This window comes from Pinus tabuliformis, chromosome 3_2, assembly GCF_031772625.1.
Source record: "Pinus tabuliformis cultivar Carrire ecotype Pingquan chromosome 3_2, CPIR1, whole genome shotgun sequence".
Taxonomy (NCBI): Eukaryota; Viridiplantae; Streptophyta; class Pinopsida; order Pinales; family Pinaceae; genus Pinus; species Pinus tabuliformis.
The window spans coordinates 494,857,137-494,929,225 of record NC_142302.1 but is presented as its reverse complement, the minus strand read 5'-3'; the positions used below and the strand labels follow the sequence as shown (position 1 = coordinate 494,929,225).

The 72,089-nt window shown below is 39.1% G+C and overlaps 1 protein-coding gene across 1 annotated transcript; it reads right to left on the bottom strand.

Moving 5' to 3' along the window:
* Positions 1-46,715: 46,715 nt before the first annotated feature.
* LOC149181450 (E3 ubiquitin ligase PQT3-like) lies at positions 46,716-58,222 on the bottom strand. The gene is made up of 15 exons (XM_089416624.1): positions 57,167-58,222; positions 56,228-56,330; positions 55,887-55,971; positions 55,628-55,791; positions 55,363-55,439; positions 53,446-53,511; positions 53,182-53,338; positions 52,906-53,054; positions 52,596-52,760; positions 52,194-52,493; positions 52,018-52,059; positions 51,580-51,838; positions 50,984-51,109; positions 48,082-48,139; positions 46,716-47,852 (listed from the first exon to the last, which is right to left on the bottom strand). The coding sequence occupies exons 1-15, from the start codon at positions 57,330-57,332 to the stop codon at positions 47,232-47,234; spliced, it is 2,538 nt and encodes an 845-aa protein (XP_089272750.1). The 5' UTR covers positions 57,333-58,222; the 3' UTR covers positions 46,716-47,231.
* Positions 58,223-72,089: the final 13,867 nt, after the last annotated feature.

Here is a 72,089-nt window from a genome sequence, read left to right as displayed (position 1 = left end):
AACCGTGACTATATTCAAGTGTTGTAGATTGCAATCACATACCAAAGTTCTGTTCTCAAACAATGTACAGAGATAATAATCGTAACTGTCACTGTTAACAAAATAATACGCAGTCTTTATCTCCCTGTCCCTATCTGAATCAAATGTACATTCATTAAGCAGTTGTTCCTGCTTTTACAAAGGAATGATTTTTTGTCATTTCTAATCTAAACCGATTTCCAAAAAGAAAACAAAACGAAACCAGTTTGGGAAACCATGGCTTTTACTTCCTTTGTAACCAAAATGCTGGGGTTTGACCAGCATGGACTGCATAACCAGGAGCTTTTGATTTGCTGTAGAATCAATTTTTCACCATGCTTGTACATTCAAGTTTTCGTTCCTATCCATTGCTTTGGCTTGCCTGTCATGCCACGTGTCAGATGATAAATCATTTACAGGATGTTATGACTTCCTGTAATCTTTTTATTGAAAATTCCTAATTTCTAACATAAAAATTCATAAATTAACTTTAATGCAAACTAACAACTATAATGCTATTAATTAATCAATTTCAAGGAATATAAGGGGTCTATGGAGGAAAAAGGTAGACAAATGATGGTGTTTCTAGAAGAAAAAGATGGTAATGGAATGGTACCAACATCTCCCCCAAGCTTAATGAATTAGCATGTCCTCATGCTAATCCTGATGTGCTGCCTCTAAACTCTGTCCCTGCCTATACCTCTGCTGCTTTCAACAATGCATCTATGTTCTTCTTAGCTTGGGCATCTTTCTGAATGTGGAGCTCATGTCTCAAACTCTTGTATTTCTCCTTGAGGGCTTTCTTTTGGGTATACCATTTGGTTGCCCACTTGAAAATGTCAGTTTGTTCAGCCTCGAGTTCTTCGATTTGCTCCTTCAACTTCTCATTTTTCTGTTGATTCTCCTTACTCTGTGCTCTCAACATTTCATTCTCTATCTTGATGACTTTCTCCAGCATGTTGGCCTCCATCAGTTCTTCTTTTAACTTTTCAATTTTCTTTTCCAGCCTCCTTTGTTTCTTAATTGCAGGTGGTGACTCTTTTCCTTGCCTATTGTTGCTCTCAACCTCCATTTCAACTTCTGGTCTAGGCTGTGAGTGAGCACTGCTCTCGATGTCCATCGGTGCATGTGCATTTGATTCTGGTTGATCTTCTTGTGGCTGGGTCTTTTGTGCTCTCCTGGATCTTCTTGTATATGTAGTGAAAATTTTATCTTTCTCCATTTTCTGGGCATCCTCTTGTCTCATCTTTCTCGTCCTCACACTACTAATGGGTGGAGGGACATTGCTTGATTTGCGCACAGGAACCTCTTCATCAATGTCAAGCATAAATCCTAAGTGCTCTTGTTGTTCTTGCTCATCCTCTTCATCTTTGATTTGATTGGCAGCCAGAAATTCTTTCCAGGTTTTTCCCCTTCTCTGTAATTCAAATTCAATGAGAATTTTAATTAACCCAAAATGACATAAGATTTTATCTTCATTACCCTTTTTCTTTTGGATAGTTTTTGACATCTTGGTCAAGCTCTGCAAGAGGAAATATGGTAAACTAATGGTGCACTGCCCTTTTAAATGTAACAGGAGTTTGATGTGGTATAAAAAGACTATGCTGTAACGACCCTCACACATAACAAATTTTTGGATGATATACACCATTTCGTCCCATGGATGCATCAGCCAGCTCCTAGGGATACCCTTCTTCCAGTTAACAGATGAAACCCTCGACCTGGATATGAATTGGGTCCATGATTTTTCTTTGAATTGTTTTGTTTTGAAGTATTTTTCTCCTTCCGAGCTGATCTCCAAGGATTGTGCTATGGTGCCTTCTGAGACCCTAAATGAGAAATTGCCTATCAATGCTTTCTCCCCATTAAATGTAAAGGCAAATTGTTTAGTTACTTCCTCATTGCTCCCATTAAACTTCTCCAAGAAGGGTAGCCATTGTTTTTCTCTTAAAATTGCAATGCAGTCATCGTGGTACTGAGAACTATCAAATGTGTTTGGCTCTACTCTATTAGTCATTTTGACAAAGGAACTCCTGCTCTAACCCTCTTCATTTATGCTTACTAATTTAACAAGGGTATTTTGGTTTGTTACCTCTGCTTTTCGCTCCACACAACTGACCTGGTGGCGCCCTCTGTTCTTCGAGATCAACTCCTTCAATGGCTTAAGCAGTGACCGGATGACTGTCCTTGAATTATGGCAGTGGTGGAAACTTGTAAGCCCAATTATTGTGCTTTCCTTTAGTAGCACTTGTTGTTCTCGGCCTTTGTTTTTGAAATCACAGCACTTGAATTGCTTAGTATGGAACGCCCTTTTTACAACTAAGAATGAAATGGAATTTTAACAACCGACTTGACCCAATTCACTATAATAATAACAGAGCATATTCATATTTCTATGACAGAGGAGTAACTGTACTGGGTTGTATGAATATCATCACGAGAACGCCGTAAGCATGTATGGAGTACTGGAGTATAATAACGGATAGTTGTTTTTGCATGAGTCGGCTAGGTCGAACAATCATGTTATAACTTAGCCAATTCAAAAACAATAAATGAAACCGTGTAACATTTGGCTTTGCAATAGTTCACCACATGTCCCTTGCTTATTGGTACTTGGCCGAATAAGGAGATGTTGAACCGATAGTAAAGTTTGATGGCTGATAAGGGGTTAATAACAAGGCTAGGAGGGTGGTATAATAGAGGATTTAAAAATCATAGAAGGAGTATGGGGATAGGCTAGAGTGTTGGGAAATGATAGGAATTAGGAATATGACGAGGGTGATGGATATGTGGGTGTTTTTGAAATTGATATCATAAGCAGTCATAGTCATCACATTTAACACTAAAGTAATCTAAGAATTTAAATGTTAAAAATAAAAATTACAATAATACATTACACTTTTATTGGTTGATCAAGAGTTGATTTGGCATGCATAGGCAGGACTGGTCTTTCTTGTTCAGATATGACTAATCTTTGTTGTCCATAACAGGTCCCTCTGAGATGAATTTGGATGCAACAGGTCCCTCTGAGATCTAGAGAATATGTGTGCAGCTTCTTTGAAATCTGGAAAAGAACTATATGTGTGCAGGTTCCTTGTTCTTTGGTGCTTGATGGAGCCTCGGTGACAAGCAACCTTTGAATCTCTGTTGAAACTTTGTTGAAGCTTTGCTAAAGTAACTTGAGATAGCCGTCTCTAACAGGTCCCTTTTATGTTTGCTGAACAGGTCCCTCTAATGTTGGTGCTGGTAACATGGTCTTCTGAATAGAATAGGTCCCACTGCATACTGCTTTAAACAGGTCCTTCTGATTAGAACAAAGACAAAAACAACTTCTTTATTGAAATCTGAAGTGTTGAAACAAACTCTTTAATAATCTACAATGAGGAGATGAGATATGAACAAAAATGCTGATGCTTCTCCCCCACTAAAGCTTTGACTTGTCCTCAAGTCATTATTCAATCGATGAATCAAATAGGAAACAAAAAGAAAAGGAATTCCTACCAGCCAAAGAATTGGTTTTCAAGTAAGAATTCTGGGTTAGAGTGTGCCAGAGTCTGGTTTTCACATCTAAACCATTATTTATTTATTTTTATTTTATTTTATTTTTAACTTTTTTTTTAAATTTCTTTTGAATTTCTAAATTGAAATGAAATGAACTAAGGTAGAGATACTACAGTTGAAGGCTGCAATATCTCAACCTCCCTTTGTTGAGATACAGTTTGAAGAAAATTTTGCTTGCTGATGGGCCTATTGTAAAGTTTCAAGCGATGGCCATTGACAATAAAGGGGTGGCCTTCTCCATCAATGGTAATGAGCTTGACTGATCCATTGTCATAAACTTGAACGATTTCGTATGGGCCCATCCAACGTGTGGTAAATTTGGCTTTATGATCTCTGAATTTAGAATCAAAGAGTAAAGCCCAGTCTCCTTCTTTGAACTGTTTCTTCTTGATATGTGCATCATGCCACTGCTTCCTTTGTTTTTGCATGAGGAGTGTTGTCTCCTCTGCTTGCTGCCTCATTTCATCCAGCTGGTTCAACTGCTGAATTCTTTCTTGTTGTGCTTCATTAAGATCAATTCCCAAATCTGCAGCCATCTTAAAAGTATGTATTTGAAACTCAATAGGAAGCATTACCTCTTTGCCATACACCAATTGATATGGTGTAAATCCTGTAGTATTCTTCCACGTGATTCTATAAGCCCAGAGTGCATCTTTGAGCTTCTCTTCCCAATTCTTTCTGTTCATTGCCACAGTCTTAGTGATAATTCCTTCCAAAGTTTTATTTGTGGATTCCACCTGGCCATTGGCCTATGGATGGTAAGGTGTACTTCTTATGTGCTTGATTTGATATTTTTCTGTGATGTCCTTAACTAATTTTGAAGTAAATTGAGTACCTTGATCAGTCACTATCTCCCTTGGTACTCCATACCTTACAAAAATCTCTTCAAAAAGGAAGTTTACCACTGTTTGTTCAGTTGCCCGGACTAGTGCTTTGGTTTCAGCCCACTTTGTTACGTAATCAGTACATACTAGGATGTACTTCTTACCATTGGAAGTTGGATTAATGGGTCCTATGAAATCTAGAGCCCCTTTTTCAAATGGCTCTAGGTGTACTTGAGGCTTAAGTGGCATCTCATCTGTAGTTGTTGGCCTACCCATTCTTTGACAGCTATCACAACTCTTCACGTACTTCTTGGAATCCTTAAAAATAGATGGCCAGTAGTATCCAAGACTAAGAATCTTGAATGATTTTCGTTTAGCTACAAAATGCCCACCACACGGTTCATCATGGAAAGATTTTAAAATATCAATTATTTGATCATTTCTTACACATCGTCTAATAATCATATCAAAACCAGTGTAAAATAAATCGCCATTAATCCATGAGTATCGTGCACTTTGTTTGACTAGCCTCTTCTTTTCTTTTGGAGTAAAGTATGGAGGTTTTCTTCCTGTGGACAAAAAATTGGCCAAGTCAGCATACCAAGGATTCACTATTGAAATTGCAAATAAATTTTCATCTGGAAAAGAATCTTCAACCAGAACAACCTCACCTTGATTTTGCAGTCTAGAAATAAAATCTTCCACCTGATTCTCCTTACCTGGTCTATCTAACATTGTGATGTTAAATTCCTGTAACAATAACAACCATCTGGTAACTCTGCCACTAGTTACTGGTTTATTCATTAAATTCTTAATGGCAGAATGGTCAGTATGTACAAAAACCTCATAACCAGTTATATAATGTTGGAATTTATTCACAGCATGTATGATGGCAAGCATTTCTTTTTCTATGACTGTGTAGTTTAATTCTGCAGGTGTTAGATTTTTGCTAATGAAATAGATGGCATAATGACAAGACTCCTCTTTTTGGCCTAATGAGGCACCTACTGCAGTATCAGATGCATCTGTAAAGATGTGAAATGGTAGGTTCCAGTTAGGTCCTTTTAAGACTGGTGTGGTTGATAACTTTTCTTTGAGTGTTTCAAATGCTTGCTGACAATGCTCATTCCAGTTGAAAGGTGTATCTTTTGCTAGAAGTTTAAACAGAGGTGAAGCTATTTTACTAAAATGTTCAATAAACCTTCTGTAATAGCTTGCATACCCAAGGAAACTTCTTACCTCTTTTTTAGTCTTCGGAATTGGCAAATTGACAATGATCTGGATTTTTGATGGATCAACTTTAATGCCTTGAAAAGAAATGTAGTGGCCTAATTCTATCCCCTCATTTAACATCATAAAACACTTTTCATTTCTCAGGGATAGATTAGCTTCAATATATATCTTCAAAACTTTTTCAAGATTTGTTAACGCATTCTCAAATGAATCACCATACGCTGAAAAATCATCCATTTAAACTTCAACACAATCATGAACTAAATCAGTAAAAATAGCTAATACAGCTCTCTGAAATGTAGTTGGAGCATTGCAAAGTCCAAATGGCAAAACATTATAAGCATAAGTGCCACAGGGACAAGTAAAAGTGGTTTTGTCCTGGTCCTCTAAGGCTATCCTAATCTGGTTGTAGCCACTGAAACCATCAAGAAAAGAGAATGATGATTTCCCAGCGAATGTGTCTAGCACTTGGTCAATAAATGGTAGTGGTAAATAATCTTTGAGCGTTGCTTTATTCAATTGTCGGTAATCAACACAAATCCGCCACTTACCATTTTTCTTGGGCACTACTACCAATGGGGATACCCACTGACTATCAGAGATAAGATAGATAAAATTGACTTTCAACAGTTTTTGTAACTCCTCTCTAACAATATCCTAAAGCATGGGGTTCATTCGTCTCTGCGGTTGCCTCACTGGTTTGATATTACTATCGGTATAAATATGGTGAGTGCATGTTTCAGGGTGAATCCCGTGCATATCGGTGTAGTCCCAAGCAAATGCTTTCTGGTATTTTCCCAATAATTGAATCAATTTTTCCTCCTGAGATGAGTCTAGGTGAGTGCCAATATTCAAATTTTTTCCTAGACTAATCTCTATGGTCTTGCTCTGTGTGTTTGTGATAGATTGGATAGGAAAAATGTTCTGAAATGTTGTTTGCAAAGATTGAATGGTGCATGTTTCCTGAAAATTTTGTGCCAAAAGTTCATCTGCATCATGGTATTGGTCATTTGTCAAATCTTCGGAAACATCAGGTTGAGAAAGGAACAACTCTATCAAATCATCATTACTATGTTCTTGAAAATCATAGATTTGGTTGATGCTGAAAACAGATTGAACTTCTTCTTTGTCATTGTATTTATCGTCAAGCCATAAATTGTGTGCTACTGCTGGTGATTGTGCTGATGGGTAAAGAGTGAGTTGTTTTCTTTCAGTTCCTCGTGAAATAATCATATTACCCGATCGACATCCTACAAATGCATCAGCAGTTGCTAACCATGGTCTACCAAGGATGATAGGGTGTCCTCCTAAATTGGATTTTGGCTGAAGAACTAAAAATTCCACTGGATACTCCTAAGAGTCCAGTGAAACAATTATGTCCTCCAAAATCCCTTCAGGAATCACTTTAGACCTATCAGCGAGTTCTAGAACAATTGTTGTGTGTTGCAAATTTGTGAGCTAGAGTGTTTTCATGGTTTCAAGAGTCATCACATTTATTGCGGCCCCAAGATCAGTTAAGGTGTTTGGAATATGTATGTTGTTAATGATTGTAGTGACTCTGGGAATACCAGGATCAACATACTTTTCCATTGAGATGGTGTTTGTCATAAGGCCAGCTAAATGTCCAATAACATGAATGGTTTGTGGATCAACTCTTTTCCTAGTAGGCTTTTTTAGGCACAGTTCCTTGATGGCTTTAGTATATATGGGAATGTCTTTTATGGCTTGTAGTAGTGGAATTTTTATATAGACATTCTTTAGCTCATCTAAAACATCAAACTGTGGTATAGACATTGGAATTTTTGTTTGGACCAATCGGTCTGGAAAAGGTGGTGGATGCAACGGTTGCATTTGTTTATTTTTGATGTCATCATTTTGTTTCCTTTGAATTGAAGTTTCATTTTCATTTTCTTCATTTTCTTCTTGTTTATCAGCTGTTGGAGATTCTTTGTGAAGTACCTTACCAGACCTCAAATTGATATTTTGCAAGGGTAATGTGGGATATGAGGTTCCCTCATCTACATTGTAGGCTGGTCTCTCTGCTCTGTTATTTGGATTTGGTACAGGTTGAGCAGGGATTTGAGTAGGTCTGGGAGGTTGTGAGTTAGATGGAAGTTGTAATTGTGGTGGATTTATTGGTGGAGGAGCAGGCAATGCTTGTTGAGTGGGTTGAGGTTGATGTGGATAAACAACTTGCTGCTGAGGATATTGTTGATATGGTTGAGGATATGGCGATTATGGCTTTTACTGCCTTTGTAACCAAAACGTTGGGGTTTGACCAGCGTGGACCGCATAACCAGGAGCTTTTGATTTGCTGTAGAATCGATTTTTCACCATGCTTGTACATTCCAGTTTTCGTTCCTATCCATTTCTTTGGCTTCCCTGTCATGCCACGTGTCAGATGATAAACCATTTCCAGGATTTTATGACTTCCTGTAATATTTTTATTGAAAATTCCTAATTTCTAACGTAAAAATTCATAAATTAACTTTAATGCAAACTAACAACTATAATGCTATTAATTAATCAATTTCAAGGAATATAAGGGGTCTATGGAGGAAAAAGGTAGACAAATGATGGTGTTTCTAGAAGAAAAAGATGGTAATGGAATGGTACCAACATGGAGGGTGCGTTGGCCAAGTGTACGTTGGTCCCCACTTGCCTTGTCATCATTTCCCTTTCCTTGTAATCATCTCTCATGATGGCATCGGAGTTCCCATTGCCTCCACTACCTGTCCTTGACATCTATCTTGAGTTTGACTAAGCGCGCGTGTGGTGACATCTTCGAATGAGTGAAGTCAACTAGATGAAGGTGGCAAATTTAACTGGCCACCTCAACCCCAACCAGCCTCAACCATCTCGTCGTTGTTGCATGCTCTCTAATTATACCAATTCAAACAGAGGAGCGGGTTAGTTACTTACCTGAGATCCAAATGCGTTTGCTGTGAGGTGCTATGGCCTTTCCTTCTGTTGCATGCCTTTATTTCTTTTGATACATGCTTGTCTGCTTGCTGAGATATGGTTGCGATGTTTACAGGTTCCTTTTTGGCTAGATCTGATCTTCAGGTGTCTGCTTCAACAGTCAAATTTGCACCCTCATGCTGTTGATGCTAGATTTTAATGGGATCAACTGCTGCAGGAATTCCTACAGGAGCTCTTGTAGCTGCTTCTCCCTTTGAAATTTTAGTTTTTTCTGTGCTTGGAGCTGTGAGGATGATGCCAAAAATGCAGATGGATATGGAGAGGAAATAGGTAGGTTTCAGGTGAGGTGGATGGTGCTATTCCCTTTCTTATTTTTTTGTTTTTTTCTTTTTTCTGACAAATTGTTTTTTCTATGTTTTTTCCTTGGCAGAGAGAAGAATGATGCTTGGGATGTGATGCAGGTTTAGAAATGATGGAAGAGAGGTTTGAAGACTGCAGGAGGATTTATAAATTTTTTATGAAGCTTCCCTGTTCCTAAAACTGCCTTTAAAATCCATTTCTAGCTCTCTGTAATTTCTACAAGAGTCTCCTGTAGAAAACACAGGGCCTCCTGTAGAAAACATGGTTTTTGAAAAAGAAGCACAGTGAGGTGAAAAGAATGTCAAGAATGATGGAGAAAGGTGAGGGAAGGTAGGATAGGTGTTGGTATTGGTTTCAGAGCTCCCTTGGCACCTGCTACTACTTCCTGTAGTCCTCTTGCAATACAGCTGGAAATTCATTTTTCTTTTTCTTTTTCTTTTTCTTTTTCTTTTTCTTTTTCTTTTTCTTTTTCTTTTTCTTTTTCTTTTTCTTTTTGAAAACAACTAGGGCGCCTCTGGTAGGTTTTCACCCTAGTTGCCTACCCTGGGTGCCTCCAAGGGAGGTTTTCACCCAGGGATCTTATTCTCTTTCTTCTCCTTTTTTTTTACATCACTAGGCCGCCTCAAGAGAGGTTTTCAACCCAATGATGGGACTCAAGCGCCTCATGGAGGTTTTCACTTGAGTCCTTATTTTTTGTTTTTTTTTCTTTTTCTTCAGTGAGTGGGTGAAGTGGAGGCTAAGACATGCTTCACTCCCATCTCTGACTTATTCAATCCTTCAACGAACTCTCGCTTGGAGAGGGTTTCTTGTAGACTTTCAACCGGTGTCCATTGACAAAGCATGGGGATGGCTTCATCATCAATGGTTTTGATCAGAACTGAACCATTGTCATTGCATTTCTCCACGGTGTAGGGTCCTAGCCATCTTTTCCTCAGCTTGCCCTTGAAATATTTATATCTTGAATCATAGAGTAGTGCCCAATCTCCCTCTTGAAATTGCTTCTCTCTAATGTTTTTGTCATGCCATATCTTCCTCTGAAGCTGAACCACCTCTGTGTGATGAAGGGCCTACATTTTGTGTTCATCCAATCCATTAAGATGGAGTAATCTTTCTTTCTATGCATGGCTAAGGTCTAGGTCTAGCTGATCTGCCATCCTGAGGGTATTGAATTCAAATTCTATTGACTGCAAAGCCTTCTTCCCATAGACCAGCTCATAGGTGTGAACCCTGTAGTGGTCTTCCATGTTGTGTTGTAGGCCCAAGTGGCCTCAACTAATCTGTCCGCCCAGTCTTCTGCTGCTGCTCACTACCTTTGTCAGGATCCCTTCCAATGCTCTATTAGTGACCTCCACCTGCCCATTGGCTTGTGGATGGTAAGGGGTGGAAGTCCTGTGCTTGATTCTATGATGTGTGAGCAGGTATTCAATCAAATTAGAAGTGAACTGGATGCCTTGATCTGTGACCAACTCTCTTAGATACCCGAACTTGTATAATATGTTTTCTCTCAAAAATTCAGCTACTTTTTCCTATGTCACTGCTTTGATTGCTTTTGTCTCTGCCCACTTTGTCAAGTAGTCGGTGCACATAATGATGTATTGCTTCTATTTTTAAGGAGGGTTGATAGGCCACACAAAGTACATGTCCCACTTCTCAAATGGCTCAAAGGTCACTTGAGGCTGCATGGGCATTTCATCCTTTGGAGTGGGTTTCCCCATCCTTTGACACCGATCGCATTGGCTGACATATCTCCTCACATCCTGATGAAGAGTGGGCCAATAGTAGCCTGCTTGCAGTATCTTGAAGGCAGTTCTTTTTGCTGCAAAATTACCTCCACAAGGCCCATCATGACAAGTCAGGAGGATGTCAAAACTTCCTCCTCCCTGACACATCTCCTCAAGATCTTATCTAGGCCAAGTTTGAAGAGATTTACCGCAATCCAGGTGAAAGGGGCGTTCTTCCTTACTATCTTTCTCTTCTCTTTTGAGGATAAGTGTGGTGGGAACTGTGCCAAAACCAAGTAGTTTGCTATATCAGCAAACCATGGAGAGAGTACTGATATAGCAAACAGTGTTCATCTGGCATTCGATCATCCACCATTCCTTCTTCACCTACAGGCAAATTTACTCTAGACAAAAAGTTAGCAACAACATTTTCTTTACCAGGCTTATCAACAATGGTCAAATCAAACTGCTGCAATAAAAGAAACCATCTAATAATGCGAGAATTTACATCTGGTTTGTTCATTAAATATCTAATTGCAGCATGATCAGTGTGCACAAAGGTTTGATAGCCTGTGATATAATGTCTGAATTTGTTTAAGGAATGCACGACAACTAGGAGTTCCTTTTCGATTATTGTACAGTTCAACTCCGCCTTTGACAAGTTTTTGCTTATAAAGTATATGGAATAAGATAGCTTTTCATCAATTTGTCCCAAGGCTGCTCCTATTGCTTTGTTCGAGGCATCTGTGTGAATGTGGAAAGGTAGGGCCCAGTTTGGGCCTCTCAAAATTGGGGCAGTCACAAGTTTGATTTTCAAGGTATCTAGGGCTTCTTGATAGTTTTCTGACCATATAAATTCGACATCTTTACCTAAAAGACCAAACAACAGAGAGGCTAGCTTGCTGAAATCTTTAATGAATCTTCGGTAATACCCAGCTAAGCCTAGGAAACTTCTGACATCTCTCACCTTTTGAGGAGGTGGGACCCTTTGGATGATGGCAATTTTGTTGGGGTCCACCTGCAATCCTTGTTGAGATATTGCATGACCTAGCACGGTCCCTTCAGTCATCAAAAATTCACATTTTTCCGGACTGAGGGACAGGTTCATCTCAATACACTTGTCTAGAACTTTTCCTAGGTTAGATAAAGCTTCCTGAAAGTTAGAGCCATAAGGAGTAAGGTCATCCATATATATCTCTACTGCATCATGAACTAATTCAGAGAATATACTTAGTACTGCTCTTTAGAAAGTCGCTGGAGTGTTATGTTATCACTCAAATTTTCCTTGAAGTTGTCAGAAGAAGGAAAGGGGTCCGAGGTAACCACAAACCAACTTTTAAGTACAGAATCTAGACAATCTGTACTTAGAGAGGGCTCTCTCTTTATGATTTAGCTTTGTTTAATAAGGTATTAGGCTAGTTATGAAAGCTTGGGGGTTTTGATTTTGATTGGTGGTGGAATTCAGGAGCAGATGGGTAAAACAGAGTATTTCAGGCCATTGGGCTATGGAGTCAACTGAAGATGGCTTAACTGGATTGGGTTGATTCAACAAAGGAGGGCTTCATAGGGCAAGATAGCTAAACAAGAGACAAATGGCAACTTGAAAGGGTGGAATGGTCTCGAAAGGGAGGAAGGGCAGTTAAGAATCCTTCAACAAATTTCAAGGGGAGGGAAAGTGGGTGATCATTAATAAAAAGCAGTTAAGAATTTCTTATTAAATGACCACAATGATAAACTAAGAAACAAGGAGCAACTAAGAATTCCTTGCCTATGATAGCTTAGATGAAAACATTGAGAACATAAACGATTTTAAAAACAAAATGCAATAAAGCACTTTCTGAAATATACTTTTTCGTTTATAGTTTAGATATGAAACACATGTGAAATATTAAACCAGAAAACAGTAAAACACAAGATATAGAATACTTATTTGCCCAGTGTTTGACACATGAATCCTGTGAAAGTCCTTTGATTTATTGCTGCTTCCATCCAGCTATACAAGAGTTGTCCAACAGCACTTCTTTTCCAAAATAATGAGTTTACAGAAATGTCTAAGAATCCACCCCAAGTACTCCGAATGAAGAAATAATTATACAAAAATTTACAACAAAATATCTCTTAACTAAGAGAGATATATTCTAGGAAAACTAAATATATTTTACATAAAAGTAGAGACAGATGGTCTCGAAGATAGAAACTGAAAGTGAACTGCTGACTTGTTGTCCCTGTTTTTGTGAATGAGTTGGAGGCAAGCCCTATGATTAAGCATCTTGTTGTATTGCTCATAATTCTATGCTGGCTGACTGCTTTTGAATTTTGACTGATACTCTTTAACCTGTTCTGATACTCTTTACTTGCTTTATCCTCATTCATTTTCTTTTACCAAAATCGACTATGGTAAATACTTCACTTTACTTTTTACTAAGGTAAATCATGTATGTCATATCTGTCCACCAATCGTCCCTTGGTATCCTGGTCCTTTGTAGCTTCCTTAAGATTTCATCAACCTCAGTGTATTTTACAAAATTGGGCTGAACAGGAAACAAGTGTTTCAATTCATGCTCGACATAGAAAAGGTTCTCCAAGCTGTCATAGAGAACTCTGCTTGTAGGTAATGCTTTGGGTGCAGATGTACTAGCTGATGAACTTGCTTGGTTATTTGCATACTGATCCAATCTGTTGATGTAATCCTCATGCCTCATTAACTTATCATCAATAACTAAAGGACTTGAGTGTCCTTTACTGTGTAAAATGCCAAATTTTTCCATAAATTGATCTATGTATTCTTGCATATTTTGACATTTTCTTTCCAAGTTCTGCATCAGAGTCCTTTTGGTTAAGACTTTCTTGATTTCTAGAATGGTTCCAGTTCTGTCCTCAATATTCAGCTGTTCTAATTGATATCTGTTCCTACTGTTCAAAAAGTTTATTAGCCTGATAGCTTCCTCAGGCTTCCCTCCTAGCTCTCCCTTGGTTTTGGCAATCTCTTGAAGAGCAACTTTGACTAGTTCAATCTGTTCAAAAATTATTTGAATTGATGACCAAACATCATTATTGGATTCAGTGATGTTGGTCCATAGAATTTTTCTAATATCTGTTAAAGGCTTTTCAAAGGTGAGATCCTTTTCCAGTGTTTTTACTTGTTGAGCCAAGCCTTTATTTTTCCTCACTTCTTCAGCAAAATTGATCTTTGACACATCATATTTCTGCTCCAAGGTGACAAATTTTTCCTTTACTTTTTTTAGTTCAGAAACTTGGAGTTTCATCTCATCCATGGACTTAGTTAATTCTTCAGTGCTCTGACCTAAAGTTCCTACCTGTGTTGTACCTGTATCTGTACCTGTTGCTTGAATAGTCTCAGTTGTAACCAGAGGGACATTAGGTGCAAGAGCTGTTGCAAGTGTAGAAGGAACTGCAGTGGAAACCATTGGTACTACATTTTGAGGCTGAGAGGTTGACTCACTCTGCCTGCTTTTTAGTGATTTCTCTAATTCCTGCTCAGTCTCCTTCAATTGTTCATTTAGCTTGAGGACTAGGTCCATAAGCTCTTCTTCAGCTTTCTTTTCAATAACTTCAACAGTCTGTGGATGCATCAATGGTGGCAGTTTCAGCTACTTTCTTAGGGCAGCTATATCTTCATTTTTCTTTTTTATTAGGGCCTCTGCAGCTTTTACATCTTTTGGGTTATGACCCAATCCAATAATCAACTCCTCCAATGATTTAATTCTATTGTCTTTTGCCTATGAGGAGGCTCTTTCTAACTGTAGTTGAGCAGTAGTATTATTCAGTGAATTTTCTAACCTGTGTGCCATCATGGCCTTACTTGTCAATGTTGAATACACCATTTCCCCTGTCTTCTTGTGCAATTCTATTTGATCTATGGGGTGAATGTCCTTGGCCAAAACCTCAAAATCAGTTTTGAGGTAGTCTGCAAGTGATTGGGGTTGTTGTACTTTGGGCTTAAAAAAGCTCATCTGCATTTTGCCTTCCTTGATGTCATAAGCTGACATCAACCTAGTCTGATTGGTAGGAGCCATCTTCAAATATTGATTGTAGACTTGGGCCCTTAACGGTTCATTTCTAGCCTTTATTTCTTTGAATTTTTCTTTGATGTCTAAGGACTTGTTAGATGAAGGCCTGAAGGATGAAACTTCAGTGCTTTGCTATCTTTCCAGCTCCTGTCTTTGTGAACTAGAAGGTGTCCCACCTACTGGGAATGTATGCTGACTGTCTGCACCTTCTTTCCTCAAACTCCCTGTAGTTTCTTCAAAAAAATCTTCTTCTGAATGTGGATTTAGCCTGTGCCTCTTAGCACCAGGCTGGTCTGAAGGACCACTAGCAAGGGTAGCTACTTCCCTATCTATTTTTAAGCTCTTTTCCTCATTCAGAGGAGTCCGAAAAACTAGGGGGTCTCCCACATTAATCTAAGTTGGATTGGACTGTGGTGGGGCCTGTTTTTCTGAGATTTCAGGCTACTTTGACATGTATGATTGCCCTGATGCTGGAGTACTAGTTTCTTGTTCTTTTCCCTAGGATAATTCTGCAGGGGTGCACTCATTTCTAGTGAGTGCCTTTGAGAAGTATCTGTTGTAGAGGCACTAGTTCCTAGTGTTGGCTTCTAAGAAGTTCCAAATTGTACCTGTTCAAAAGAGTCCAAGTCAAGTGTCTTTGCTAGGTCTTTCATCACATTATCTACATTGACCTGATCACTATCCATACCAACAAGAGTTCCTTCCCTCCATTCATCCATATTGGCGTATTGCTCAATTTCAGGGATTCTGTGATGAAAATATGGTGATAACCTATTTTTCATTCTTCTATCACAAATGAAGCTATGTGGGTCATATCTCCAACCAAAACTTTTATTTAATTTCATTTGTTCTAGGATTTCTTCTGCTGCTTTGCCTGCTTCTCTATTGTTGCAGACAAATGGGCCTAGGTGATCCTTAATTCTCAACTGTGCTTTCTTCTTGGCCTTGGTAAAGTGAATCTGATCTGAGTTTATCATTTGTCTATAATACTCCAGTGCAAACAACCTCATAGGAACATATTTTGGTAGTTTGAATGGAGGAAGTTCACAGCCATATATCCTGATCTTTGTGTGATTCTGGTAAAAGTACCAGTCACCTACCTTGTACTATTTTGATAGCTAAAGGATCCTTTTGATTTCATCACTTATCCTAGGAGGAGGATTTCCTGTCAGCATGGTGGTCACTAGGTGGACAAACTGGTCAATGAATTCATTATATGAATAAGGGCAAGCAAAAGATTGGTGGAAGATAGAAGTCCAAAAAATGGTGACCTTGGATTACCCTTTGTATCAAGTTTATTGACATAAAATGGGAACTTGTCAGACTGATAGTAGAGGATAAGGTGATAGATGAATGTAGAATACTTGAACACCTTTTCATTTTCCAGTCTCATGAACTGGTCATGGATTTTATCAGCAATAAATGCAGCATAGTTGTACTTGACAGCAGGGGGCTGACTAGGGGTAAAAATGGACATCAATACTAGGGTCAATTCATCCACAAACTCACTGGTGTTGAATCCCATGACTGCAGCTATCATATCAACTATAGTCTTACCTATCTCTGTGAAGAAAACTGCCAAATAAGGAGGGGGATCTTTGGGTTGATGGTTCTTATCCATAAAAGTTTGACAAAGGCGACTGAGTTCATATTGGGATAATTTAGATGATTTTCAAGCAAATCTCCAAGGGAAATGGGGGTGAGGGCTTTACTAGGATGAAACTGAAGCATCTCATTGATTGAGTCTATAGTAATTGTGAAGAGGATTTTTTGATTGGGAGATATCATTGCTCTGAGGTTTGGGTCATAATTTGCATGGCACTGATGGATTATGTCAGGGAAAACGTGCACAGATGGGAGAAAGTACATTGGGAGATTGGATTCCCAAAGTCTTATGGTATCATAGCCATTCAAGTGATTGTCTCGACATTGAAAAAATAATTTCAGGTGGTTTTTATCAGTATTCAAGTCTTTTATTTGAAAATCCTTATCTCCCAGGGGCAGATAATCCAAATCACAGTGAGGGGTAGTGATGGGTGCAATATTTAGGGCAACAGGGGCTTCCATTTCTGGTTCTTGTGGATTCAGATAGGAAACTGGGGTTTTAAAGTGAAATTAGTGAAACAGAGGGTCTTGGGAAACTTGATTTGTGAATGCAGCAACTGAATTATGATGAAATTTGGGTTTTTTCAATTAATTACAGAGGAAAACAAGTATTTGCAGGGTTTCTAGATGGAAACTGGTAAATACCTGTTTATAGAGTCCGGCAATGGATTGCAGGTACACTGAGTGTGAATTGCGAACTCGGATCAGCGTCGGACCGCAATTTTGAGGGTGGTTAACGGTTGGGCGCGTGAGCTAGTTGACCTCGAAATTTAGTTTGCATGCATGTATTCGCAGAATAGGACGAAAACTGATTAAATTTGTTTTTTATACAAAGTCAAAACTTTGGCGGGTTCGGGATTTGAACAGGGGGTGTCAGTGGGAGAATGATTTGATGTTGTGTCGTTAGTGGGAGGCGGTAAGCGGTTTTCATCGCACTTCTAATGGAGGGGAGGCGGTATTTGGGCTAGACCAAGCGATTCCATACGATGAGCAACGTGTGGTGATAGCACTGTTCAGAAAACCACTCGCCATCGCGCGCTAACGTTCGGTCGCAGAGGGCTGTGTGATATGCATGACAACCGTCGGATCTAATGGGCTTGATCAGATAGCTATCGGGGAGGTGAAGTGATGGGAGTTTAATGGAGGGCAGGCCCAACATAATTAAAGGTTTTTAATTGCATCGAGAGCGACGGGATTGGTGGAAAAAGTTATTAATTAACCGTGGGGGTCAATTAATTCTTATATTAACATGGTGGGGTCGGGGTTCTTAATTAGTTACAGTTTAACTAATTAATCCCATTTATTAACTCTATTATGGTTATATTTAACTGAGGGGCGGGATATATAAGGATTTGGGGTTTTTACATAGTTATAATAACACGGGAATAGGTAATGTTTATAGAGGGAAATTAAATAATATAAGTTAAAAGTTAATATGATTTTGTGAAGTGCACGCTAAGTTTGAACCATTTCATGTATGAATTTGAAACTTAGGCTAAGTGAAAAATGAGGGTTTTTATGGAAAATATTTTAATTTCCCTAAGTAAAATCCTATTTTACTTAGGAAAACTTTATAAAGGGAATGAATGACTTATGAACGGGTGTGATCATTGATGAATAGGCTTAGGTGCTTAAGGTATTATACATTATTGGATTGAGGGTTCAGTCCCTCCAAAAGTCAAAGAAATGCTCTAAGCCCCTCTAACTTTGATAGATACCTTGGCACTTAGGGGAAATTAGTGAAAATTTAGGGGAAATGAGAAGGGAAGTTAATTATTTTTTACTTTGCTTGCTTGATGTGCCTTCCATGTGATACATGCCTTTGCCTTGTGATGAAAGTAAAAGATTTACACATTTAGACTCATCATTCACCACATATTATTCTGCAACCATCATCTACTTACCCTACCTACTTTAACCTAGCATTTTCACTTCTTTATTAAGGTGCACTTAAACTGGCAAACCCTTATTAAACTTTCTTCTCTTTTACATGGTGATGCCTATCTAAGTCTACACTTATTACATCCAAGGGCTCAGATTACACTGTTAAGCTCCTTTTTTCACTCTACCTATCTACTTATCTGCCAAGATTACACTGTTTGGTCAGATCTTATTCTCTATTTTTACAACATGAATATTGAAAATATGAACTAGCCAAGCTTAAATTGTTTGACTATTCATGAATTGTGGCATAAGTGACAAACTGCACACAATTTTTATTATACAAAAGTAAAAAAGTAGTGGCATTTAGACTTGCACACTTTCCTGGTCTTTCTTTTTGTTGGGGTTCATTTTCTTTCATTTTTTTGACCATATTTTTATTCTTTTCATCCTTTGATTTTTCTTTTAGGGTATACCCTCTTTACATTTTTTTAATTTTTTGATTTTTTACAAATATGGAAAACTTTTGCAACAAGTAAAGGTATGAACATGTTACAAAGCTAAACCAAGTCAATCATGAAATATGACACCTACTGGTATAGGGGCATAACATGTTACACAAACCAAAAGGAAGGACCCAGTATGCAAAGGTACCCCAAGGACAAGTGAAATTAGTCTCATCTTGGTCTTCCGGGCTAATCTAAATCTGATTGTACCCGCTGAAGCCATCTAGGAAAGAGAAAAACTTTTTCCCTGCCAGACCATCTAACACTTGATCTATGAAAGGTAAAGGAAAATGGTCCTTTTAGTGGCTTTGTTCAATTCCTGATAGTCAACAAAAATTCTCCATTTACCGTTTTTCTTTGGCACTAGCACCAAAGGAGAGACTCATTCACTGTCAGAGATGGGATAGATGAACCCTACATCAAACAATTTCTGTAGTTCTTCCTTAACAATATCTTTAAGTGTTGAGTTCATCCTCCTTTGAGGCTGCCTGATTGGCTTGCAACCCTCCTTGATGTATATATGATGAGTACAGACTGAAGGGTGCACTCCCTTCATCTCCTTATAGCTCCAGGCGAAGGCATCTAAGTGCTTTCTCAGTAGGCTACACAGTTCCTTCTCCTGGGAAGTGGATAGGGATGGATTGATTTTCAAGTATCTTTCTAGACTGAACTCTATGTTCTTAACATGGAGAGAAGTGGAGTCGACCGCACAGAGATCAGTTGGGGGATTGTTTTGGGTTTCTCTTACTATGTCTTCTAAAGGCGATACATTGGGAGGTGGATTTTGAATCAAATTTTCAATCATATCATCCTCATCTTGTTGTTTTCATCCCATGGCGATTCTAATGTACAAAGCGGTGCTTAATAAACTTCATCATCATCTTCTTCCTCCAACCAAAGAGGTAGATCATGTTCTAACGAAGGTTGGGCAGGAGGATATAGGATTAACTGGTTGGACATATGCCTGATTTTTATGGTCATGTTCCCAGCTCAACAGCTGATGTAGGCATCGGTGGTAGCCAACCAGGGTCTTCCCAAAATGAGAGGATACCCAGTGAGCTTTGCCTTGGGCTGGAGAACTAAGAAATCAGCAGGGTAATCCCAAGAATCAATGGAGACCATCACATCTTCCACAATCCCCTCAGGGGTCATAGTGGAGCGGCCTGCTAACTGTAGCACAGTTGTGGTCTTCCTCAAGGAACCTTGAAGGTTGAGTTTGAGCATTGTGTCCTTTTTCATCACATTAATGGTAGCTCCCAAATCAATCAAAGTGTGTGGGATCATGGTGCCATTGATGTGGACATCAACTACTAGGCTTCCAAGGTCTAGATATTTCGGACAGATTACCTGCCCCAACATCAGGTCGGACAATTGCCCTATGACATTGATGGTTGGGGCATCTCTCTTGCGCCTTACTGGATGCCTAAAGAACTTCTCTTTGATCAACCTATTGTAGATAGGCACATCTTTTATGTCTTGGAGAAGTGGTATCTTTACACATAAGTGTTTTAATTCCCCCAGGAGTTCAGTTTCTTCTGGGGTAGGCTGGACTGTCATGGATAGTCTCTCAGGAAAGGGTGGAATTGCTTTAGGTTCACTTTCCTCTTTATCTTCCTCAACCTCCCTAGGTGGAGGCTGACTATCTGGGAGAACTTTCCCAAATCGCAAGTTAATTTCCTGAATCTCCACAGCATAAGTTGGGCATGATGGTTCCCCACTATATACTTGCTGAGCTTGTTTGTTGTTTGGGTTTGGGTTCTGCTAGGCAGGAATTTGGGGTTTCTTTGGAGGGGCAGGAGGTAATGGTTGTGTTTGTGTAGGTGGTAGAGGCAAAAGAGCGGGAAGAGAGTTGTATTGGGGCCTCCACCCCTGATGAGGTGCATTCCATTGAGGTGATGGCTGAGCATAGGATTGAAATGAATGGTTGGTTGGTTGAGCATGATATTAAGATGTGAAGGACCAAGGAGGAGGCGTGGACCAGGAAGGATGAGCAGGGGGACCCCAAGGAGGTATGGAAGTGACTTGATTGTAGTATGCCTGAGATGTCCCTTGCATCCCCTGTTGGTATGGTCTAGGTCCTTGCGCCCTTCTTTGGTTTATGTAATAGAGTTGTTCAGTGGCTCCCTCAGTCCCTTGATATACAGCTTTAAGTCCGGGCAAGGAATGGCACTTATCTGTAGAATGATTCTCCTCACAAACTGAACAAACCTCTATAGATTTCAATGGGAATTCATTCCTAGGATGCCTCCTGGTGCATCTAGGGAAAAATATGGCCAAATCCCTCTCTGCTTCCTCTTGTTTCCTTTTGATATGCAAGGTATCCATTTGCATGGCAAGAGTCTACAGCATCTCATTCTTGAAGTCTTCCAGCATGGTTCTAATTTCCCCCTTAATGGATGAGTTAGAGGAAGAGATACCAGCTATGGGTTGACTCCTCCTACCTTTCTTTCTGGATGCTCTAGAATAGTTTCTAAAAACAGTCTTTATGTCTTCATAGGAGAGTTGGTAGATGTATCCCCGGGCCAATAGATGGAGGGTGTCTAAAAAATCTTCCCAAATTCCCCTGAGCAAGACCATCTTTAGAGACTCAGGGTCAAGTTTACACCCGGCCCTTTTGTAACTGAGCTGGAACCTTTCCTCATAATCTTCCAGGGATTCATCACTTCCTATAGTCATTTGGAAAATTTCTTCTTTAGTATCTTTGATCTACAATAGTCTTGATACTTGTTGTTAAAGGCTTGCTACATCTGAGCGCAAGTTGTGATACTATTTCCAGGTAATCCCATGAACTAGCGCAATGCTGCATCCTTGAGAGTAGAAGGGAACAGTTTCAACTTTTTCTCATCTTCTCCATAGTCATAGGTTCGACAGATAACAGCGAACTCAAACAAGAAGGTGTCAGGATCTTCTGTAGTCAAACCATGGAAATGAGGTAGGGCGAAAGGGCTTATATTCTTCATTTTGGTGTCCCCATTGGTCTCCTGAATGGGAAAGGTACCCTCTATTCTTTCTCCATTCCCCCTAGCATTTCTATGTTCAGCCATTGGCTCTGAAGGAATGTTTTCTTCTTCTTCTTCCCCTATAGTTTCTTCAAATATGTTTAGTTGTTCACCTAAGGGTTATTCTTAATCGCAGCCACCGAAGAAGAGAGAAGATTGGCTGTGTGAAGCAGTGGGGGTGTTGGGAAAAAAATTTCCGGAATTATCTCTATTCCTACGAGGCATGAAAGGAAATATTTTTTGTTGGTTTTTGTTTCTTTTTCCCCACACTGATAGTACCTGCAAAACTGAAATTGATTGAACAAAACAATTTGCAACTAACTGAAATGAACTTGCTGAAATGAAATTTGTAGAATTAAAGGGGAAAGCAAGGAAATGCAGAACTGAAAGCAAGGAAATGACTAATCTACTTTTGCCGAAATGGGAAATTGCAGAATTGAAAAGGAAAGCAAAAGAAATGCAGAACTAGAAGAAAGGAAATGACTAATCTACTTTTGCGAAAATAAACTATTAGCAGAATGTTGCAAGAAGAAATAGAAGAAAGCAGTAATCACAGAATACTCTGACGCTTCCCCAGCAACAGCGCCAAAAAGTGGTGAGCACCAGTATTGCAGCAATATTGTTGCAACTCTCAGGCTTCCTACTTTACTCTTATCAACCCAGTAGTTCGTAACAAACTTGGAAGCGACGGTGTTGTATGCACAAGTACTAGTTCTTATTGCAGGTTGTCACTTGATCAGCCGACGTAAGATCACTAGGAGCTCAAGCCAACTTCTATGGATTCCAGAAGAAGCTCTATATGTGATGAAAGGGAAAAGAGATCACTTTACTGATGCTATTATACTTGCAAAAAGGAAGATTGAAGTGTAAAGCAACCCCAGGAAATCCTAGTTAATCACTAATCCTCCTTTTGCAGAAAGCGCTATGGAAACCATGAAAAGAATTCCATTATCTACTCAAGGAAGTAAACAACATCTACGTAAGCTATTTCTGAAATTAAATGAGCAAAAAACATCTTTTTGGATTTTTATGTATTTTTATGCGAATTTGACATGCATGTAATTTATTTGCTTGTGAATGTGGCAGCGAATAGGTGGCGATGGAGGCGGTTTTGGGACTTGAGAGGAAGTAGGATGGTGTGGATGGATCCTAGGAAGTCTCAGGTGGCCTTCTGGAGGCTTTTCCCAAACTCGGCCTTCAAAAGAAAACCTACAGGAAAATCTACAGGAGGACATAGGAAATCTATAGGAGGAAAAACAGCGTTCTACAGAAAGCCTACAGGAGGAGGCTGAGAGCAGTTTTCACCATTTTGAAGGTGTGAGAGTGGGTGGAGAAGGAAGATGAAGGTTGGGATGAAGTGTTAGGGCACCTAGGGTCTACCAAGAATCATTAGGAGAGAGAAAGATGATTGGATTTGCTCAAGGAGAGAGAGGAAAGTCTATGGAAAATGCAGGAAACTAAGGCAGAATTGAGGGGAGACTTGGGTGACCTGTAGGGCATGGATCAGATGGAGGATGGAATGGCTGATAAGCTGGACTATTGCTAGAAGATATCTGCTACATAAACAACTGACAATCAACCAATGAGATTAAGCAAGCAAGGAAATAAGTGCATTAAAAAAACAGAGTTTTGCATCAAAATAAACTATGATCTATGAAAGGAAATGATGATAACCATTGCATGAAAGAAAATCATGAGAGAAAATTGTTGCAAATAAGGAAATCAGCATGATGATGAAGTTCTGAAGCAAAGTGTTACAGGGAAAAGTGTCTATATAGAATTGCTTTATCCCACTAAGGTGTGACAGCTGCCTTAGAAACAAACAGAGAAAAACTACTTTTGTTTTTCCTTTATGAATTATAGATAGAGAGGAACAGAAAAACCAACCTCTGTCTTGCGCTAATCCTTCGATTCGATCCCTCTCTTCTTTGATAGTCCTCAGCTACCTGCTCCCTTGCGCGCCCACCTTCACAAAGTACCTATAAGATCACAGAAGCAAAGCACTATACAAAGACATGGATCTATATTCATAAACAATCTAGGATCAGATGTAAATTGACCATACAAATGTAACAAGCATCAATGATACAAAAGCATGGAGGAAAACTCAAATAGTTTTTATTGATAAACAAGAAAAGATCCAGGAGGATTTACAACTAGTTGTTCTGACCCAACATCAACCTCCCAGCAAAGAAGCCCCTCTTCACCTCAAACAAAGCTTAGATCACCCAACAATCTGATGTTTGTCTCTAGAAACCAACAGCAATTCCTTACAATATGCAAAATTCCAGCCCCTGGATCTCTGGGATGAGGGATCCATATATAGATATCTGTAAGGGGGATGAGTCAGCTTGTGATTTGATTAGTGTCTTCTCTCTGTCAGTTCTTGCTTCCACTTGGAGACTGAGGGCCTCTTACTCATCCTTGGTCGAATTCAGTGAGGCAAGTGTCACAAGGGAAGATTCTGGAAGCTTCCATTGCCTCTCCACCTCGCGGAATGACACTGCCATTTGTCATTTCTCACCCATCGCACCCCAAAGAAGGGATTTTTGAAATGCAACGCACCCTCACAGTGCATTTGGGTGAGATGCAACGCACCTAGCCAGTGGAGCAGCTGCAATGATCCTGTTTTGACCAATTCTGAGCAGTTTCTGGTGGAGAACTTCTGGGAGAAGCTGTAATCTGTTGACCTTGTTCCTTTAGAGGTTAGAACAACACTTTTAGGGACTTAGGAGCCCTTGGTTTATGGACATTTCATGCTTGGAGTTGTAGGGCAAAAAAATGTCTATAACAGTTGCCCCCTAAAGTATGAGGCCGTTAACCTTTTGGTGTCGGGTGAAATGCTTTATTATGAGGATCCGAAGTTCTTTCAATGCTGGGAGGAGACCTGTAATAAGATACAATACAATACATTATCTTCATACTATTTTCATGATCTAGCTGAGGCGGGCATTCCCATGCTCAGCTTTATAAATTCATTTTCATGTACATAGGACAGACAATCGTCTGAGTGTAGACTGATGATTCTGATAGAGCCATCATCCTTTTGAGTGGATGATTATCTGTGCAGCAATGATGTACATTTAATGTCTTTATTTTCCCTGAATATATATCGCAGCCCGGATGGATGAAACTAGATCTGGGGTCTTCAATCTCGTCCGATCTTCACTCGAAGTACAAGTCGATCCATGTGAGAAATGTTCTGAAGTCGAACATGGAAAGACATCGCTTGATTACCAGTCAATGATGTAAACTGTTAACAAGCGCAAGAGGAATCACCGATAATGATAATGACCCTCAAGGTACTTCAGTACAATTCACGTGGTTTGAAAAAAGGACTTGGCGTCGAACACCACGCAAAATCTTTCGGTCGAAGGCCATTGATGTAAACCTGTCGCCGAAAGTGAGAAACTTGCCATTGAGGCATGCAAGCTTCAAAGTACTGAATGGGGTGTTCCTAGATCAAATTCTTGGATAATGAGCGGATGTCGACAAGAAGTGATCCGTCACAGGAGGGCCTTAATGAATCCCACATCAGTGACACGGAACGGAGCAAATGATTTTTAATGGAGGTGAAAATGATCTGGTGATATAAGGTTCAGGGTGGCGGTCATGAAAGAATGGAGTATAATGTATGGTAGTGGGTGAGACACAGGTGAATTCTCTAAATGACTTCTCTTGAACATATCGGCGACACTGATGTGAGGGATTGGTAGCATTAACCCCAAATGTGGATGGTATGGCGTGACCATGGTGATGTGACCGGTGAATGAAACAACCCAACCCAACTCGGACACGGAGTGGAAGTGTCATGTTCAAGAGCGACTTGCTACCAATAAAGTTTCTTTGAGTTTTCTTCCCAATTTTCCCCAGTCATTGCTGACCAGTACCTCTTTATTTTTGTCAAGCTTGAGGAGGATAACATATGCTTGTTCTATAATTTGCCCTTCGGGCAAACCCATCACTATGTTTTAACGAGCCTAGCGATAGTGAAACTCGTTCTCGTCTATAGACAAGTTTGTCGCTATTAATCTTTTTAACGAGTTTAACGACAAAGATAACTCGGTCCTTTTCAATTTTAGAGAGTCTAAAAAGGAACGTAAAGGTAACTCCAAAATTTCTTTTTCGTCATCTAATCCCTTAAGTCCGAAAAAGTATAAAACAATACAGAAGGGATGAATTTTCGATACTTTTAACGAGCCGAACAAAACAAGCGCTCGATCTTTTTGTGTAATAATCCCTCAGGTCCAAAAAGATTAAAATCTAGAGGAGGGATAACACTTCCTGTCCCTTTAACGAGCTGGAGAGGCCAATGACTCGGCAATCTTTTCATATTTTACAAGTCAGTTGAAAAGAGCTTAAAGGAGACTCATCTTTTAAGGAACGAGTGATAAAAATGGGTAGCAGCTGATTCCAGGTAAGGTTTGGAATTTTCCAATCACGGTAGTGTCACAAGGATGGCTAGTGAAATCACTCTTCGCAGCTGTTCCTCAAAATGGGTAAACAATCAAATGGAGGTGAATGATCGGCCAATGAAAAAGTGGAGGTGACGGTGCAAACACGACCAAGGCTTTAATGGCTGAAGTACTACATTCACGATGGTTATTTACCGGGGAATAGTTCATTTTTTAACGAGCTTAAACGCGGGTGGAAACATTTGCTCATGTCTTATGTTTATTTTTTAACGAGCTTGAACTATGTGCTAAAACTGCTCGATTAATCCAGTCGTGTGATAAGAATGTCTCATATAAAACGGCAATTTTTAGATTTTTGCCCCACATCCTTTCTTTATGCAAGTTAGGAAACGACCAATCCTACGAGTTTAAAGGGTTAGAGGACCTACAAATTTAAAAAATAAATAGTCGCTCTTCGCTTGCACTCCAAAAGGTTTGCATGCCCCCAGGTATAAAACAGAATTTCAAGGTTACCCCTTCTTTAGTCCGTTAAAACATTTGTTTTACCGAGAGAGGCCTACCTCTTACGGGTTATCCAAAGATTGTTCTATTCACAGCGCAAACAAAACACTTCTTCGGCGATGTCTATCGAAATAAACAAAGGTGAGCGGCGATGCCCGCCAACCCACATAACTTTGACAAGAGGATCTTGTTCTAGAATAACCCCCTCTTCCAATCACGGACGGGAGTACAGACTAGTCATATTCTCTCGCGGAAACCTACCCTATACCCGAAGTTTTCCTACCGAAGCAGACTAGGGTGCATGCCCCCTGGGATTCAGTCATGTCCCGCCGAATCACTCGCGCTCATCGGGTGGACGGACTGGAGATTGAGACATTTTTTGCGTGAAAAGACCATTTAGGGATGGTGTATGACTATTTGCTCTGTATGATCCGGGAAATGAAAGCTGGTCTACGAGCTTGACCACTCTTCCTTCGTGCGGAAAACACATTACTCTAAAGAGTGAGGAGACAATTGCTCCCATGCAATAAATATAGTCTCGTCCAAGGAGTAGATTGTAATCCAGGGGACCTTGAACTACCATCACGTTCATGTGAACGGTTTTCCCTCTCAACGTTATGGGCACATTGGGAAGGATCCCTAACGGTCGACTGGTTCCTTTATCAAAGCCTGTCAGATTTCTCATCTCGGGCAAAAGCGATGGCGAACCAAGCGCTTTCCAAGCAGTTGAGGAAAGGATACTCACAGAAGCCCCTTCATCTATGATGGTACCAGCCATAACCATTCTATATATTTGAACAATAATTCGGAATGGTACATTAGCTGATAAACGGGGTCTGCCTAGTTGATTCCAATCGAAGGAGACAACTAGGTTGCTTGGAGGTGGGACCGAATAGATGGCCGGGTACAACTCTGACGAACTTCCTTCCCGCGGTAAAGGAACGGGTAAATTGCCCCCATGTTCGTTGGAGTCTGTGCTTATGAAGAGAATTTGGACGCTGTCATCCTTGTTCTCTTCAGTGACTGTATCATCTGAAGATGGAACCTCTGAAGGCAAGACCGGGTCAACTGCCGCCTCGACCTTTTGACTTTCGTCTGGTATGGATTCAGATGGTTTATCTTCAATGATAGATGCTTCAGCCGACCACCTGAGCGGGCCAGCCGAATTTTCAACTGGTGACGGACTCGGCAAGAGTTTTTTATATCCAGGAGGAAGTCGTAACGGTGAAACCGGACGATCATCCAAAACTCTTTTAGCTTTGTCTAAGAAGGGACAACAGTGGACGGCGTGATCGCCTTCGCACAGTTTACAAGGAAATCTATATTTTCCTTTTTGTCCTGGGGCTTCACTTTCACTAGTTGACGGTGTGTTTTCAACATGATCATCAGAGGTTGACGACACCGGGTTGTGCAAACAGGGAGACCAGTCCCTTAAGATCCGAGGGATGCAAGGACAATCTCTGTGATAGTGGTCTCCCTTGCAAATGACACATGGCGATTTAGGCCTGGTTGGTGCAGTGTGTGGATTGTCGTTAGACGACACTCGTTTGCCCCCATTTGCTTTTGGCTCCTTCTTCTTCTTCTCTTTCTTCTTCTTTTCTTTCTTCTCCTTAGGTACTTGACTTTTGGCTTTACCAGCCCCATCAAGCGAAGAGGAAGGGGGAGAGGAAGAATTAGAGGAAGTAGAAGGTTGGTGGGTAACTCTGGACTCGTCTATTTGTTGATTTGATTGTTCAGGAATAGTGGTGTTCTGAACGACAGAGGTTGAGAAGAGCCATACAGGCAAACCACTTGTCAGTCCTGGAAGCGACAATGTGGCCATATGGGGTGCACCAACATCTCCCCAAGAGGAGAAGGGACTAGGATTTCCTCCAAGGGGAATTCCTTGGTTGGTGGACTCCATTTTCTCAACCCAAGATCAACGTAGGAAAGGGGTAATTAATATTCCGTTTAAAATAAATTTTAGACGCTTTGACACAACTTGTTTTTTTCAGTTTTTAAGAGTCGAGAAAAAACAAAAGATGACTCTAGTCTCCTTCGATTTTTAATGAGCCTAAAGTGACAAGTACTTAGATGGACCTTTTCCGTTAAGGAGTCTAAAAAGGAACGAAAGGGACTGCTCTGGAAGTCTAGGTAGAGGGAGTACCAAACCAATCGCAAAACTGCAGAATACTTTTTACGGTACGGCAGTCAATCTTCCCGAATGTTGTGTTCAGTGCATTGCAATCGATAGGGCGGCAGACACGGCTTCCTATGGATAAAGGATTTAAGTCTATAGGGGTCTCCCAAAATATACTCGACGGTACATGGGAGCACAAGTCCGTACTGGCACTTATCATCTCAAAGTGGAGGAATCACCCAACCATCAGTGAGAACAACATTACCAGGCTTTACGACGCCGGAATACATCTCTAGCCTAGACCTCTAAATGTTGTGCGTTAAGTTCCAAAGCGTTGTTAGATTCATTGAATTTATTTTAAGTTGATCTTGCTTATGAAGTTTTCCTTTCGGGTTTACCACGAGATGTAGATGTAATTCCTAAAATGCAATCTAAAGATGTTAAACAAGCTTTTTATCTCTTTTGTGCAATGAAAATCCTAGCTACTAGGGAAAAGAAAGACAGAACCTTTTCACAAAGAGCAAAGAGCACACTGTAAATGCACTTTCCTAAATCAAGCCAAACAGACTGTCTATATGCAAATGCACATGCATGTATTTGTTTTTCGACTTTCTTAATATATAGATGCCTAAAAAGAAAGTTGATGTACAAATCTGAATTTCTTTTCAAGCGACAAACATAAACAAGCTTCTTTTCGAAATCAAAAATAGAGATGATTACGACACCTTACGATTTTGAAATGAATACTTGTTTTTGACACTAGAAAATTACAAATTCAGACCAAAAGCAATAGTAACAGGATAATCGACCATCAACAGTAATCAAACTTTCTCCTATGATCGAAATCGACACTTGCGACAGATTCAAATCAAAGGACGACGGCACGACTATGCTACTTTTGCAAAGGAAAACTGTAAATGACTCAACAAACACACAAAAAACATCTACAGTTATGTTGTACAAAGGAGGCGGAATAATAGCAAGGAAAAGGAGTTTCAGACAGACATATACTGATCACAGGCAGCAAAATTCAGGAATAGAACTGGAAAGGATGATCCACAAAAGCCACAGTTGCACAGAACTAGTCTGATCAGCGCACCTGTAACACAGAGAATCTAAAATGCAGCACAGGTTGCCCCTTCAGGAAGTGCGCTGAAATCCAGAATCTCTTAACAGTACCTGCGCTGGGCCAGAAACGAGACTCTGTTCGGGTTCCGGGTCACAGTTTGCAGTTCAGTTCTTGGTTTTTGGTCGAGTAAAAAGTAATCAGTAATGCAACAATCAGGGGTAGATCTAAGGAGGATCTAAGAGCTATCACAAGGGCAATCAGATAGTTTGTGAATCAGTTGTTTAAATCATAAACAGATCCAGTAGATGGATTGAAGTAGCAGTTATCTACTTTGCATTTGTTATGGCAAATGCAGTTCGAATGCTACTTGTAAGTTTATGAAACAAACAACAAAGAATGATAAACAAACTAACTAATTAGCTCCCCAGTGGAGTCGCCATTTTGTTACAGGGAAAAGTGTCTATATAGAACTGCTCTATCCCACTAAGGTGTGACAGCTGCCTTAGAAACAAACAGAGAAAAACTACTTTTGTTTTTCCTTTATGAATTATAGATAGAGAGGAACAAAAAAACCAACCTCTGTCTTGCGCTAATCCTTCGATTCGATCCCTCTCTTCTTTGATAGTCCTCAGCTACCTGCTCCCTTGCACGCCCACCTTCACAAAGTACCTGTAAGATCACAGAAGCAAAGCACTATACAAAGACATGGATCTATATTCATAAACAATCTAGGATCATATGTAAATTGACCATACAAATGTAACAAGCATCAATGATACAAAAGCATGGAGGAAAACTCAAATAGTTTTTATTGATAAACAATAAAAGATCCAAGAGGAGTTACAACCAGTTGTTCCGACCCAGCATCAACCTCCCAGCAAAGAAGCCCCTCTTCACCTCAAACAAAGCTTAGATCACCCAACAATCTGATGTTTGTCTCTAGAAACCAACAGCAATTCCTTACAATATGCAAAATTCCAGCCCCTGGATCTCTGGGATGAGGGATCCATATATAGATATCTGTAAGGGGGATGAGTCAGCTTGTGATTTGATTAGTGTCTTCTCTTTGTCAGTTCTTGCTTCCACTTGGAGACTGAGGGCCTCTTACTCATCCTTGGTCGAATTCAGTGAGGCAAGTGTCACAGGGGAAGATTCTGGAAGCTTCCATTGCCTCTCCACCTCACGGAATGACACTGCCATTTGTCATTTCTCACCCATCGCACCCCACAGAAGGGAGTTTTGAAATGCAACGCACCCTCACAATGCATTTGCGTGAGATGCAACGCACCTAGCCAGTGGAGCAGCTGCAATGATCCTGTTTTGACCAATTCTGAGCAGTTTCTGGTGGAGAACTTCTGGGAGAAGCTGTAATATGTTGACCTTGTTCCTTTAGGGGTTAGAATAAAACTTTTAGGGACTTAGGAGCCCTTGGTTTATGGACATTTCATGCTTGTAGTTGTAGGGCACAAAAATGTCTATAACACAAAGCAAACTAGACTATGAACCAACTAGAAAGCTGCAAACACTAGAAGTCCTATAAATGAGGAAAATCTGTGTTTTTTTGAAGCAGCAAGAGGGTCTTTGCCTCAAATCATTGTCCCAAAGGGAAGAGAGACCAAGGCACTACTGCTAGCCTTTTGGATCTTTTCTTTATCATTACTTAACCTGTTATAGAAAGCACAAATGGAATCAAACTACTGAATTATCAAAAACAACCTATTCTTAACCATAAAAGAAATACATCTAACAGCAACCTAATCTACAAACTGAAATGAAACATACAAATACAAGTAAAGAGGAACTTGGATGATTGGATTGAGCCCTAACCCAAGAGCTTCAGCCCTATGAGGTAACTCAGTGCTAACTCAAAAAGGATTCCATCTTTATTCTCAAAACAATAACAAGATTACATGAACTGTCAAGATAATAAGCTCGAAGTTGAGCAGAGTTTACATAAGCAAAACTGCAGCAAAAATCCAACAAAAATCTGACCCTAGTGAGGCCCTAGGCCTCTCTACTTATACAAATGAAGCTCCCAATAGCTTCCTCAAAATCAAGGAGGCTTGGCTCCCAAAACTCGAGATAAACATCAGTTATCCTCCACTTGCTCAGCTGCCTGCTAATGCATGACTTGGCTGCCTGTACTCCGAGCTGAATGAAGGGGAATTCGAAGTGGGGAGTAATAAATGAGGGGGATTCCCTCCTATAAGTCCTCTCCTTTGTCCACTTTGAGTTATTGCTGCCATTTTTCCATTGGATCCTTGACTTTGACCATAAAAATCATCAATAATTTGCATTAAACACATATTAGACCACATGGCATCATAACTAACTCAACTCACTCTATAAGCATAAATATAATTATAATCATACAATAAGCTAAGAGAATGGTTGATTTGACTAGGTTAAGAGGTAAAATGAGCCCATATAATTATCAATTTATGAGGCTCATCAATAGTTATCCGTGATGTGTTTTCCTCCGATCTGACAAATCGCACACCATAATGCAGGCGTTGCGCTCAGTCCTACCTGTGCCTCTGGTATTAATGGCACCGGCCTTCCTCCCACCAAGTAGTTCATGAAGACTGGACAATGGTCCTTGTGACACCGTTGGCCCTTGCACTTTATGCACCATACTTCCTCGCGCGCTTTGGGGCGAGTTGTCATGTCCTATTTCAAACTCTGCATTTCCAAACACAAATTTTGCAGTTGCACGTAGATTTGTTGGACTCCCATGCCAGGATATTGTATTTGGGTCTCGTGTAGTCTCATTTCAATCTCCAAAGCTTCGGCCTGGGTGGATAACTTCTGTTGCAACAGCGTCGTCCTTAGATGTGGTGTTAGTGACGCTACAAACCATGCGTGATGTTGCCCATCCGTCAAGGTCATATTGGCTTCGCAAATCATACTCTTCGGTCTCTGATCCAGATCCCATGGGGTTTTGCTTAGAAGCATCGTGATTTCCTTAAACCCAATAATCGATTGTGTCTCCGACTTTGGCCTGCTAAATTCCCTGTTCAGCGCAACCTGGATATCTGCGATCCCCGCGTTTGGATGGTCATTAGAATGCTTAATATACCATGTTAGTGCGCGATCCTGCAACGCGCTTACCAGTGTTTCCTTCTTTATATTGTCATCCACAACTCCTTGTGCTTCCCATACGGCCTTTACCATGAACCAAAATTGGTCCATATCTTCGTTTCCTACTCCTCTAAATACCAGAAATTTTATCGTGCTCGCCATATTGAACTGTGGCAGTGACAGAGGTGGTGTAGGCAGAGATAGAGGTAAAGATGGTGAGACTGGTGGTGGTGGAGGTGGAGGCGGTAGTGGCTGAATTCGTTGTCTTATCAGACTGACCGTAATTCTCGGAGAAACTTTCGCGAACTCTTCCTCGCTTTCCCACCGAGGCGAAATCAAGGGGCTCTTTTCTATCTCTGCACTACCTTTGTTTCTATAGATCCTCCCACTTTGTGTAGCCCCAAACATCAATTTATTCGCATAACCCACTTTTCACACAATAGCATTTTAATCCAAGTGTTCAAAGATTTAATGTACTTACCTCGCGGTCCTTTGAGGAAGCATCGTTCTGCCTCGTTGTAGCTGACTATCGTATCTACCGCGAACTCGGTGATAAATCCTCTTATAATTCGATCGAACCAATGGTCCACAGCGCGCGCGATCTTATATTCTGATGCTTCTAGTCTGCTCACTAATTCTGGAGTCCACACAATCGGTTTGTCGAGTGTACACCTTCCGTGACTATCTGCTAGTTTCGCGATCCACTCATACAACTCAGATGGGAAGGATGCAAAGAAAATTTCATAGATTTCCGTATATAAGTAGCGCTCCAACCATTGTTCCTTTGATACTCGTGGATTCCTATTTTCCTGCGCCGCAAACTCGTGAATCTCTTTGTCTAACCACCCTTCAATTTCTTTCTTCGTTGGATTACAGTGACACAACATCAGACATCCCTTATGCAGATCACGATCCCGGCAACAGAACCATTTTTTGGCTTGTTGGGGCCTGACCCAAGTTCGGAGGTGATTTAGCCAAACAAATCCCGGTACTACTGGCCCTTTCGGAAACAGTCCGCGAAGCGCGAACTAAACTCTCACCCAAAGTAGTATGGGAGGGTGCTGGAACCAGGTTTCCGCACCCTAGAGATGTCTGATGTTTTCAAGTGGTCCGCGGTTCGACCCTACGTGCACATCGCTACGCGCACTTACCCGTTCCTCGCAGCCTGTGATGTTACCTTCACGCAGCCCTACTCGGGGGCCGAACAATGTTATTACCCAAGTCCTTACTAGTAACCCGATATTAGTTAATTAACTTAGCTTACTATCATGTAAAAAGTATACTTAGCAATATAAATCATTCATACAAGTGCGCACAGTAAATAAACAGTATAATTGCAATTCATATTCAACAGATAATAACCCAAGATAGATACACGTAATTCAGATAACACTTCTCTTTATTATTCTCTTCCTTCAGTTATAGACTCTATTCTGCCCTACGCACTCAGCTGCGGACTCTACTAGGCCTCTGCGCACTCAGTTGCAGAGCCTCTTCCTACTACTACGACCCAAGATACATGTGGACACTTGCTCTGTACTTCTATATCATACTTCGCTCTAACTTCCTAACTATCTTTTACACTTAGAGCTTCTCTCTATTTATACAATCCCATGGTTCGCAGACCATGGGTAGGGCGACATTACCTTCAACACTTAGGGTGGACAGCCCTATGGCTCTAACATACATTTTGCGCTCACAATTCGCGGAGCTTTACAATAATATCACTCAAAACTTGGGCTTTGAGCCCCAAAACATGTTGTGGGGTGATTCCATGCCCAACAACCAAGTTGGCAGGTTGGCTCTGGTAGTTGGTGTTTTAGGTTATGGGCGATTGTGAAGGTGGTGAGAGTTGTTAAAAAATAAGTGTTCTTGTAGATTAGGGTTGATTCATATTAGTTGATATTTACTTGTGAGAATTTGATGGATTTTATTACATAGTTATGTTTTCTTCATCAAGCAATTACCAAAACATAAAAATGCATGACGATCACACGAACACAAAGAACACAAAATATAGGCTCGAAGACAAGGAAAAACCCCATAAGGGGGGAAACCCAAACAACTTCTCTTCTTATAGAATTAGATCAAAGTGAGACATTCAAGACCCAAAGACCAAGGCCAACACCTCCACAAGCCCCAAGTTAGCCCTCCTTCGGAACCTTTCTCAAACAAGTCTGTAGAAATTTTGAATAATATAACACTTATTCACAGAGATTATCCTGATTATACACTATTGCGGAATGCATGCATAATACATAACCTCTTCTACGTTGATCATCAATTTTTCGGAATTAGAAACAATGAAACATCAATCGCATGCGCACATTAACACAGTATGTAACCCGGGGAAAGCATACAGCTGAAAACCCCACACTATCTATATATTATAATGATTGAGAACATGTAACAATACATAGTACAATACTCCTCACAAGTACTCAGTACTATCTCCACCTGTTACACACAAAACTAGCTCAGATCTGAATCAATCACAGGTTCAAATCTCCTCTGCTGCTTGCCTGCCTCCACTGCGCAATCCTGCATGAGAATGAATGAGAATGCCTGAAGCAAACTCGTATTTCCCTTGGTTGAACCACGCAATCCTCATTGGCAATACTCAATCCATTGATTGTGCAAATCTCATGCACAACTATAGTCACAACTGACAGCTATCTTGCCCTTTCATTCACCTCTAACACCTGTCTCCAATGCACTGTCCATGCACTGAGTTAACTGATGTATTCTTTAGTTGATTTATGAGTTAATAATTAATGAATTTAATTAACAATTAATTCACACCACTCATCACTAGTGTATTCTGTAGTTAGACTAAATACAACTAGTTCAACTAAGTCAAACTGAACACAACTCCATCAACTCCTCAATCAACTCCACCAAACTCAACCACTTGAGTTCTAACTTAAGTCCATCATGAAATTAAGAAAAGCGTATTTCCTTCTGATAGCTGCATGTGCCACATCTGTAGCTCAAACTGAAGTGCTCCAAGAGGATAAGATAATGTTTATAGTCCAAATATTATTATGAGCTAATAATATTCCACTGTTCTATTTTTAGCCTGGTAGTCTAAAAATAGAAACCGCCCATATGTCTAAAAATAGAAGTCCATCTATTTTTACCAACATGACCAATCATCCACAAATAGCATCCTGCAACTCATAGACCATGATCCATATGTCTAAAAATAGACTTTGCACCAAAAATAGCCTACGAGCCTACTTAGTGAAGGCGACTCCTTTCCACTAAGCTCCATCATCTTGTTGCATTTTCAACAAAGTCAAAGTCCACAAATTCATCGTTGGTCAAACTTGACCAAATTTGGTCCAACACAAAATTTCAGCCTTGCAACTTGCAAACTAACCCTATAAATCTCGCACATGTGGACAAAAACAAGGAAAAAAATAAAATTTTCCTTTCTTCCTTGGATTTCTTTCTCTTCCTTGGCCTTCACACTTCTTTTCTTCTTCTCTTACTCAAAGATCGAACTTATGTGATTGAGTGTGCAAATGAGGACGAAGTTAATTCCTTTTATAGCCATCCATGTGGTCGAATTGGGCCTCTTCTAAGTCAACTTCTCTTAGCAGGGGCGACTTGGTCTTGGGGGTCAAAATTACTCTTTTAAACTCAAAAATAATATTTTTCTTTTGTTACAAAATGTCCAAATGCGACTTTGACACATCACAAAATTTATTCTTAACTCAAACAAACCCTAAAAGCATGAAAAACATGTTTGACTCGAAAATTAATAATAGTAATTCTTATTTTTCTTCTTTTTTGTTTTTTCATAAAATATACATTAATACAAGTACAAAGATAATTATGAAGACCGAACCTAGTTACATTTTCAAGACTCCCTCTTAACTAGGGAGGTATTCATAATTCCACAACGAGGTATAAGGATATTCAAATTGAAATATTCTCATAAGAAGAGTCTAATTGATAAGCCCTCATCAAGCATCAACATCATAACCAACATTGTCGAATTGCAATATAGCAAGGCTTTGACTAACAAGCTCCAAATCTCCACTAGATTAGAGCACAATGTTGGGAGGCATATGTAGAGACACCAACACCACAGCTTCGCAAGACACATACCCCATCCAAATGTTCATCAGGTATGTCCTTCCACGAGTATTCTAATCTTGGATTCTCAATCCTCAAAGAATATCAGTGATCTTCAACTACTCTTTATTTTGGATGCCCTACCTCATCCTCAGAGTATCATTCCATGGGACTACTTCTATCTCAGATTCTCAATCATCAAGAAGTATCGGTCCCCATATGCTTATCCAATCCTCCATTCTCCCTACCAGTGCCTTCACTATATTTACGGTTGTTAGTCGTGGCCTAGTTCATGACACATGGAGAATATGGTGTCCCTCATCATTCCCTCTTAACTAGGGAGGAGATATCTACAAGTCCAAGCTTTTCTCTCAAATACTCAAGCTTCTTATTCGGAAGAGTCTTCGTCAATATATTAGCTACTTGTTTGTCTGTGGAAATGTATTATAGCTTCACAACCCCATCCTATACCGAACTTTGTATATAGTGATACTTATTATTGATATGCTTTGTCCTAGCATGAAAAATTGGGTCCTCAATCAACCTTATGCAACTTTGGTTGTCACAATGTATAATGGTAGGGTCCAATGGTCCTTCAAACAAATCTAATAACAAGTTCTCTACCAGCTTCACTTGCTGCAATATGCTCGGCTTCAGCACTACTCAATGCAACTGAATCTTGTTTCTTTCTCATCCATGAGACTATAGAAGATCCCAAACTAAAACATCCACCAATAGTGTGGTTTCCATCTACATCACTACCATCCCAATATATATCAATATAACCCAATAACTAAATTTCATTACCAACATATCTCACACAGTGATGTATAGTCCCATGAAGATATCTCAAAATATGTTTAGTTGTTATCTAGTGATCATGCCTTAACTCAATCTGGAATTGAATAAGAACATTTATTGCAAAGCATATACCAGGTTGGGTATTATCAAGGCATTAGAGGACAGTATAGCCTAAAAGTGCCCATGAAATTTTCACATAATTTCTATGTCATAATATGTAAACCAATCAAAATCCTTTAAATTTAAATTAAATTGTTTAATTTGGGTATCCGTGAAATATTTTATTATTAATTTGAATATCGTTGAAATATTTTATTATTAACTTGGGTATTTGTGCAATATTTTATTAATATTATTTAACTATGTTACCCATATGAATTAGAATATCAAAAAAGTTATTAATAGAATGTAAATATGGATATTAGTGAAAAAATATAAATTAAAAATATGGTCCCATTTGACATTAATAACTATGCTCAAAAAACGCACTCTAAAAAATAGTGAAATATAAAATATAAAATAGTTAAAAATAAAATATAGTTATATCAGAAGGTAGGTTTTTGTGATTCATTATTTCTATCAAATATTTTCACACAAAATCACATTTAGATTATAAAGTCAACGCAAATATAAAGCAGTTAAATGGTTAAATATGGTTAAATATAAAATAGTTAAATAGTTAAATATATATATATATATATTCCAGAAAGAACAAAATACCAGATTGTAGCTAAAAATATAAAATATATAGTTAGATATAAAATAGTTAAGTAATTAAAAATAGTTGAATATTTAAAAAATGCTTTCCATAAAGGACAAATTACACCAAAAATATATATTTCAAGCAAAATTGTGGCCTCTAATAGATAATGTCATTAAAAAAACACCAAAAAATAGTTAAATACAATATATATATATATATATAGACAATTAAATTTAAATATAAAATATGTATAAACAATTATTTTAATGAATGTACCATATATTGAGGGATTTTGATATAAGTAAAAAATTAGATTATATATTTAAAAAATTTATTAAATCTCGTACTAATAAATATTGTAGAACATTCCCCGATGGGGGTGGTGAACAATTGCCACTCATTGGTGGTCAACGGATAACTCTTGGCATAAGGAAATGGTGGTGGAGCGCAGACATATTACCTTCCCATAACGCAACGCTTAATGCTTTTGCTTTTGCTTTTGCTCGTGTGATCTTTCATCCCTTTCTTGCGCGAGAATGATTACACGGAACCATGGCGTCCGTATTTAGGTGGTTATTTAATGTGGGTTATGCAACATTAAGATTGTTGTTTGGCTTTCAGCAGGTTTGGAATTGGTCTGTGGTTTTGATTTTCTAGGTTGTGCAGGTATGGTAGTGTGCCTCCATCCAATGTTCCTCCTTCTGCGGGTCATGTAAGGTAACAATTGCAACCTTGCTGCTTTGGGTGAATTTTTCCTTTTCATGTTTTCTCAACTGGTTGGTCAGGTGGAGAATTGGTTGGTTTTGGGATTTTGTGTTTTGGGATTTTATGTATATCAACATTCTGGGTGGTGTTGTGGCAGCCCTCTGTGTGTTGTGGACAGCGGTACTTGGTGTCCTATAGGTGGTAAATGCACTTAGCTTGGGTATTTGGAGTTGGCCATAATTGAGCTCTTTGGCATTGGCTTTTCCTGGTTCTCCAGTCTGGGTGTTATTGGTTGCAGAATTATCACTGAGGTAATTTGGTGGTCCTCCTGGTGAGAGGTTGTCGAGCAGTTTTTGGCCAAGGTATATAGCTATTTAGAGTGAATTGGGGCGGAGGAGACTGGAGTGATGGTGTAATTTTGCACCTCCTGGTAAGGGCATGGAGTGTTGGGCCTACAGTGGTGGTCGGATGCCTGGCAGTGTATCTTTTTGTATTGGGTGTGGTGTTGGGACTGCCTAGGCAGTTGTGGAAGACGGTCAGGGCTCAGTGCGGGTCTCTGGTTCTAAGCGGGGCTCCCAGGATGAATCCTCTCCCCCACTCCTCGTGTGCTCTTATGGGGTCAAAGCCAAATTTGGACCACCCAATTGAGGGTTTGCTTGTGTTAGCCAGTGTCAGGGGTAGCGGAGCGAGGGTTGTTGACATTTTCATGAGACGTCAAGCAGCTTCTAAGCGTGGTAAAGCTAGTGGGGGCGGTGAAGTTGGCAACAGGAAAAGGTAGTTAGTTGGTCCTGCGGGTGGCAGAGGTTGCAGGGCTCTGTCTCAGGGTGGCCATGGGAGTGGAAGCAGGGGTGAAAGATCAGGCTATGGATGAGGCTCAAGTGCTCAAGGGTGGAGTGGCAAGTCATGACGCATGGTCTATGAGGGGCGTGCAACTATTGGTCGCAATAGGAGATCTCCAGTGCAGCTGGAGATGCTTCAGTCCAACTTGGACACTTTGGAATCTCATGACTAGGTTTGGAGAGAAGAACATAAGTATGGCCAAGCTGGAGCAACTTTAGTACTTTCAGTGCCACGTTCATGAATGAATTGTGGTTGTCTGGCGTGGTTAAAATATTCTGATTGAGAAAATCGAGATAATCTTGCCTCTGTCACTTCTAATGACTAATTATGGTAACTAGTGTCTTGTTAGCTCTTTTTGTTTTTTGGCATGTAAAATCTACAAGGTTGTGGGTCTCCTAGTTGGGTATTTTGCTTTTTGTTTGTAGCGTGGTAATAAAATTGGTCAACAAACTTAGCCGGGGTGAGGCCAAATGCATTTGACACGCTTGTACATATTTTTTGATTAATGAAAACTCCGACTTGCAAAATAAAAATATTGTGGAACATAAATAAAAGTAAAGTAATATTATAAAATTGTCTAATCACATTTTTTATTAATTTCTTGATTTTTCCTTAGGAGGCTACTTTTAGGCTGAAATTTCCTCTAATGAGCCAATCAACTGCCAATATGATGTTGGATCAACAAGACTTGATTATAAACTCTTTAACTTCTTCAAATTAGTGATCATTGTAGTTTTCATCGGTTTACTATCCATCATACCAAACTTTTGCAAAATCTTGATCACATATTTCCCTTGACCAAGATAGATCTCACCATATATTTTTCATACTTCCAATCCCCAGTAGTAATGCATAAGCCCAAGATACTTCATATCAAATTGAGTTGTCAACAGCGTCTTGTATTCTTGAATACGGTGCTATACACCTGTAACTAGTAAGTCATCCACATATAATAGTATGATCACAGGTTCATTCTTAACCACCTTGAAGTATAGATTAGGATCTACATAACTCTTGACAAAACCAAGTTTTAGTAGATATGCATCCATTTTGGTGTACCAAGCTTTAGGTGTTTGCTTCAGGCCATATAGATCCTTCTTCAATCTGCAAACATGTGTTCCCTTGTCATGGACTTCAAATCCCTAGGGCTACTCAATATAAATTTCTTCATCAATCATTCCATGCAAAATGGTTGTTTTAACATCCATTTGATGAATGTTCCATCCCATAGTGGGAGCTAAAGAGATAAGTGATATAATGGTTGTATATCTAGTTGTTGGAACAAAAGTTTCTTCATAATCAATTCTTTCCTTTTGAGAGAAACATCTTGCCACAAACCTTGTCTTATACTTATAAATGCTTCCTTTAATTACATGTTTGATCTTGTATACCCATTTGGAAGTGACAACAGATTTGTCTTTAGGTCTAGGTACAATTTCCCAGACATCAATCTTCATTAGAGACTCGTATTCTTCTTGCATTGCATTTTGCCATTCTTGATGTTCGACTACCTTCTCATAAGTAGTAGGTTATGCTTCAATAAGCTTAGTCACGCAAGGTGCATAACCTGAATATCTTTTAGGCTTCTTGCTTTCTCTGAAAGTTCCCTTTGCTGTTGCATGTCCTTCGACTCCCTGTAGAGTTGTCCTCTACCAAGTTGGCCCCTTGTGATTCTTTGGAATGATGACTTGTTGCATGGGTTCACTTAGTCCTTCAACATCTTCATGGTTAGTAGAAGGTTCTTGAATATGGACATGCCCTAAGATTTCTTCAAAGATGGGTTCTTCCACATCAAAATCAATAGGAATGTCCTTGGATTTCTTGTATGCAATGCTTTCATCAAAGATAACATCTCTACTTACTTCAATACGTCAATCTTCCTTGATGTAGACTCTATAAGTTTTTGATGAAGTATTATAACCAACAAAGATTCCTCTTATACCAGAAGGGTCCAATTTCTTCCTTTTATCTTTGGGAATGTAAATGTATACGAAACATCCGAATATTCGAAGATGATCAACACTTGGCTTCTTTCTTGTGAAAGCTTCTTCTGAGGTCATGTTATTGAGAATTCTATGAGGACTTTGATTATGTATGCAGATTGTGGTAACCACTGTGTTTTTTACCCTTGGTCGCTTTGGGGCGAGGGGCTGGAGTTTGGAATTTTTGGTCTTTTCTTCCCGTGTCAAGGGTCTCAGCCCCTTGGTTGCTTAGGGCAACGTAAATAAGGGGTGTCTCTTAGTTTTTAGGGGGAGTTTTTGTGTCCTTCGTGGCTGATTGTGTGGTGTCTAGAGGCACTCTTGTCGCTGAACTTAGAAACTAGACAATATTGTTGTCCTCTCACACTTAGGTAATAATTCGACATAGATCTTGGTGGTATCTTGTAATTGAAACTATTTTTCCGCAACATGGGTCAGCTCAATGAAGGTTGGGACCCCATGGCTAGTTGATGGACCATGGAGGTCAAGCGGGGGAAGTGGAAGGTGATGGGCGTGTGGATGCAGCTTTTGACAATGAACTAGATCAAGATCAGGTCCCATCTCCTAGTTGAGTGGACCTTCCACCCTCTATGGGCTCTTTGGACCTGTAGATGAATAATGTTACTGCACTCTTGGAGGACTTGGGATGAAAGTGGCATGAGGACTACAATGAAGTGATAACATTTATGAATGACCTACAACATAATCAGTGGGACATCCTCAACCGCTTGGCTTCTTTTAGACAGAGTCAAAGGTGCACAAATGGTCGGCTTGATCAGGTTGAGAGTCGGCTTGCTCATCTGGAGTTTCATGTTCATGTGGACCTTAGACCACCGGAAGTACCTGGTACCAGTCATGCAATGACATTTCCTCGTGATCCTTGATGGAAGTGGGTTTTCTTTTCATACTCTGTGTTCTGGGCTTTGTGTTCATTTTGTTTTTGGTTACTGTGTAAATTTTGGCATTTTGCTCTCAGCTTTTGTATTACCCTCCTAACTAATAAATCTGGTAGGAGCGACGTCGAGAGAACAATAAGTACCTGCTTATCTCATGTAATGTTTTGACAAATTAATAAAAATTGATTTGCCAACAAAAAAAAATTGAATGATAGTCACTATTTCTACCCAATTTAACAATTTTAAGAAAAGAAAAAAAACATTATTTATAGCAAATTTTACGGCTCAAAACAAATTCTTTCCCATCCATGCTATAACTATTTTAGCCAATTCAACAATTTAAATAAACATTATTTATAGCGAATTTTACGCTTCAAAACAAAATCTTTCCCATCAATTCTATAACTATTTTTAGCCCATTTAAAATTTTTAAAAAACATTATTTATACCAAATTTAACAGCTCGAAAAAACATTGTTTTCCATAAAGGCATTAATCATTGTTTTCCAAATTTGACAATTTAAAAAAGCAATATTTACAACAAATTTGACAACTTGAAAAGGTCAGCCTTGGATAAAGTTATTGACTAAGCTAGTAACATATAAACTTTGAAAAAAAGCAACATTTCCAGCCAAGTTTGATAACTTAGTCAGCACTATTTCAGACCAATTTGACAACACAAAAAAGTAATAAAAATAGTAAGCACTTATCTACGGCCAATCTGTCAAATAAGGCCATAAATAAAATTACTAAAGCAATATTTACAACAAATTTGACAACTTGAAAAGGTCAGCCTTGGATAAAGTTATTGACTAAGCTAGTAACATATAAACTTTGAAAAAAAGCAACATTTCCAGCCAAGTTTGATAACTTAGTCAGCACTATTTCAGACCAATTTGACAACACAAAAAAGTAATAAAAATAGTAAGCACTTATCTACGGCCAATCTGTCAAATAAGGCCATAAATAAAATTACTAATCTTAAAAATAATGTGCTTTGATATGGCACCTGTGTATAAAAAAATAGCTAAAACTCTTTAATGTTGTATATGCTACGAGTTCACATTCAAAAGTTTGTTATTTAGAATCTCAAAGTAAATATCTAAATTTGTAATGGCATTCGTCGAAAGGCCTAAAGTCTGGCCGAGGCATAAAGAGGCAGAGTAATGAGGTCTCTCTTTAGTGCACATATGCATATAGGCAGGCTAATATGGCATCCCCTCTTTTTAGGCTATACAGGCAGATTTATAAGGCATGCCCTCTCTTTGGAGCATATAAAGCTTATGGTTACCCTATATCCTCGCTGTATTTGCCATATCCTCTCTTCAGAAGGTATAGAGATCATGGATGCACATCCTCTCATTAAAACATAGAGGTCATGAATTCCCTCTCTTCAAAGGTATAAAACATATAGAGGTTATGAATTCCCCTTTCATCAAAAATATAGACATTGAGACACCTAATGAGACATGCCTATGTCTCGTATAAAACATATAGAGGTTATGAATTCCCCCTCTCATCAAAGATATAGACATTGAGACACCTAATGAGACATGCCTATGTCTCTTCAAAAATATAGACACTTAATGAAACATGCCTCATTACAGAGTATACGACACAGGATATGTTTTATTAGGTGTCCTAGCCTCTACATGCCATAAGCTTTATTAGGTGTCCTAGCCTCTAAATGCCTTGGTGACGGCATGCTTTATTAGGTGCCTCAGGCTCTACATATGCCCAGAAGAGAGGGCATGTCTCACCCATATGGGTGTCAGCTTTTCGCTGGGGAATGTTCTTCTGAATAATCATAACACCTCTTGCAGAATGAACGTTCTTCTGATTGAAAGCTTTTCTACCTGACCTTTCTGAATAATCATAAAACCTCTTACAGATTGAACGCTCTTCTACCTAACCACATCATATAATTAAATGTTTGGTCAAGGCATGTAGCTACAAAGGCAAGTTGTTACAACATCTAATATGCTAAACTATTTAGAATAATGTTAAAAGAATATATTGACTACCACACCTTTTTAATCCAGCCATGCTACTATTTTAATGTAAAGTCTATTTTACTGTAAGCCCGATGTCTTTAGATTAAAATGGCGTGGCTGTCAATGTGAAGTCTGTTTTAGTGTAAGCCCGAAGTCTTTATAGATTAAAATGGCGTGGTTGTCAATATTATTGTGCGTTACTCAAAAATAATTTCTTGTATTGAGATGTTGTAGCAACTTATCACTAACCAAACACCTAACTATATGATGTGGTCACGTAGAGCTGATACCCATTTTGGCAATATAGAGGAATACATACAGGGAATTTTCTTGAAGGTATATAGAGGGATACTAATAAGCTTTTAGCGTCCACGCTTGTAACCACAGACTCTCCTTGGAACAATTAGGTTGGAACATATTTTGTGATTTACACCAGGAAACAGTCAGGAAATCAGTGTTATTTTTTATTCTTTATGTCCATGTTTTAGCCTTTTTGAAATAAAATGGAAATATGTCATAAAATATTGATCAGATCTGCTTAGGAACAAATTACCCTGTTTACACTGGATGCAAATCAGTCGTTCATGGCACATATCCACCTTTGGTGCCACCCCTCTACAGGCTAGATAAATTTCTTTCATGGAAGTAATTCGGTTCAAAATTATTCACGTTTTCCATACCAAAATTGCAAATTATTAAGAAAATAGAAGCCAAAAGCTAAACATTGTTAATTGTAGACCATGCTCCTATCCAATGCAATTATTAGATGTGTTGATATGGATATTATTCAAAAACATGTAAACAGTACAATTCAACAAGAACAAATAAATTGCTAGTATTAAATATATCAAAATAATATTGTTAACGCTACATGGCAACACATCATTTAATAAGTGATTGGTTCCCCATAAAAGCATATCTATAATTTAATGCTGTTAAAAATATCTATAAAACCTTTAATAAAGATACATTGTCTTAAAATGTATAAACATCATTTCAAATTGAAGCCAAAGCTGAACACTGCTAACTGTAAACCATGCTCCTGTCCAATAAAATTATTAGATGCATTGATTGGATATTATTCAAAAACATGTAAACAGTGCAATTGAACAAGAACAATAAATTAATAATATTAAATATCTCAAAATAATATTGATAACGCGACACATCAACACATCATTTAATAAGTGATTGGTTGCCCATAAAAGCATAGATCTGTATAATCCCGTCAAAGATATCTATTAAAACCTTAAATAAAGATACATTGTTAACACTAAACATCATTTCAAATTGCATTGCCTTTAAAATGAATTGGAAACTCAAGCAGAAACTATTGCTTTCTGCCCAATCAACCACGTAGTGGATAGGTAGAAATCATGCAATGATGAAGCTGGCGACTGAACACCAGATTTGTTGTGGTATTATTCTCAACAAGGAAAATGTTTTTCAGTGGGTGTAAAAGCAGGAAAATTATAGGCAGGAAACAAGGATGCATACAACACTGAAGAAGATCAGCGTGCAAAAAATAATTTCAAGGTTACGGGCGGGTAACATGCACATAGTAGCATGTCAGATACATTGTCTTAAAACTCAACATCATTTCAAATTGAAGCCAAAGCTAAACACTGCTAATTGTGAACCATGCTCCTGTCCAATACAATTATTAGATGCATTGATCGGATATTATTCAAAAACATGTAAACAGTGCAATTGAACAAGAACAATAAATTAATAATATTAAATACCTCAAAATAATATTGATAACGCGACACATCAACACATTTAATAAGTGATTGGTTGCCCATAAAAGCATAGATCTGTAATTTAATCCTGTCAAATATATCTATTAAAACCTTAAATAAAGACACATTGTCTTAAAACTAAACATCATTTCAAATTGCATTGCCTTTAAAATGAATTGGAAACTCAAGCAGAAACTATTGCTTTCTGCCCAATCAACCACGTAGTGGATAGGTAGAAATCATGCAATGATGAAGCTGGTGATTGAACACCAGATTTGTTGTGGTATTATTCTCAACAAGAAAAAAGTTTTTCAGTGGGTGTAAAAGCAGGAAAATTATAGGCAGGAAACAAGGATGCATACAACACTGAAGAAGATCAGCGTGCGAAAAATAATTTCAAGGTGACGGGCCGGTAACATGCAGAGAGTAGCATGTCAGATACTTTGCTAGTGAAAGAATTATTGCAATCCAAAGGATTTCATTATCGTGCAATTTACACATGAGCTCTCAATGGCATGATCACTTCCTCCACAGCCTTCATAATTGCTACAGGGAGCACACTCATGTCTATTGAATTTACATTTTCCCAGAATTTACATAGGCTTAACTGCCACGTTGCATCCTTGCAACTTAATAATATTTCTTAGATCTGACTTTGGTGAGCACGATCTCTACTTTTTGTTGATCGCACACCGTTGTCTGGATATTTATCATCATCCCAATCACTACTTATTTCTCGTCGATGAGATGACTTCCGTTTGAAATTCTGTTCATTGTCACTCAGATGAAGATCGTCATCGTACATGGATCTCCTGCCATTTGCAATCCTTTTTACGGGCTTGGCATCATCATAATGTACCTTGCTACCATTCAGAAGCCTAACCGTGCTCTCATGTTCCCTGAAGCCATTTAGAGAATCATGAGAACTCACATTCCTTTTCTTTCCTTGTGCAGAATGGACATCATCAGTTTCTCTGCGCTCTGGAAAACTTATCCTCGAAAACACACTACCCTTTGGTTTTTTATCTGGCCTTCCAGAGATGCATTTGTTTGATTTATTCACTTCATCATCAGCAATCACTTGGGAATCTAATTTGATATCCATAGGGAATCGGCCATCCCTTGTCTGAGCTTCGTCCCTATCAGATTTTCTCTTCCCCTGAGCTCTAGGAGATAATTGTGATTGTTCAGATTCATGAAAACGTTCAGTACTTGTTCCCCTGTCCTCCCTTGCCAGGCTAGTTGCTTGTGATGGCATCATTCTCTGCAAACAAAACAAAATTGACTGTCACAAGTCTTGCAAAGACGTTTCAAAAGGCAATGCAGCACAATTTTAAGAGCCACATCTCATTTTAAGAGCCACGTCTCTGGTAAAACCAGAAAACCAGATACACCTGAAGGTAAATTCCAATAAATAAAACTAGATCACCAATACAGAATTTGAAACCATATCCACACTTCATCTCCTACATACAAGACTGAAATTACTATACCATTTTTCGCTTTGTTGGTGCCATGTTATCATCGTTGTGAAAATCCTTTTTACGATCCCTGTCAAAGCATTTATGAAACATGCAACTTTTATAACCCTAATTTTGAAATTGAAAGATGCATTATACAAAGCTTGAATATATGACCCAACTAAACTTGCAAAAATGATAAAACCAGTGCATAGTAAACAAATATTAGATGATCATAAAAGTGGCCATTTGAGTGGGATCAATCCCTGTAGGGTTGGCTTCACATTAAAAGGATGAAAAAGGACCTCACTGGGTTAATCAGTCTTTTACAGGTTTCTACACAGATGGAGGGTTGACTTTGATTCATTACCAAAGAGTTTCTACGGAGATGGAGGTGTGAAGACTTCATTCCAGGCTTTGAGAGGCTGTCTGCAGATCGAAAAACTCTTCAATACAATAAATCGTGTAGAAATGCATACATAGTAAGTATATTGAACAAGGGTCTCCTGAGCTTCAATGAAGAAGCTTAAGGATGTCTCTGGTCTCTGTAACATATCTGTAAATTAGCAGTCCTTTTGAACACGACTTCGACATCTGTGGATATCAAGATAATTCATTTCTTACAAGGTCAACAGAACCTACCATCCGTGGATATTTTTAAAAAATGTCTTTCAAGATTCAAAACCTGGTGAGAGGCAATGACTGTAATAGGAATCAATCTCTAGAAGAAGAAAATCCATAGCCAATCTTCAAGATGCTGCTCGCAGCACAGAAATTTAATTTTATGTGGGCATGCATTTGTAATTTTGTACACATCCAGAGACTGGGAAAGTTGGCCTAGACATTTATTATTATTATTAAACTAGTTGTGTGGTTTTCAGTGCCCAAGTTCCTAACCAGTTCCATGAATCCTTTGCCTCTCTAAAGAGTTAGAAAGGACGACTCCAATAGGTACAGTACGGTATTTTTAGTCACTTCAGCCCTTAAGACCCTTATACAACTTTCACCACTAAATATGACCTAAGTACATGAAAAGTAAACTACCTCAAGTTCTGCATCAAGACAAATTGTCCAAATAGAACACAAGTTTCAAAACAGGCACCCTGGCAGATACATCAAGATCATAATCATAACAGAAACTAAAAGTCAAGCTGCTGTAGGGGTCAGTCCAATAGGAGGAGGGTCATCATTGTGAAGCCCTCTCCACACCAGCCTATTCCTAGTCTTTCAATAGTATTCTTTTAATAGCAAAGCATTGAAATATTAAAGAAAACGATAGTCAGACCAGAGGTTACCTTCCATATGATTAAAAGATAGTCCTACCCCACAGTCTGCCAATGTAGTAACAGAATTATGTGGTGTTACAAATACTTTCCCATGGCATTTGTTGTTTGATTGGGTTACTGTATATATTCATTGTTCTTACCTTTATCATTGTCAGATTTTGTTTTGTCCAATATTTTCTATCCTTGATAATAATAAAAATGTATCCTTGGTGTTGCTTTTATCCAAGGATTTCTTTTCTTGATAGGAAATGTGATATCTGAATGGTGCTATAGTAGAGTAGTTCCTTGTATATAATCTATTTGTATTGGCTCTGCATCTGCTAAAGGGTTTCTACAACTAGAACAATTGAATAATTGCAAGAAACACATGGCTCACATATTTACAGCTTAACAGGGAGATAGGAGCGTATAGCACATTCAACACAATCCTCGTTCTCTTTCAGATGATCTAAGCCCCCTTTAAGTGAGCCTTGTTATCTGCCAATCTGACCTAAAAAGTTCATTAATTTAAAACTAAACATTGCATCTAAAGCTTTATAAATGAATTTCCACCTCTCTGTTATTTCTACTTCTAATCAGTTGGGCAATTAGGCAAGGCTGATCACTACCGCCACTTCATTTTAAAAAACAAATTCACCATATGTAATCTGAGAAGATCCCCAAGATCCAAATGACAATGCCTTGTACATAAGAATTGTAGAAACTTTAAATGGCCCAAACACACCACAAAAGCGTTGAATGCTATAATACTCTTCAACTCTAAAATTGTAAAATCAAAAACAATTTTAAATATAGCTCCAACTTTAAATGATTATTAATCTATTATTCAATAGCTCCAATCTTCAGACTACCACCCCGCCCCCCTTCCTCCAATCTATCTATATATATTGTTAATCAGTATCAGATAAGATCAAGAAAAGGAGAAGAAAATCAATCATGCAAGCCATAACAAATAATGTATTAAGCCAAAAAGAAAGGGCTTTGCATAGAATTATTGATGAAACCCAAATACATTAGAGTTTTACCTAGATTAGTTATTATCTAGATTCTAAATCACTGTTGTGATTATAATTACAACTCGATTGTGGTACATAAGAATGGGTTGTCAATTCCTCGGTGGCAGGAAAAAGTTCTGGTAATTAAAACAATAGCAAACATTCATTGCCTAGCACCTGCCACAATATGATATGTAATTTCATTCTCCTCAACAGCAAACAAAAATGTTGTTTGTTTGAGGTATTTGAAAGTCTAGCAAAGGTACTTAATTCTATAGTACCATCTGCTGCATTTGGATTTTACAGCATTGGGCAAACAGGATTTTAATTCAATCTTCACACACATTTAACAAAAATGTTGCAGAAGTTGTCTTTAATACTTTTCAATGAATCTTGGAAAGCAGGCTCTCCATGTGCACGAGCTAAGTTAAAGGAGGCTTCTGACATCTGTAAGGGGTTGAGGAGAGAAATCTGTATCCAATCTGCACAATTCTGCTGCTTGGATGGCAAAGTTTGGGAACAAAATTCTCCACCACTGTCAACCCTAAAACTATTTCCTTTAATCTGATAAAGGCAAAATCTGAAATGCATAACTTAGGTTCCTCAAAACACCCAAAATATGCATTTATTTTCTAGAAGTCAAAGGTTCCTTACTTGCCACTGTGCCGTTGCTCATATTCTAGCTTTTTTCTCCTCTGCTCCGCTTGCATAGCTTCAAACTCCTCTCTACTCAAAACTGGGGCAGAGTTGTAATTACCCATACCATAATCCATATATTCTCTGAAATTTGCAAATTTTCTCAGTTAGAACAAAATGGAAATGACTCTACAAAGTTAAGAATAAGGCTTTGACTCAGAATCATAAATACTCAGCAAACAAACTCAGTATAAAATTAGGCTTCAAAAATCAATTTAGGAATGTGCTTTTTATCCTTGGTTTGGGCAGGTATAGGTTTTCATTTTACAGGTCAAACTTGACTAAATCTTGCACAACTTGAAAGTATGGCCAAGTCGTCCAAGACTGCCTAATACTGGTAAAACTCGCTGATTTAAGATGAGTGTGACCAGTTCAACAATGCCTTCAAACTGACCAAGTTATGGTGAGTTTGACCAGGTCTCCCAATCATTACACTTGACTCAGCCAGTCAAACTCAGGGATACTCAGAAGACTCAGGTCTAGTAATTACAATACTACATTGAAAAATATCATTTGATACATGGTTACATATATCAATAAACAAAAAACCTTACCTTTGAACAGGAGGGACAAAACCTGGCATATATCCCTGTGTTCCATACATATCCGTTGGCATAATTTGTCCATTAAATGGCATGTCAAAAGGACTTGGTCCATAACCCATGTATGGGATACCACCATTACAAGCCATGTAAGCCTCTGATCCCCACTGTGCACCAGGCCAGCAAGCATTATATGCAGCAGGTGCAGCATACGGCATCATACACCCGTCAGCTCCAAAATCTTGTGATGCTCTCCACTGCATCTCATTGGCTGTAACAATGATAAAGCACTTAGCATGCATCATTTTCAAATATATTCATTGGCTTGCAAGTAAGAAAGGAAATTATAATGAGAATGGAGAGAATGGAGAAAACAGAAGTAAGAAAAATCCAATTACATTTTCCAAAACATTAGTTTCCCAAGCGAAAAGTAATATAAAGATGACTTACTAGTAGAAACTTGTCGAGGTCGCTTCTTCTTCTTCTTTCTTGCTGAAAACAAGCAAAGATTGCAGTGCATGAGCAACACTGCTACAGATAAATACCTACTTATTGTGGATAGAAGAAATCTAGAAAGCCACAAATCAAAAAGAACAACCCCAATAAACCTGCCAAGTAATAAGTACCTGGCTCACCAACAGGAAACTTCTGTTGAACTTCTTCCTCAACCATTGGGGCACTCTCCTGTGACAAAGGCTCTTTTGTGCTCATAGATTCATGTGTTGCCTCAGGTGGCGAAGCTGTCTTTGTAGAGCGGTTTTTCTCTGATGACTGTTGTGGCTGGTTAACAGGTGGCTTCATTTCAGTGATAATTTCCTTCACATTTGGCATGTCAGATCTAGAAGGAGCTGTCTGTGCGTCCTTTGCACATCCTGAAAGAGAAGGAGACGGAACTTTGGACCTGGGACACCTGGCTGACTCCATATCTGCAACAGGAAACACTTGGCCCATCAGATACCCATAAGTAGCCACTAGCCACCTAATATCAACTTGTACTCATGCAATACTTTTTTGGTTAATCAATATACCTTGAACTTGTAGAAAGCTGCCAGCATTTTCTGCACTGCTGGTGTTGGTCTCTAAAATTCGATTTATGGTATCACGAAGAGTCTTATTTGGCAAGAGATCATCTGCAAGAATGTTTGTTGCTCCACATACGCACCTGGACTTTGATATGATATGGTCCCTAATGCCTAAAAAAGATGGAAAGGATTTCAGAAGTTTAAACACTCATCTATCAACATGTTCTAAGAAAAAACATAAAGCCATTAATCACACAAGCTAGACAAGAAAGTAAGATCTCAATGTATCTGTAATTTATTCTCTGGTCTATCTTACATTTGTCACAGTAGCTTTTGAAACAGCATTTGCTGGTCAGTACAGCATCTTTCATTACTTCCTTGCATAAAGGGCAATGCAATTCAGGTGGCAGTTCACCAACAGAACGGGTAGATGGGAACCCCTCAACTTCCTTGTCAAAAGCAGCTCTACATGAGAAATTATTTTGATCAGCAGCTAATAACTGAGAAACAATGCATAGCCAATTGCACCTGGCACTTTACATTTTCCTTTATGGAGTTGCCAATTAATAGAGGTTTGGTTTAAAGGACTTACTCGTTAGGCCTCAAAACTGCAACTGCCCCGCTTGGCAATGCATAAGAGCCATCAGGAGTAGCAACAAGCATTGATTTGGGAATGCCAGTTGGTGGCTTCACCCTTTTGAGGTCAAAATTGGGATCCCTATTTGTTGGACAATGTTGGATGAAATGTCCTAGAAAAAATAAAGAACACGGTGAGAATCCAAGTCAAACCAATTAGCCATGCTCTCAATGAACAGTTTGATTGCAAGGTTATGAGTTATGATAAAGCTGAACATACCTGGAACTTTACATCTATGACAGACATAGCCTTGTGGTGGTGTTACTTTGCCCATCATTCCACGCCCTGCATCGTTAAATCCGTCATAAAATGGCTTTAGGCATAAACTATTCATCCAAATCTGAGCTTGCTAGCAACACCAAGATGAAAGTAAAATTTCTATCTTCGTCATCTCTAACAGTAATAATACAAAAGGAAAACTGACCGAAGAGTCATCATTCATGGGTTTCTATAGTGTTGGTCAACTATAACCATATAACTACAATAATATAAGTTTTGGCCATCTTTTTATTTGAAATTTTTGATGAAATTCAAATGCAGACAAACGGTTTACTGCGATTGGATTCCATAATTTCTCTTTTATTATAAAAATTAACCAGACAAAACATGCACTTCTAACAATATTCTGAACTCGTACTTGCAACTCACGAGTAGTTCCCTTAGCATCCTGTCAATTAGATATCAAATCTCACGTTTGTCTACTCTGAATTTTGTTGTACCGAGAGTAAACAACCCTTTTCCTACATTAAAGGATGTGTTGCCTAATGATTCATGAATCACCAATTCAAATTTGCCACAGATATGTAGCCTATGGTTTGCCCACAGTAGCAAATCTTTTAACTATTAAAATTAGCTTTTAAGAAATCGATTGTGATCATGATCGTGTTTCCCGAGTTTCCTTGAGACGAATGCCAATTATAGTTCCTCTTATTTAAATTCATGTGTCAATATGCATAGAATGCATTTTAACCACATTAGGTTAAATGCATTCATCCAAGATAATTTCACTTAAAATCAGAATAGGCCGGCATTGTATTTCATATAAGTTTCCATAAAAATAAATAAACTGGGAATAAGTTTTAACGTAGCTCCTTGTAGTCAATGCTTTATCCGTGTCATAATTCCAACATTAATATGGGTCCAATTAATGAGATAAAACTGATTAAATTTTGAAAACAAATACCATCCCTATGGTGGGAAAGTGAATATAATATATTTTAACTTTTTATGAACATCATATAGAGTGGATAGTATTTTAACTTTTTATGAACATCGTTAATAGTATTTTAACTTTTTATGAACATCATAGAGTGGATAGTATTTTAACTTTTTATGAACATCGTTAATAGTATTTTAACTTTTTATGAACATCGTTAATAGTATTTTAACTTTTTATGAACATCGTTAATAGTATTTTAACTTTCTATGAACATCTATTACTTGATACTTTTACATATTTCCCTGAACTCTGTAACCCTCTAACAAGCATCCACCCTATCTAACCTGCATCTACCCTATATCTAACTTGCATCTACCTGTCATGTAATCACATGCAGCCCTCGCAAAAGATTAACCGCCATTCACCAACATCCTCCAAACATCCATGAAAATTAAATTTCATTGGCAGTACAATTCTAGCAGGGAAATCTCATTCGTAGTTCAGTCATATTCTCTTCTCCACCCACATTACGGTTTATTCATTCATTAAAAGAACCCAACCTTGCTCAAAATATTTAAGCAAGCTTAGTATCAAATTCATCTTCAAATTGAAGACATAGATTTTATATTAGCCAATTCATACATCTGTCACCATCACAATGTTAAAAATAAATTTGAATTGCTTTTAACTTCGCACATGTTTATAGTTATAATGTATAATACCCGGACCCTATAAAATTATAAAAATTAATTACTTATCTCCGAAAACAGTTAACACATTGGGATATTGTATAATTGATAGGATCAGAGCATTATTGCTACTGTACATTTACAAAGATGTGACAACAACAGAACACAGAAGCCGAACGTACATAGGAAAGTCGGCCTTTCATGAAATAAGAAAACAAATAATTATATGATAAAAAAACCAGTAAGAACACTACGTTAATAAAAGATGAACAATCCCAAGATATTTACCAAAGCCTCTTCCTGCTAGACCCCTTCCTCCCATACCTCTGCCAAATCCTCTTCCAGTATAACCTTCTTGTGTTTGCCTGCAAAGATAGCTGAAAGTGTAAGGAAGACACCTTAAAGTATTTATGTATTATACTCCATCATATTTTCTCCAATTAATCTTAGTTTCCGAATTTCGTGCAAGACTTATCAAAGACAGCCATAGGTCCCTCAAATTATTCCCTAACACACCAGAAAGGACATTATATATAACCCACAGATGTCTCACCGCTGCCACTCTAATGCAGTTGAATCAACAAGAGCCTTAATCTTACTATCTTCATCAGCTTTATCTGTGAACACTGGCTGTGAATGTGTTGTCTGTGATGCTTGAGGCACTTCAGGTAGTGCATAGAGATCATTACCAAACTCATCCCACTCTGAATCATCGGGCTGCATATTTAAATTATAAATAATTAATGAGCTATTATGTAGTCTTGACTAATTGATGGTCAATGTTTTTGACAAGTGTAAAGGTGTGTCCTTACAAATTTGAACTGAGAAGAATCAGAAATCTGAAAACCATTCTTAGGTGGCAAAGCTTGATCTTTGGGTTTTTCCGTTTCTTTTGGCCTGCAAATAACAACAATTACAGTTCTAATCTCAGGATGATTTGTCTATCATGTTTACTTGTCTAACCAAAGCTGAACCATAAAATCGGCAGTTTATAATGCTGAGAAAGCTGAGACAATCTAAAACATCATTCATATACCAAACAAAATTGTAGGAACTGGTAGCATATCCAAATAAATTCATTACAAACTTAAAGCCAACATTAACATTATAAAAACTATAAATGACCTAAAGGCTCAGAGGTGAAAGGGTGTACTCTTCTTTCTTCTCTGTCACAATTGGCATGCGAGGCCTTCCTGGAACTCGGCGCACTAAAACAGAAGTATTTTTGGGCACCAGCATTCCTTCATCAAGATATTCTGAAATGAAAAAAATACATAAGCTATATCACAACCTACACTAACCATTGGAATGGAGATGCCTTCAAGCCGCTTCGAAGCACTAGACCTGAACGGACTACAATTGGGCAAATATATGGGATATCTGCCACCCAAAACACCCACCTTCAACATACACCACATATCAGCCACCTAAAACACCCACTCTTGCAAACCTACAGTTATCAACATACACCAAAACACCCGAGAAATAAATCTCCCAATCCCCGCCCCACCAAGAAAGGCCTTTACAGTCTCCCAGAATATACGATTAAAAGTGGCTGGTCATAAGGGGGTGAGGATGGCAAGATATCCCATACACATGATCCCCTATGCAGCACGATACATTTGTTTTAAACTTCAAATTGTACATAACATATGCCAGAGAAGATTGATTCCATTGTTAAACAACAAAATCTACTCAAACTGAACATGTTTTTCCCTTAAAATAATCGCCAGAACAACAAAATCTACCCAAACTGGACATGTTTTTCCCTTAATCTAGTTTCGCCAAAAAATGATCAAGCCAAAGGAACAACTATTTCACTTATTCTAGATTAGCCTGAATAAAAACCCATTAAAACTGGACACGTTTTTTCACTTATTCTAGGTTTGCCTGAAAAAACTCTATTCATAGTAATCATGTCTTTTCTAAATTTGCCTGGCATAATTTGACAAATTAAATTAAAACAAAGAACACCAAAAACCTAAAGAGTCTGAATTCTTTCTCTGCTTATTCTAGCATGGTTTGAAATATTTATACAGAACACACGACATAATTACTTTTGTAAAACAACTCTCAAGCAAATAGGACAGACCTTCATTTGTTTGTGCGTTGGAGATCACGAGGTCAAAATCAGTACCCCTGCCCAAATGCTTGGACTCAAAAATTTTGTCTTTCAAATTGGCAACAGAAATGAAATGCCCTTCAATAGGTACAGAGTCATAATCTTTTGCACTTTTAAACTTATAATACACAGCCATAATAATTTTTTTTGCTTTTTAGGTAAGTATCTCTCAGAAAAATTCCAACAACAATTGTATCCCAAGAAAAAGAGGGGAATTTTCAAAAGGCCAAATGAATTAAGGCCTGAGAAAATAAATAATTGATCGATACAAATATTGATCCTTTCAATATCAAAATCAACTATTTCTCTCTTATTTTTTGTAGGGTTTCTTCTCTTCTTCCTTCACTGGTACAGAAGATCCCGCTTCGCGATGCAATGATCAAAAAAGCTTTGGCACTTGGATTCTTCAAGTGCGATTGAATACACGGCCTGTGGTTCTCCCGTGACTCGATCCCGCAGGAGCAGATGCCGATCCAAGAGCAAATTTCCTTCAGATCAGATGGGTATTCCAGAATCCGGATCTGGGAACTCTGAAGATCGAGAAGCTGATGATTACCGCAAGGGCTTATTCTTTCTCTGCCATCGCCCACCGCCGCGACTGTTGAACAGCTAGGGTTTGGCCGATTCACGCACGCTGAATCAATCAACGCAACCACGATCGATCGTGTCCGCGCAGGTGCCTTTAACAGTATCCCAAATGGAAACTGGAAAAAATGATCCACAGAAGTCGACACCGACAGCTCCGGATATGCCGAAAACGGTGAAGAAATGATCAAATCTGGGCCAAGAAATTGGCGAAATCAGCCTGAATGAAGACCTGCAAAGCATCAACTAGAGAAGGAGAGATATAGACGATTTCTTAACGAGAACTCACGAAACAGCCAGCAATGGAGATTGCAGACCCCCACCTTTGCCTACTCTCCCCGGGTTTGTGTGGAAGGGGCAGGCGACTGGTTTTTAACCTTGCTTTAACCACTAGAGACGGTTCGGACTCCGCTCAGATTACATGAGTTCACTCCGGCACGGGTTAGGTTCAGGGTTAAATATAGGAAACAGGGGTAGTTTCTGTACACGTGGCAAGAGGAGGGACACAAAAGCTTCCTCGGCGTTGACTGGTGGACATGGTGTGCCAGCCGGCTCTAATGGGCATGGGGCATCTTCCATTACCCGTTTTTAATCATTAGGGTTTGCCAATTATTTCCACCGCTTGGTATGACACGTGGGGTCGTTTGTTTTTTGGGGTTAAGTGGTCGGCTTTTCCTTTTACCGACTTATTCTAGTTTCTTTGACTTTCTGTTATCCCATTTCGTGGGTTAAAAGTTAAGTAATTCATATTTTTCCGGATTGAATATATATTTTATGGAAACTTTCTAGACATTCTCACTTATTTTTAGAATAGTTATGGGGCTAAATCAGATTTCACTCCTTTCAAAAATGATATTAGGGGTAAAACTTTCTGTGGAGGACCATATTTGTGGTAAATTGCTGATATAGAGTAAGGTTCAATAATCTTTACAAAGATATTTGATTTTGTAATATTTTTAGGTATAATTTATAATATTAATATTAAAGTAGTCTAATGGATTTATACAGAATTAAAATTAGTTAAGTTTAACCATAATTAAGTAATATACCATTAATAAATTTGAGTAAAATTATTAAATAATTTTATTTAATATTTAATTAAATTGTAATTTTAAATTATATTATTATTATTCATTATTATATATTGATAAATTGGTTAATTGGTTTTAAATTAAGTGGTTGGAAAAATGGTTGGTTTGGTTTTTTGGATTAGGCGAAGTCTAGGACAAGACCACCTTGCTTATTGGATGGAAGAAGAATGATCAACCTACATTGCTTATTGGATGGGAGAAGAACGATCAACCCACAAGGGGATGTTATCACCAGGAATGTGCAAGGCTCAATCGAGCCGAGATGTCCCTTGGGATAGTTTAATTCCCCCAAAGTGACTTCTATCCTCAACCTCTCCCTATGAGGTTTGAACTCGAGACCTAGCAGGGAATAAACCCCACTTAGACCAACTGGTCTACACCTCATGGGTGAGTGGTTGGGAAAAATGTTGTTATCCTCTCCACTTGAGTTCAATTCCCACATGTGACATGTTGAGTTCATAATGGGCATTTCTCATAGTGGCCTCAATAGTCCCTTAAGAACCTAAACATGTATATTCTTCATATATAAATAGTTCTCATGGGAATCTCTTTCTCTATATATATATATGTGTGTGTGTGTGTGTGTGTGTGTGTGTGTGTGTGTGTGTGAAAAGGAAGTGTTCAATGCTTACATGGAGTTAACACAACGAAAGAAGGACAAAGAGTAGGGTGGGATGACAACAACCCCAAAGCCAAGCAATGCATCGTCCTTTGCCTAACCAATGATATGTAGTTTTAGGTATTAATGGCAACTCACAAACATGTACAATGGCTCCTCCATTGCGGTAGCACCCTGTTCGTTCGTTGATTAACATGGCTTTCAAGGTAAAGTTGCAATGCAATGATAAAAGGATGTGGTTGGTTGGTTGGTGTTGGTTGTGGGGAATGTCTATTGCAATAGGCTTTCCCCCTAGCATAATATGGTTCTCTTATCTCTATAGTAATTCAATATATCCTCTCATTTGAATTCAATTCAATTGCAAAGGTGTTCTCCCTTTTTTAATGGCTCCTCAACCTAGTTGCAGAGGGTGCTCTCCATTTGGTAGAACTTGCGATGAGGTTGCATCCAAAGAGGTTGCACAAGATTTTCTCAACTCCACCTCCCCTATGTTGAGAAATGTGATAAGGTGATTGGAAGTTGAGGTTAAAATTGAGCAAGAAGTGATGGACAATGAAGAGGTAACAAATGAGGCCACAAAAATTCTCTCAGATATGGAAACCAGTTGCACTCACAACATAAAGCACCATAGAATGTTGGAGTTATAGTGGCATACCAAAGCACTTATTATCCATGCCCTCATTGGACACGAAGCTGAGCATAGAGACTTGTGAGGCCAACTAGTTAGAATAGAGAAGCAAGGGTGTCTTCTTCTAGCTCTCGACAAGTGGATGGAAAAAAACCAAGGAGGAGTCATTATCTTTAAGACTAATATGGGTTCTAGGGGAAATCTTATGGACGTCCCTAAGGATGCTCCCATAGTTGTGGCTTACAACTAAGATTAATTTCATTGTATGCAATCTTGTCTGCATTTTATGTTTTTCTAGGTCTAGTCAACTCACAAAGATTCTTGGTTTCTAGATATTGAAAGATATCTACCTGAAATTTGGAAATTTTGGTTATATATCAATGGTCATTGTGTCAAATTTTGATTGTGTCTAATTTCCCTATGGGCGGGTGTAACACCTCTTATGTTAACCCTTGTTTTTGCAATGATAAATTATTATTGTGTAATGCAAGCATGGAAATCATGGCTAGTTAAGGCATTGTGTAATTATAAAATAAATAAATATGAAATTTCAATTGGTTGACCTAAGGAGAGGGACACACTAATTCATGGTCTAATGGGGAGTGGAGAAGTGGAAGAGAATGGTGTTGGATAATGTAAGAGAATGTTCCACCACCTAACAATTGGAAATAAACGATTGTGGCAGAAGAAGTTCCCATGTTTTCCATGTTCCCACAATGTGGGGGAATGGAAGTTAGATAGCCTCATAGGAGACAAGGAGCCAAAAGGAAAAGAGGGAATGTGAGCAAAAATTAGGGGAGAGAGGACTCAATGGGTTGGACATGAGCATGAGCATAGGAGAAAGCAGGAGTTGCGACTGAGATTTTTGCTCAGATGGTTGTGGTGTGAACCCCAAGATTAGTGCACAAGGCCATTGGACTATGGTGTCCAAGCTTGAATAGTCAGTGGGACGCTCAATGGAGGATTGGGCTACAAGTGCTTGTTGTAAGAGTTGATAAACCACTCAAGTGCTTACTATAAGGTTGATAAACCACTAGGCAAGGTAGCAATTCACTGGGGTGCTTGTTGAAAAGGGTTAATAAACGACTAAGTGCTTGCTGAGAAAGTTGATAAACCACTTAGTGCTTGCTAAATAAGTTGATAAACCACCCAAACAGTGAGCTACAAACTCCTGTAGTGCTTGCCTTAAAAAGATAGCTGATAAACCACCTAAAATATAGACTCACACTCATGGAACTGAGCAATACCTCCGTTGAGCCTTGGTTGAAATTTCCCTGAGAAAGCATCCTCTTGGACTATGGATTTGGGTCGGGAGTGGTCAACTACAAGAATTATTGTGGCATAGTTGGCCTATGGTTGGGTGGAGAGTTGAATTCCCTCCTTTAGTTACCAACCATTTCAAGTTATTTAGATAAGTGTAATGACTTATATATGTTTGAATGTGAATGGTTAATTTAACTAATATGTTAATGGTTGATGCATGGCTTAGCATCACTCTGGAATGACCACTACAATTGGCACTTCCTTAGTGGACAAGTTGTTTTACATGTTCCTATGGTGAAGTTGGAATTCCAACATTATGTGAATGCTAAGAATGATTCGTGAAATTGCAAGGGAATTCATATGATTGTGATTGGTTGTATGAGGTTACTTGGCTAACTATTATTACAAGTGTTCTATTCATTAACATGCATATTAATTTGATGACTCAATTTTTTATTGTGTGTTAAGTAAAGATTTTGATAGGGTTGTGGATCTTTGAGTTTTAAAGCATTGTGATTGGTTTATGATTATGTACCCCCTACATGTTGTAGTAAAAGTCCTTAGTTCTATGGAGTAAGCAAGATTGTGGATTTCCTATGAAAGTCGGCGTAGGAGCCATTTTCTCTCTTTTACTCAAAATTTGATTTAATGTAAGCTATGGAGCCTCTAGTCTTGTTATGGTCTATGGATATCAATTAACTTGCATAATTATGATATAATTTCCTTGGAAGGAGTCATATATTTATAGATAATTAGGCCTAGATCTTGTTCATGGAAAATTGGGTGTTTGGGCAATACCCTGATTGAAGGAATGTTGGTGTCATTCCTTATAAATTTTGCACTTGAATCTAATTTAGAATGGTTCTTGGGCGAACATTGTATCTGGATCAGATTTTCCTTTAAACACAAAGAGTTATCTACAACCAAATACATAAAGGAGCTAGATATTTATTCGATTGGTGAGTGCATTCAGGGATCTAGACATCAAGCCAAAAATTGAGTGTATATTTTTTAGAAAGGCCTAGATGAAAAACATCCTGGATAGATCTTATCCGATGTGGGGCTTGCTGAGGAGGTTAACGCGCAAGGCTCGATGGGGCCTGCTATGAAGATTACATGTGCAAGGCCCAAATGTAAAATAATATGAATTTTGGCAAGTAAGTAGTGTATCTAAGATGGGCCCCACTAGGGAAAATAATTGTGTGGGCTAGATTGAAAGGAGCCAGAGTTTGTGTACGGTATCCGAAGTGCATCCCACATGGTGGATTATATGTAGGGGGGAGGTGCAGATATGGGACCAAATCCAGACTTGTTGAGAATTGAGAATGAACCTGGAGTCTTAAGATCTGAGGAATGTGCCAAGGCAACATTTTTGTGTATGCTTGGATATCCCCTGAAGCTGGATATAATGAAGAAATGGTGGAAAATACATGGTAGGGTAGGCCTTATGGGTCACGTTGGTGAGAGAATAGCTGACAGACACCATAACAACCTAATGTGGCAATGTGGGTGCCACGTTGGACCACATACGATGTGGAAGGGCCATCCAGGTCACATAGGAGTGTCACGTGGCAAGGGTTAATGGGAAGAACTTTAAATGGGCATAACTTTCAATCCAGAAACAAATTACGATGAAATTTATACCATCAAAAAGTTATCGATGAGCCAAACATGATGGTGGTAATGGTTTTGTGTATCTAAGAAGTGGGGAAAAGAGGATTTTTGTAACCCCATCTTTACAATATACCTTGGAGATTAGGTTAATTTTAAAAGTAACACCTCCCACGGCCTAAGAATAACATAAGGGGTTGGGAGGGACTATTACAATAGGCTTAAAATCAGAGGTCTCACATTTGGACCATCTAGTTGTATAATCTTATCATTTAGACATATATTGTAACATTAATTAAGTCAGATATGAATGGTGCTATTAGCTATCATCACTAACTCTGTAAATTAGGTTGATTAATAAAAATCGTCTAACTTTAAAAATAAAAGAAAAAATAATAAATAAAAAGAGGAGAAATGCTCAAACAAATATAGATAAATTTATAAGACAATAATAATAATAAATAACTTATACAATATATTTGATTTGAAAGTTTATCATCAAAAACTAAACATCCTTTCTCATATTTAAACCAGTAACCTTTTTTCCAGCAACATGTGATGGTTTTAAATTTGTATTGTACAAATTTATGAAGTTTTTAATGGTTTTCATGCTTATTGACATCCACATATGCATGCTTATCTTAACATAACATAATTCAAGCATGCAATATGCAAGGATTGGTGCAACATCTAATTATATTTATAAATTGGATTATGTTTGGGGAAGTGATCCAGTTGGATATTGGTGACTACCCTCCTATTCCACCTAGACCCCCCATCAGTTTCATATGTTTCCTTGTTCATTTCAACATTTACTATTTTTAGCAGTTTTTTGGGTCCTGAACTTCTGGAGCAATTTTGACCCCCTAAACGGCATTTTTTGAGGGTTCACGATAGGCCGATAGCCATAGGCAAGGGCCTACGGCGACACCTATAGTACTTAAAGAGACCTTTCCAACAAGGTATAGTACACACCAAATGGAGATGATATGACCAAGTTACGACCCCGAGAAGTTGGCTACCTAACTAACCCTAACGAGGCCCACAAACTCTTGGTGTTACATCTCCTAGGTTAGGGTTTTGGTTGTTTAGGTTTTTCTCATGTTTTCCAACAATAAATAGGCCCTTGAGCCTCATTGTAACACACTTCAGAGGCATGTAGCCGCCACATCTCTTCTTAGAGATAAGCTACCATCGACTGAGCTATCTTATTTCCATTATGTTTTGTTAGCATAGGTCAATATTTTTCTATTAATGAAATGAAGTGTTTTTCTGATGCATCTCTATGTTTATGATTATATCTGTAAGTTGTTGCATTTCTGTTTAAGTTCGGATTAGTGGTATCATAACAGTTTGCTCTTTCTCTGTTTTTCTCTGCATGTCCCCAACGAGGTCAGGTTATAAGGAGTTAGGGCTTGATATGGTTGAACCATTGCAAGATTAGCCTCGCAATACCTGATGAGCTCCCATGGCAGAAGAAAAGAAAGATGAGGGGGCAGGAGATCCTTTCAAAATGTTGCTCGAGGAATCCCTCGAGCGATAGAGGGACACGATGATGGATAACTTTGTCGAGATCCTTCGATGGGTACCCACAGGCAATGCATCTTCATTCAGCAACCCCTCTAGATATGCCACTCCTTTTAAGGTACAAGTTAACTTCAAAGGCCTGATAGATGCAAATGTCGCAGATAAATGGTTAAAACGATTGGAAGGATTATTTTCAGTTCATGACTTTTCCATTGGGGAAAAGATTACTTTTGCACTTCTTAAAGCCACCCCACACGTCAAGGATTGGTGGGAAACCTACTGTGAACAAAAGGACAAGAATGAACCCTCGCTATTTTCAGTCGCATCCACTTGGAATTCTTTCTGAGACGCCATCAAGGAACAATATTACTATGTCAGGAGCTATGAAGACAAATACATAAAGTGGACCACGCTACGATAGGGAAGGGACCAAGATGTGCCAGAGTTCACAAATACTTTCCATACCCTTCCCACGAAGTTGGGTATCAAGGATACTGAGCGGAATTTGGTGCTCAAGTATTGTGGTTGTCTACACAAGTACATCCAGGATGAGATGGAGTTCTTGGAAATTTCCTCGCTCGGCACGACGTATCGATATGCTGCCAATTTGTTGTTGGGAAAAGTATCCAATACGGAATGACCCTATCCCACTCTAAGGGTGATAGTACCTCAACAACAATCAAAGCAAAGCTATTCGAGATTACTTCTTTATGAGATGTAAGAGAGGGGAGAAAGAGGTCCACTAACCGTTGTCTTCCGCTAATGATTGATCCAATCTTCTCTCTTTGCTGCTTGCTCCCAGCTCCTTGCTCTTTCACTGGCCCAGCTGCACCAAGATCCTGTAAAATGGCAATAGAGGAAAACCACAAGAAGCATACATTCATAATTGATTCAAGGATTAGAATAAATCAAATATACAAGCATAACAACACACTATTGAAACACATGCATATAGAAGAACCTCAAATGCTTTATTAATGGAAGAAGTAAAGTTCAGGAAGTGATACAACCATAAAAGGCCCAATCCAGCATCACCTCCCAGCAGAAAGAAATCTCCTCTTCACCTCCTTCAAGCAAATCACCCAATAGTTCTATACTCAAACCAACAGCACTTCCTTACATTCACAAGATTCCCGCCCCCATAGACCTCATCAGAGAGCTCTATATATAGGATTTTTGGAGAAAGGATGAGTCAGCTTGTAGCTGGCATGAAGCTGACTAGTGTCCTCTTCCACTTCAGTTATTCTTCAGTTCTTGAGTCCACTTGGAGGTTCTTGCTTCCACTTGGAGATCTAGACCCTCTTACTCATCACAAGTCGAATTCCCTGATCCAAGTGTCATTTTGGAAGCTTCCTGGGCATTGACACCTTGAGGAATGACTGTGCCACTTGGCCAAACTCGCCCAGCGCAGGTAGCCTTCTTTGCAGTTGACATTCAGCGCAGGTACACAGTGTAGCTCTTGACATTCAGCGCAGATGCTCAGTGGAGCAGTTGACATGATCCAGAATTAGCTTGTTTTTTAGTGTTTTCAGGTGGAGAACTGATATTCAGTGTTGTGGTTTGCTGACCTTGTTCCTCTAGGGGCAGGAACAACATGTTTAGGGACTTTGGATCCCTTAGATTATTGAAATTTCATGCTTCATGCTGTAAGGCACAAAAATGTCTATAACAGTTGCCCCCTAAAGTATGAGGTCGTTTATCGGGTGAAATGCTTTATCAGGAGGATCCGAAGTTCATTCAATCGCTGAGAGGTGACCTGTAATAAAATACAATACAATACATTATTTTTCATTCTGCTTTCATGATCTAGCTGAGGCGGGCATTCCCATGCTCAGCTTTATAAATTCATTTTAGTACATAGAACAGACGATCGTCTGATGGTAGACTGATAATTCTCTGCTGAAATTATCATCCTTTGAGTAGGATGATCATCTGCTGCAATGATGTACATATCAAATGTCTTTATATTTCCTGAATATATATCGCAGCCCGGATGGATGAAACTAGATCCGGGGTCTTCAAACTCGTTCGATCTTCACTCTAAGTACAAGTCGATCCATGTGAGAATTGCGCTGAAGTCGAACATGGAAAGACATCGCTTGATTACCGGTCAATAATGTAAACTGTTAACAAGCGCGAGAGGAATCACCGATAATGATAATGACCCTCAAGGTACTGCAGTACAATTCACGTGGTGTGAATAAAGGACTTGGCGTCGAACACCACGCAAAATCTTCTGGTCGAAGGTCATTGATGTATACCTGTCGCCGGAAGTGAGAAACTTGCCATTGAGGCATGCAAGCTTCAAAGTACTGAAGGGGGGTGTTCCTAGATCAACTTCTTGGATAATGAGCTGAAGTCGACAAGAAGCGATCCGTCAAAGGAGGGCCTTAATGAATCCCACATCAGTGACACGGAACAGAGCTAATGATTTTAATGGAGGTGAAAACAATCTGTGAAATATGATTCAGGGTGGCGATCATGGGTGGATGAAGGATAATGTATGGTAGTGGATGGGACACGGTTGACTCTTTCTGAACAACATCTCTTGAACATATAACGACACTGATGCGATGGATCGGTAGCATTACCCCAAATGTGGATGGTTTGGCGAAGACCATGGTGATGAGACCGGTGAATGAAACAACCCAACCCGATGTGATACGGAGGAAAAGTGTCATGTTCAAGAGCGACTTGCTACCATTAAAGCTTTGAGGTTCTCCCAATTTTTCCCCAGTCATTTCTGACCAGTACCTCTTTATTTTTGTCAAGCTTGAGGAGGATAACATATGCTTGTTCTATAACCTGCCCTTCGGGCAAGCCCATCGCTATGTTTTAACGAGCCTAGCGATAGGGAAACTCGTTCTCGTCTAAAGACAAGTTTGTCGCTATTTAATCATTTTAACGAGTCTAACGACAAGGAAAACTCGGTCCTTTTCATTTTTAGAGAGTCTGAAAAGATACAGAAAGTTAACTCCAAAATTCCTTTTTCGTCATCTAATCCCTTAAGTCCGAAAAAGTATAAAACAATACAGAAGGGATGAGTTTTCGATAACTTTAACGAGCCGAATAAAACAAGCGCTCGACCTTTTTGTGTAATAATCCCTCAGGTCCAAAAAGATTAAAATCTAGAGGAGGGATAGCTCTTCCGGTCACTTTAACGAGCTGGAAGGCCAAAACTCGGCAAACTTTTCATATTTTACGAGTCAGATGAAAATAGCTCAAAGAAGACTCGTCTTTTGAGGAACGAGTGATAAACAGGGATAGCAGCAGATTCCAGGTACAGGTTGGAATTTTCCAATCACGGCAGTGTCACAAGGATGGCTAGGTGAAATCACTCTTCGCAGCTGTTCCTCAAAATGGGTAAACAATCATATGTGGGTGAACGCTCGGCCAAATGGAATGGAGGTGGCAGGTACAAACACGACCAAGGCTTTTTATGGCTAATAAATTTACGATCACAATGGTTATTTACCGGAATAGGTTCATTTTTTAATGAGCTTAAACTCTGGAGGAAACTCTTGCTCAATCTTATGTTTATTTTTTAACGAGCATGAACTATGTGCTAAAACTGCTCGGATCTCGCTTTTCTATTTTTTAACGAGCATAAATTCCGCGGTAAAACTGCTCGATATACCAGTCATAATATAAGAAATGTCTCCTGTAAGATCCCATTTTTTATAGAGCTCGCGCCTTACATAAGTTATGCTCCCTCTCATCCTTTCTTTATGCAAGTTCGGAAACGGCTAATCCCAAAAGCAGATAAATAACCGCTCTTAGCTTGCACTCCAAAAGGTTTGCATGCCCCCAGGTATAAAGTACAATTTCAAGGCTGCCCCTACTTATCCGATAAAACATTTGTTTTAAAGGGTGAGGCTTGCCTCTTTCTGGTTACCCAAAGATTGTTTTGTTAACACCATCAAACGAAAACATTTCCTCGGCACTGTCTACCAAAGTAGACAATGGTGAATGACCTTTGTCAAACAAGTAACCTTAACAAAAGAATCCTGTTCCAGAACAACCCCTCTTCCTTCTTTCGGACGGGGTACGGACTAGTCATATTCTCCCGCGGAAATTCTACCTTATACCCAAGGTTTCCTCTGCCCGAAGCAGACCAGGATGCATGCCCCCTGGGTTCCAGTCCCATCTTTCCGAATCACTCGCACTCATCGGGAAGGAGGACTGGGGGTGGAGACATTTCTTGAGTGAATAGACCATTGAGGGTTGGTATGTGACTATTTGCGATGCGTGATCCCGGAAATGAAAGTTGGTCCACGAGCTTGACCATTCTTCCTTCGTGTGGAAAACACATTACTCTAAAGAGTGAGGAGACTATAGCTCCCATGCAATATATATAGTCTCGTCCAAGGAGTAGGTTATAATCCAAGGGTCCTTGAACGACCATCACGTTCATTTGAACGGTCTTCCCTTTCAATGTAACAGGTACATTGGGGAGGATCCCTGATGGTCGACTGGTTCCTTTATCAAAACCCGAGAGATTTCTTATCTCAGGTAAAAGCTCCGGGGAACCCAGTGCTTTCCAAGCAATAGAGGAAAGGATACTCACAGATGCCCCTTCATCAATGATAGTTCCAGCCATTACCATTCTGTAAATTTGGACTATGATTCTGAATGGTACACTGGCTGGTAACCGGGGTCTGCCTAGTTGGTTCCAATCAAAAGACACAACTAGGTTGCTTGGTGGAGGGACCGAATACACGGCCGGATATGACCCTGACGATGTTCCTTCCTGCGATAAAGGAATGGGCGCATTGCCCTGACGCTCATCAGAGTCTGTGTTGATGAAAAGAATCTGGATGGTGTCATCCTTATTCTCTTCAATGAGGGTGTCATTTGAAGATGAATCTTCAGTGACGGTGTCATTTGAGGATGAAACCTCTGAAGGAATAACCGGGTCAACTGCCGTTTCGACCTTTGGACTTTCGTCCGGTCTAGATTCAGTAGGTTCATTCTCAATGACTGACGCTTCAGCTGACCACTTGAGCGGGCCAGCTGTATTCTCAACCAACGAAGGACTTGGCACGAGTTTTTTGTATCCAGGAGGAAGTCTCAACGGTGAAACCGGACGATCTGCCAAAACTCTCTTCGCTTCGTCTAAGAAGGGACAACGGTGGATGGCGTGATCGCCTTCACACAGTCTGCAGGGGGATCTTGCTCCCCCTCTTTGTCTTGAACCTTCACTTTCGCTGGTTGACGGTAAGCATTCAACATGGCTATCAGAGGTTGATGCTCCCGAATTGTGCAACCGAGGGGACCAGTCCCTTAGTATCTGGGGAATACAGGGACAATCTCTATGGAAGTGGTCTCCTCTACATATGACACATGGCGATTTAGGCCCGGTCTGTGCTATGTGTGGATTTTTGTCAGATGTCTTTTGCTTGCCCCCAGTCGCCTTAGGCTCCTTCTTCTTCTTCTCTTTCTTCTTCTTCTCCTTCTTCTCCATGGGAGCTTGGCTTTTGCCGGCTCTACCTCGCGAAGATGAAGGATTGGAGGAAGAGTTATAGGAAGTTGAAGGCTGGTGGACAGCTCTAGACTCATTTAACTGTTGACTTGACTGTTCACGAACCATGGTGTTCTGAACTACATTGGTTGAGAATAGCCAAATAGGCAGGCCAATTGTCAGTCCTGGAAGCGACAATGTGGCCATGTGGGGCGCACCAACTTCTCCCCAAGAGGAGAAAGGACTAGGATTTCCATCATGTGGAATTCCTTGGTTGGGGCGTTCCATGTTCTCAACCTACAGATCAACGCAGGAATAGGAGGTGATTATGTTCCGTTTAAAATAAATTTTATAACGACGCTTTAGACACAACTTGCTTTTTCACTTTTTAAGAGTCGAGAAAAAGCTAAAGATGACTCTAGTCTCCTTCGATGTTTTAACGAGCCCGAAGTGACAAATTCTCGGATGGACTTTTTCAGTTATAGAGTTTGAAAAAGGCCAAAAGAAACTGCTCTGGAGATCTAGGCAGAGGGTGTGCCAAACCTTTCGCAAAACCACAGAATACGTTTTACGGTACGGGTGGTCGATCTTCGTGAATGCTGTGTTCACTGCATTGCGATCAGTAGGGCGGTCGACACGGTTTCCTATGGATAAAGGCTTTGTTCCTATAGGGGTCTCCCAATATATACGCGACGGTACGTGGGAGCACAAGTCCGTATTGATACTTATCGCTTCACCGTGGAGGAATCACCCAACCACTCAACGCTAAGATATCACGTTTAACGACGCCGGAACACGTCTCTAGCTTAGACATCTATGTGTTTGCGTTATGTTTCAATGCGTTGTTATGTAAATTCAATTTATTTTAAGGTTGATCTTGTTTAGCAGTTTGCCTTTATGGATCACCACGAGATGTATAGTAACACTCCTAAATGCAGTCTAAGATGATAAGCAAGCTTTTCAATCTTTCAACTTTGAAAATCTTAACTACTGAGGGAAAAGAAAGACAACATCTTTTCACACAGATCAAAGAGCACACACTAATGCACTTTTCCCTAAATCAACATGCAAACTGTCAAAATGCACATGCACAATGCAGGTATTTCTTTTCTCTTTCTTAATGTTGGTGTAATACAAAAAGAAAGCTGTTGTATAATTTCGAATTCAATTTCAAGTGAAAGCAAACAAGCTTGTCCAAAATCAAAAGACACCTTAAGATTTACTTGTTTTGACACTAGAAATATATAAATTCAAACCATATGACGAAAGCAAAAGCTCAATCAGCTATGAACAGCAAATAAACTAACTCTTAAGATCAAAACGACACTTATCACAGGTCTAGATCTAAGAGGCCACAACAAGACTAGTTCACTTTCGTTATGGGAAACTGTAAATGATACAAGAAATACACAAAGAACAAACACAGTTTCTTTATACAACCGAGGCGGAATAGTGGTAAGGAAAGTTGGTTTCAGATAGGTACATTGACTGGTAACAGGCTGCAAAAACAAGGGTGAAAACAGGGCAATAAACAGGAGGGAACCCCAGTAGCACTAGGCAAAACTGGTTCAGCGCAGGTAGTACACTGGTAGTTTGACCTTCAGCGCAGGTAGCCCCTTCGGGAACTGCGCTGAAATGCAGACTGCCTTCACAGCACCTGCACTGAAGAGACAAACTTTCGTTTTTCTCAGTTTCGGGGTCACAGATTGCTCAAAAATTCACAGTTTTTGGCCAAATCAGAAGCTATCAGTCAAGTACACACTAAGGGATGAAAAGGAGGATGAAAAGCTATCACTAAGAGCTATTTAGAGTCCTTGTGGATCAGCTCTTCAAATCATAAACTTGCCCAAAAACTGAGCTAGAGTAGCTGCCCTCTACTTTGCATTTGAAAGACCCAAATGCAGTTTGATTCGGTACTCCCTGTGTTTATGAAATGAATAGCAAAAACACAAACAACCAACAAGATACGATCCCCAGTTGAGTCGCCAATTTGTTGTTGGGAAAAGTATCCAATACGGAATGACCATATCCCACTCTAAGGGTGATAGTACCTCAGCAACAATCAAAGCAAAGCTATTCGAGATTACTTCTTTATGAGATGTAAGAGA

What these genes read in the sequence shown, in the direction of transcription:
- LOC149181450 (XM_089416624.1), bottom strand. Translation starts at nt 57,332, where the DNA reads ATGGCTGTGTATTATAAGTTTAAAAGTGCAAAAGATTATGACTCTGTA. An exon ending in CAACGCACAAACAAATGAAG is followed by an intron (nt 56,331 to 57,166) that starts GTCTGTCCTATT and finishes TTTTCATTTCAG; the next exon opens with AATATCTTGATGAAGGAATG. An exon ending in GTGACAGAGAAGAAAGAAGA is followed by an intron (nt 55,972 to 56,227) that starts GTACACCCTTTC and finishes TGTTATTTGCAG; the next exon opens with GCCAAAAGAAACGGAAAAAC.